This window comes from Sylvia atricapilla, chromosome 2 (assembly GCF_009819655.1).
Source record: "Sylvia atricapilla isolate bSylAtr1 chromosome 2, bSylAtr1.pri, whole genome shotgun sequence".
Taxonomy (NCBI): domain Eukaryota; kingdom Metazoa; phylum Chordata; class Aves; order Passeriformes; family Sylviidae; genus Sylvia; species Sylvia atricapilla.
This window is the reverse complement of record NC_089141.1, coordinates 1,711,665-1,783,200: the sequence shown is the minus strand read 5'-3', so window position 1 is coordinate 1,783,200 and position 71,536 is coordinate 1,711,665. Positions and strand designations below refer to the sequence as shown.

General features: G+C 43.8%; 1 protein-coding gene across 3 annotated transcripts; it reads right to left on the bottom strand.

Moving 5' to 3' along the window:
* Positions 1 to 28,188: 28,188 nt before the first annotated feature.
* Positions 28,189 to 51,215, bottom strand: WNT11 (Wnt family member 11). Of its 3 annotated transcripts, none has more exons than XM_066338558.1 (7): positions 50,708 to 51,214; positions 41,542 to 41,777; positions 40,867 to 40,980; positions 40,703 to 40,782; positions 38,864 to 39,156; positions 30,554 to 30,598; positions 28,189 to 28,692 (listed from the first exon to the last, which is right to left on the bottom strand). In XM_066338558.1, exons 1-7 carry the CDS (start codon positions 50,788 to 50,790, stop codon positions 28,518 to 28,520), a joined length of 1,026 nt encoding a protein of 341 aa, XP_066194655.1. In that variant the 5' UTR covers positions 50,791 to 51,214; the 3' UTR covers positions 28,189 to 28,517. The 3 variants fall into 3 exon arrangements, with proteins under 3 accessions (XP_066194655.1, XP_066194647.1, XP_066194661.1); XM_066338564.1 differs by having other exon boundaries at positions 28,617 to 28,692; positions 30,524 to 30,598; XM_066338550.1 differs by lacking the exon at positions 30,554 to 30,598 and having other exon boundaries at positions 40,703 to 40,980; positions 50,708 to 51,215.
* Positions 51,216 to 71,536: the final 20,321 nt, after the last annotated feature.

Below are 71,536 nucleotides of genomic sequence, written 5' to 3'. Positions count from 1 at the left end.
AGTGATCATCTGCAAGCCACTGAAAGCTGCATGGCAGTGAAAAAAAAAATTCCCTTTCCCTTCCAATCTGTTAGATTGATGGACCAGAATATTGAATCCATCATCCTGGCTGCGTGTGTTTAGTGGTAATAGAACATGAAACACATTTGGGTCCCATCTGTTGGGAAATCCAGATGAAAGTTTCCTTCAGGATGTCTCATTTTCACAAACACCAAAAACTTGCATGATGAGGGAACTGAAGGAATTCTTCTCTTTCTTGGTGTGAGGATGGCAGAGCTAATACTTGGTTCCACTAATAAACATGTGTTCAGAAAACCTCTTCCATGAGACTGTCTATACTCTACCAGGAATGTGAAGAAGCAAAAGTCTGCAAACCCATGAATGATGATTTTTCATGCTTATTTAAGTTGCTTTGATTTTCAGAGGGTATAAAGTGGAAGTTTTCAACCTCTGAAACCTGATGCACCTTCGATCAGTCTCTCCAGTTTGGATCTACACATTTCATTCAATTAAGTCTACGTAATGCAGACATTGAGCCTAAAACCAGTCTTCTGAAAATAACCTTATTTCAGACAGGCAATATATGATAAAACCCTGCTTATACAGCAGTTGCAAAACCTGTTTTGACTTCAGTGAAGAAGAAGGAAACTGTTTCCTACCTGCTGTTAATTTACTAATTTCAGGCAAACCTGTGTTCCTCAGTCATCCTCCTTGCCTTGTTGTTTTGTCCATCTGGACTTGAGAAAGCAGGAATTCCTGTGATGCCTTTTTAGGCATTGCTCCTCTTTGCCAGGTAGAAGGATTGCCCCTGCCAGTCCTGTGCATGCAGCAGTCCCCAAATCATCTTGAACAAAAACGATGTAACATTTCAACACTTCATGCAACTCCATTGAGTGAAATATTTGAAACATTATCTGGCACAAAGGTTCCATTTTCTATTTTTTTATAAAATTGGTGGGCTTTAACCTGTAAATTTCATGTTTTCCATATCCAGAGGTCCTCCAAGAAGATATCGAAATGCACATAATGCCCAACTTTGATTTATGCACAATGCTGACAAGGGCAAAAATTAAGTTAGTCTGTTGTTGTCCACTTCTGTCCCTGTGATGTTTAAGACAACTCCTCTAGGAGCCCCTAGCTGGGAGAAGTTGGTGGTGGTCATGCACAGAGGTCTGCAGATGGTCCTTATTGCCAGCTGAAATGAAGCAAGGAGGTTGCATTGCTGCCTATGGAGCTGCACTCTGGTCTAGTTCTGTTTGAACAGTTTCTGCTATCACCTTCAGATGGTTTTTTTTTTTTTCCCCCATCTCAGACATAAAAAGCTTATTTCATAACAGGCGTTTTGTATGAGCCTATTAAAACTTCCATTTTTAAATGCCATGGTTAGGAGCTTCCAGAAAGGTGGTCACTGGAAAGCAAGCTCAGTGTAAACTGTACTTGTCTGTAGTCTGGACAGAGCATCTTGACTAAAATAGGGTTGTTTCTGTCTCCCCAGTGCTCTCCTTCTGCATCTAGGATGGTGTGAAGATCAGCTTGGTATTTCAAAGGTTCAGGCTCAACGTCTCACTTTGTCAGTCACTTCAGGGTGACCTTGGCTGCTCAAAGTGCTTCATCTTCATTCCCTTTCTGGACAATAACCGTAAAATCAAAAGCTGATGTCACAGAGTATTTAATCTTGAGTGAATAGGTCAGACACGGATCTGCCAGAGTGAGTTCAAAGGAGTAGCCAAAAAAGTAGCCTGAGAGCTGGAGCTGCTCTGGAGACAGGCTGGGAGAGCTGGGGATGTTCAGCCTGGACAAAAGCAGAGCCTCTGGAGAGAACCCTGGCCAGTGCCTAAAGGGGCTCCAGGAGAGCTGCAGAGGGACTTTGGACAAGGGCCTAGAGGGACAGGACAATGGGTAATGGCTGATGATATTTTGACTGTTTCTGGAGCTGGGAGGGATTAAACTGATGTCTGTACCTAAGGTTGAGACCTAAATTCTACCCTGCCAGTTGCTATTGGTCTCTTTTTTTGGTCATTTCCTTGATCTCCAAGGTTTCCCTGCCCTTACTTGATGGAAAAGAAATAATTGGAGTGTGGAAAAACACAAAGGGTCTGAGGAGCACCCTCCAAGCCAGTGCTGCATCTACTGACATGACTCACTTTTCTTGAATATTCATACTGGGCTCTGTGGCTCCTCTCCCTTCATTTCCAAAAAAGTCCTGGCTTGTCCACAGATATTGGTGAAAGAATTAGCTGTAATCATATTAGGATAGGGGTCTGACTGAAGCCAGCAATGACACAGTTGAGTGATGATCCCCTGTCTCTGTGCAAAGGCTCCTTCCCTCATTTCAGGTAACAATGGTGGGGGGTTTATTATGAATAAGTTCCCAGAGGATAAGAAGTGGTGAATTCAGCTCAGGCTCAGCTCTTGGGGGACACAGAAATTCATGCTAAATGGGATCCATTCCACGACTGTTAGTGTAAATTTAACAGTTTCTGGTTTAAGTGCCTGGAGATGTACATGCTTGTCAAGTACTAATGATTTTAAGTAAGTGATGACCCTTGTGTGACTTGGGTAAGTCTTGTCCAAACCCTTACGTGTTTCAGAATCATTCAAGCCTTGATCTGACATCCACTAATTGGATCAGTCTTTCTGGCAGACTTAAATATTAGCAGATTCCCTTTTCCTGATGTGCAGGCAAGTGCTGGATCTCAGCACTGACATTGTCCTGGCACTGTGTCCTGGGTATCACCCCCAGGGAAGGTGATAGTGGACTTGGGCATTATCTGGATTAGATTGCAATCAGACCTTCTGGCATCTGTCCCGTTCTTCCTTTCTGCAATTCCATTTTCCCATTATCCTTAATTTTTTTCATACAAAAGGAATATTTTTTAGCAGCATCAGATTTTAAGGGAGACTGAGAATGTCAGGAGTAACTTAAATTTTTAAAGGCAATGTTGAGCTTGTTAACTTTTTCAGGGTTACTTCTTTTCCCAGAGGGAGGTTGTTGTGACTTAACTGTGGCAAAGACTCCAAGGTAACACAGCTGCCAGCCACAGCTTTGGGTTGAGGTGGACAATTCCATGGGAAGGTGCTACTGGGATCACAGAGATGTGGTTAGACTCAAAATAATTGTTTAATTCCTCATTTTGCTGTAGCTTGCCTTTATAGCTGCTGCTGTCTCAGCTCCCTGGATGAAAACCAGAATGAATCCATCCTTTTTCCACCCTTTCATCTGCACTTCTTACTGCATTTCTATGAGTTTTTCCCTAAACAATAATGTAGGAAAGGCTGCACTGGGTTATCCTTTCTTTCCTATCTCTGAGAAGATGTAAGAACTCAAGGCAAGAATGATCAAGCAAGAATACAGCAAAAACTATTTAGTGTTGCCCTTGTTTTGTTTTAGGACCCTAAAAGACAATAATTTTCCATCCTCCTTCCATTGCTGGTGTTTTTTTATTGAGGCAGTGGACTGAAATAGTGGGACACATGGTGACTTTAGGGTTATACTTGCAGAGCCAGGATTTGGACTTCAGTGATCCCTGTGGATCCCTTTCCACTCAGGGAGATTCCGTGACTGTGTACTGGGTGCTCCTGTGAGAAGTGTAATGGGGAATCCCAAAGGTCTGTCACGTCAGCAGCCAGATGGGTCAGGTGCTTTCACCTCCTTTCAAGCCAGACATACAGCACAGCTGCTTCTGGATCTGTTTTCCACCACTGGAATATTCTCTGAAACGGTGTCTGAACTATTTCATGGGTTGCTGGGGGCAAAATACAAAGTGCAATATCACCGACAATCCCAGGAACAATGTGACACGACTTGATTTCCATTTTCTCTATCAGCCTAAGAAGTGCATGACTGTTTCTGACACTTTATTCAGAGATGTTTAGAGTGGCAGAAACCACGGAACTCCTAATTTGAACTCGAGCATGCTGCAGAACAGATGCTTTCACCTGAAAACTGGACTGAGCCCAGCGACATGGATTTGCTTAAAGTATCTTTTCCTGAAGGCACCCTAATGATTGGCCAACTCTTTAACCATTGCTTGACAGATTGCCCTAGGCTGTCAACCTCCCCCTTCAATTCACAAGGCTCACTTGCTTGTAACCAATGGGTTTTTGGCTTCAGCTCCCAGCTGTTGGCTCTTGCTATTTTTTTCTTTTCTTTTTTTTTTTTATGAGTAAAGCCCTTTATTATCCCCTTGTGTTGGGCTAATATGATTGTAGCTCTTGCTGGAAATGTGGAAGCAGTTTTCTCCTCCAAACTTACGACAGCTCTTACCCTGTATCATGCTCCATTAAGAGTTCCATAATCAGCAAAAGGGGTAGGTTTTAGAAACAGCACAGCCCAGAATTTGGCAGAAGAAGTGTCTTTTTTTTTCTCCCCAAGTCTGTTATCCAGCAATGAACTCAAAGTCAGTTTTCTTTCTCAGGAGTCAATAGTACTAATTCAGGATTTCTACTCGTGAGTATGTTTCAACATGTACCTAAGGAAGACTCTTAAGTATTTTACTAGAAAAATGGGTACTTAAGCAAGTCTTCAGTACTCTCTTCTGAAGCAGTGACTGAGGCAGGTTAAATCCCTGCTGTCTCAGACTAATGCTACCCCAGAAAACACTGCAGTGAGAGAAAAGCCTGTTGCTTCTCTGCTGTGAGGTCATAGCTCATTGAATGGTTTGTGTTAGAAGGGACCTTAAAGATCACCCTCCAACCCCCCTGCCATGAGCAGGGGACACCTTCCACTAAACCTGGTTACTCCAAGCCCTGTCCAACCTGGTCTTGAACATTTCCAGGGGTGGAACATCCACAGCTTCTCTGGACAACCTGTGCCACCCTCACAGGGAAGAATTTCTTTCCCAATATCCCATCTAACCCTGCCCTCTGTCAATTTGAGCCATGCCACCTTGTTGTGTCACTACATGTCCTTGTAAAAAAGTCCCTCTCCAACTCTGTTGTAGCCCTCCTTTGGGTCTCAATCATTCCTCACTCTGTGCTTCAGTGACATTCCAGATAACCTGTTTTGTCAATGGTCAGACAGGGGTGGGAGATATTTACAGCTGGGTTTCTGAGCACCAGAAGCCCCATGGTTCCACCTCACATATTGCCTGGCATCCTTGTGGTGGGGATTCTTCTGCTGTCCTTTTAACCATCTTCCCTCTCAGAAACCTCTAGTGTTGTCCAAGGCCTACTGAAGTGAAACACGCTTTTTTTTATCAACTGAGCTTCAGCTCAGGCTTCCAGTGTGTCTCTCACTTCCAAACACAGCTACCCCAGTTCAGAGACAGTGTCAGAAAGTTCCTGGAACCCATGTCCTGCAGCAAAAGCTATTCATCTCTGAGCCATGTAGCCAAGGACTTCATGTCCTGAGCACAGAATTCTGCACATTCTGGCTGAATGAATGTCTCCATCCAAACTGGCAGCATCAGCACCTTGTCCATGTGCAACTTTCACCCTGGGCAGTGCAGCAATGTGCTGCACTGTGCTGATCAGGGCTGAAGCTGCAATGTGGATGAGTTTTCTGGGGGGCCAATCTGCAGCTCTGCCCCCTTCTCTCCTGTCATACACGTGTAGAAATACATATGTGCATGCAGAGCCATTTGCATTTCCTGGCTTTGTTTCCAACAAGCAGAAATAAAAAGTGGGGAACTCTGGTCTAATCTGCAAGGACAGGATCCCTGAAATTAATAAGTCTTCAATATCTAGTAATAATAAATTCACTCCCTGTCCTCAGCAGCAAGCATAATGATTCCCTCATTGCCTCTAACAAAAGCAATAAAAGCAAAAAGAATTAAAATAGAAAATTCCTGAACGATTTTTTTAATTGTACATTTTTAGGCTTTCTCCTAACATCAGTAAGTGAGGTTACTTCTACACTCTTGAAATTAAAATAATCCAGGCAAACAACATGTCCTGCTTCCTGCTGCAATTATTCCTAATGTTTGGCCTCAGATCAGAGGCAGCCAAAATCTCTATAAATATGACAGCGGGGCAGAGAGCTCTTTCCAACAGAAACGCCTCCTGAACCATGTCAGGAATTTATGAGGCTGAGAATGGGCCAAGACTTAAATATGTTCTGGATCAAATGCTGTTGCATAGGTGGCTCTGATCATCTTTGCAGTGGTGGGATGAAGATTGAATCCTCCAGATGGAGGAGTGGAAGGATATTTATTGATTAAAAAATAATAATAATAAATTAAAGCTGAGAGTGACAAGAAAAGGCATTGGCATTTTAAAACTCAGACTCTGCCAGACAGAGCCAGCAAGGAAAAAGCTTTAACAAGTCTAGATTCCACTGGATCTTGTATGTCTGTGTGTGTGTTTATATGTATTATTCTCACTGCTAAATCTCCCTAGACCACTTTGTGCCTGGTACATAGGAAGAAGCAATACCCTACTAAAACCTTTTCCTCTCTAAATTGCATTGTCCTGGGGATGTGCTTGCCAATTTGGTGCCTGCCTGTTTTCATTACACACCATTTGGACAAGGTTTCATCCAGGGATTTTGTTCAGTGTCTGCCCCCATCAAGTGTAATGTAATTTTGCCCATCTGAGACCACACTGGGTTAGACAGAATTCTCAGAGGCACATCAGCTCTCTACACCTCAATAAACAAAGTGAGGGAGGGAGAGCCATGAGGAGGTGGGCTGTCATGTGGTCTCCACTCGGAAGGTGCAGCACTGAGAAATATTGGAAGTTGCAAAAGAAGCACCAGCAGGTTTTTACTGCACTTGTTCAATTTTTCGCATTTTCCTGAATCATGAGATAATTCTGCGAGTCGTGGATCTCGCTTTTGAACCAGTCCAAAGCTTTCTTCTATAAGCAAATTGAACACAGAGTGACTGCACAGGCTGAGATAAGGATTTTCCCAGGGTGAACTCTTTATTCAGATTTTTTGGAGAGGGACATTTGAGCCATATGTGCTGAGTTTGGCTGGGGTGGAGTTAATTTTCATTATAGTAGCACAAACTGTGCTTTGGGTTTGTCCAGCAAGCAGTCTTGACAACACAGGGATGTTTTCATTATTGCCAAGAAGGACTTAGACAGAATCAAGACCTTTTCTTCTCCCCACTTCACTGGTGAGAAGACTGGTGGTGCACAGGGAGTTGGGAGGGGACACAGCCTGGACATCTGGCCCCAGCTGACAGGGATATCCCAGACCATATGGCATCATCCTCAGTGTATAAAGCTGGGGGAAGAAAAAGGAAATGGTCACAAAAATTACCAGAGGGTGAAACATCTGTCCCATGGAGACAGGCTGAGAGAGGGCAGAGGTAGAGGAGAGAGAAGGAGAGGGAAGGAGAGGTGAGGCAGGGCAGCTCCAGGGAGACTTGAGAGCCTAAAGGGGCTCCAAATGAGCTGGAGAGGGACTTCAGAAGGCCTGGAGTGACAGGACAAGGGGGAATGGCTTCCCACTGACAGAGGGCAGGGTTAGGAGGGATATTATCTCAGTCCATTAGTTTCCTCACTTTCACCTTTCCAATTCATCTCCTATCCCACTGGCTGTGTGGTGCTTGCTTACAGAGGGACATTAAGCCACAACACAAGTTTTGGAGCCAGACTCCACGACCTTTGAAGGGCCAGTGACATTTCCAAAGGCTCCATTTAACTTTTGGAAAGAAACCACTCCCAGATGTCAAATCCAAAAGAGAAATATGGTGTGTTGACCAAGGTGGCACCCTTGGGTGCACAGAGAGTACAGGGGTCATGGAAAACTCATGTCCTCTGGGAATTCTTGGACCAATTTGCTGACTGTCATGACAAACTAGCACATGATGCAGTACCAGCTCCACTACCTCTACAGTCAGTGGAAGGAGAGGGCAATTGCAAGAGGACAGTTTATTCAGCACAGATAAATAGTGAAGATGAGACATTGCATGAATGTGGAGCATTTGTCTATATTCCAAGTGCTCAGAAGCAGTGCCTGTCCTTGGCTTCTCACTTATATGCCAGCTCAGGGATGTGCTAAAAACTATTTTCACACTGTCCATGCTGTTTATAATATATATGATGGGGAAACTTGAAGAAAAAAGGAAGAGATATCTTTCTAAATAAATGAGGATATCCTACAGAGGTATTAGGAAGTACATGTTTAACAGATGGAGATAAGCAGAAAAAAAAAAAAAAAAAAAAAAAAAAAAAAAAAAACCAAGAATATAGCTCTATCTTAAGGCTGAAAGCTCCTTCAGCTTCTGCAGGAGTTTCAGAGAATGAAATGTAGGTCTGTACTTTTGCATTTGAATACAACAGAACTGTATCTTAGACTTGCTTGTGTCAGAGGCCAGGATGGTATTGCAAAACAATGAGTCATTATTTGCTTTTTTAAATACTCTTTCAAACAATTGTTTCTGACAATAGCTGGGCAGGACACTAACTGTGTGTATAGAGTTTAATTTATCATATTTGATCATTATTTTAAAAGGACAAGTTTCTATGTAAAGATGATTATTTAAAGTGTCTCTCCCCAGCTTGTGAAGATTTAATTTCATTCTCCTGTGGAGGCAGATGGAATCAGTTTAAGTGCAAGATGCTGCCCCAGCTCACACCTACACAGCCTGCAGGGCTGTGCCATATGCTCGTCTCTGCTCCAGCCCTTCTGCACATAAGCTGCCAAAATTTAGACTTCTTGGCTCTCCTTCCCCAATGTGTAACTTAAACCTTCGTCTGTGCGACCCCTGACTTTTGCCTCCAACCTTACAACTTGTATATCATTGCTGAGTTCCTGTCCCATCATTCCTGGGCCTCCTTTGGACTTTTCCATCAGCTTTGCTGGAAGTGGCGTTCCCATCTTTTTCCAATATTCTTCCACCCAGCTCTGTAATTCCTGGGACCAGTCCATAATGCATAACATTCCTTTCTTGCTCCTGCCAGGTAGGCCTTTATTAATTTTGGTTTGTGAGTCAGATCATTGTCTGGATTGTTGTGTGACTTAGCTCTGGATAATGACAAGATTCTGTGCATTCAAAAATTTGGCTTCAAATGTTGCAGATTAAAGGCAACAGCTTTTGTCACCTTTGACAGATTTTCATTGCTGTTTCCTTCAATGCTGGTCAATATTAGCATAATGAGTTATTTTAATGCTAGAATGCAGTCATGTCTTTGGAAACAAGTCCTGGGTCTATTGAGAATGCCTCTTGATGTGAAAGAAATATCTGAATTTCCTTAATTTGCGCAGGGATTTCCCTTTCAGTAGCCTGCTGGTCTTGGTGGAATAATAGCTAAAAGAAGCACTGTGCTCTGTTATTTGCTCCTTTCTCTTCGTGCTTCAAAGGTCAAGATTGTATAAGCTGCAGCTCTGCTAAAATAGAGGAAAATCTGATAATCACTGTAAAGACACAATAGAAATGCAGCTGGATTTTTGTAGGGGAAGCAGCTGTGGGGTCTGTTTTGAATGGGTGGGATTTGGGAAATTCCTAAAGGTTGGGAATAGGTGTGGCATTTCTGAAGTGCTCCATACCTGGCAGTAGAGCTTGAACTTCAGTGTTTATTACAGTAATAACACATGGCCTCCAAGAGCAGAGCACTGTACAGAAAGCAGACATTCAGGGGCTCATAAGTTTGCTGGCACATGTTTTGGATGCTAGTTGATCCAACCTGGTCTGTCAGCAGTGAAAACCTGCCATCCCCTCACCACCTAGAGTCAGCAAGGAGACATATGTCCATTTTTATAAAAGCCAGGGTCACCCTGTCCCATCTCCTTTTAGCAGAGAGATGGGTGCTGAAGGAAGTGCTTCTTCAGGCTCCTTCAGGCAAGAGAGGCTTTTCCTCTTCCACGTTATTTTCTGAGACATATAAGCCTCTCACATTGTTTGACTGAGACACACCCCTCTGAGCCTTGCAGATGAACTCAGCTGGGAAGGAGCAATGTTTGCCCCACCAGACCAGGGATCTCCAGAGACACTTCTCACAGAGATGCCTGGAGATAAAATATGGGCACAGCCTCTTCTTTGAGGTGGGCCATTGTTGAGGAGCCTTAAATAATAGGAGGCCAGACAGAGAGCGAAATGACACGTTAACCAATGTGGTTATCATGGCATTCTCCATTTATTCTCTCTCAGATGATGGTTATAGATTCTTAATATAGTTTACAATGACAGACAAACCATACAAAGAATGCAAACAAACACAATTTTTCTGGTTCTTAAGGTGGCTGAACTGTTCATGCCACAACACTACACCTGGAAACCCACTATTCCCTGGGTATGCCTTAACATGAATTTCCACCTGTGCCACAGGGGCCCACAGGCTCCAGGCTCAGTCTGGAGTTGCTCAACCCTCAATCCAAATATAAATCATGCCCTTGCTCTCTAAGAAACTCCACAACAGGCCATGCAAGTTTTAGGAGTGTCATACCTGCAGAAATGGGACAGCAGCGTCCTGTAATCTCAGGGGTGAAAAGAAGAGGCCCATGAAGCAGACTGACTGGGAGATGAGTTGGCTTTCACACCTCCACAGGCTGGCTCTTCCAAGCAAGAACACTGTGCAAAAGATGCAAATCGATCAAGTCACAGCCTGGATTGCTTTTCCACTAGTGATTTTCAGTTGTTTGCTCATCAAACAGAGCCCAAGGTGTGTCTATGTTTTTACACCAGTTCATTGCCTGAGGCTCCTACCTGTCCGCCTGCCTCTTCCTTCTAGTCAAGTCCTGATCTTCCTGTAGACCACATCCAGGCTGTTGAACTGATTAGGTAACAAACACACAGCAGAAGGTCCTTTCACATGTATAATAACATATCTGTGCTCATGCTGCACGGGGACCAGAGGTTTGCTATGACACCTGCAGCCGTGTCAAGATACCCCAGAATGTGAATCCCATGCATTCTGCTTTAAAGGCAAGCTGGGTTTTCTTTCTTGAAGAGCAGCCCCATCTCCTGCCCCTTTGTGGAGGCGAAACTTGCCATTTGTGAAGAGTTTGATGCCAGGGCTCAAAGTCACCACCCAGTTGTGGGAGCCTGTGTGACAATGCCACATACTGGTGAGGTCTAGGAACTATCCCAGTTCATACTCTCCATGCAAGCAAGCAGAAATTAGACACTTCTGCACAGTGAGCTGCGAATGACCTCACATTTGGCTGCCATGGTTTACTCTGCATTTGATAACACTGTTATATAACTTCGCCGTGGACTTAACCAGGGATATTCGTGGAGACTTGTTGGATTTAGAGTTTTGCCTTATGTCTTACCAAAAGAAGATTTCTTGAGTCACAATTTTCATCCCAATAAAGGGAAGTGGGAAGTTGGATGAATGTAAATCTCACAAGCTGTTTCCAGTGTCTTTACTGGCAAAAGTCTTTCTTGCCTTCTAAGGACGTGGTTCCCTAAATCCACGATAATTTCTTCCGTAGTGCTAAAGCAAAAAGGGTTGTGCTTCCATTTTCCTTGAAGTGCAGTGGTGCAGCCTGGTTTTTATCATCACACACAGCTCAGGGCTGCCAGCAGACATGGCATTTGGCCTCCTCCAAGTCCTGTGTGATGCCTCATGGCCCTAGTTCATAGTAATAATTGAAGGAGGAGTGGAGGGAGGTTCGGTTCAAAGTCTGAAATATTCAGTGGTCTGCTGCAGCCTGCCAGAGCTGTGTTTTTATAACAAGACATTGAGGGTGGGTGTTATGAGCTCTGAGATGCAGCATAAAGGCTTGTGGAGGTATTTGAAGGTGCAAAACTTGCCAGGACAGTATTGAAGGACTGTACAGGCCAAGAGGGAGCCAAAATTGGTATGGTCTCATCAGCAACACTTACTTTACTAAATAAAGCTGATCAGGGGTGATTCTCTGGCGAGGCCTAATGTTGCAGCATAATTTGTGTCCAAACACCTCAGGTCTTCTCAGGGTTTGGGAGTGAGCTAACAGCAAAGCTGCTTGGACAGCCAGTGCTCCAAAACCTGAGCCCACCCCCTGGAACCTCTCTCACTTAGCAGTAAAGATCTCTAAATACCAGGAATGAGTGCAGGATATTTAAGCCAACTCTTCTATGACTTAGAAGAAGCAGCAAGGACCTTCTTATGTGGACTCCTAAGGACTTCAGATTGTGTTATAAAATTGGATCTGACACTTCATGATTGCCAAGCTCTCCATCAAACACAAGAGCAGCAGCACTGCTCGTGTTCAAGCGCAAGAACACTCCAGAAGAAAAGATCATCACTTCTTCTGACAGCCCTTTCCATGGGCCATTCACACAGACCATGCCATTACTAAACAAGGCTATAATTAAAAACTGTAATTTCACATGGAAGCATCAGACTCAGAACTTCTCAGACAATGAGAAAACATTCACTGATCTCCTGCCACTAAAACAAGTGGACCCACGTTCTTGGAAGTGTCTGTTTCTCATTCCTCTTATATCTGAATGATCTTCAAGCAGATAGGAAAGCAAAAATACTCTCTTGAAGGTAGAGGTAAAAGGGAAATACACATGAAATATCATAAGAAAATGTCACATCAATAATCTGTGCCTTTCGAGTAAATCCTGTCCATACCACTGACAAAAGTCACCTCGCTGAGAAACTCATTTTATACCATGTAATCAACAGTTTTAAACAACTTCACAACACCACTTATTTCTCAGCATCTTCATTCCTATGCTATGCAAAAGCTGGTTAATACGTCCCAAATGTTCCAGATGTTTTATGATCAAACACACATTGGCCTGGCTGGCTATCACTCGAAAAAGGTTTGTTAGGCAGCTCTTTGCCATTAATTTTTTGCTCAGATATTAACCAGCCTCATCCACCTAGATCATAAAATGTCTTCCCAGTCCTGCAGACTGTTAAAATGTATGCCTGCAGACATTTGCTGTCCCATCTGGAAAAGCCTGTGTTATCATAATGGCTTCAACACAGATTTCATCAGAAGACACATAGAAATCAGGCTGGATTCTCCCCATCCCTTGCAAGCCATTCTCCACTAAGCAGATAAGAGCTGATTCCCTCTGTTTCAGGGTCTGCACAAGTGGTGGTGGTGCTCACTTTGTTTGCATGTGAGTCTCTAGGAGTTAGAGCAAGCTACCAGTTAGAGTTAGAATTTCCCTTTCCAGAAATTCTTCCTGAGTCGGCTCTGACATTTTGAATTTCTGAGTGCCCCTGGGATCCCAGTGCACAATTTGGTATTTGCTAGCATGAAAGTCATATTTTCTTCTCTGGAAAGGAAGAAACACCAGACCTGACTGTGACTTATTTAACCATGATTTAGGTCAAGGCACAGTGGTGGGTTTTTTTAGTGCTAATAAGGACTTAGTGTTCTCTAGTTATCACAAAATCACAGAATGGTTTGGGTTAGAAGGGGCCTTAAAGATCACCTTCCAACAGCCCTGCCATGGGCAGGAACACCTTCTACTAGACCAGGTTGCTCCAAGCCTTGTCCAACTTGTCCTTGAACACCACCAGGCATGGAGCAGCCACAGCTTCTCTGGGAAACCTGTGCCAGGGCCTCACCATTCTCACAGCGAAGAATTTCTTCTAAATGTCTAATCTAAATTTGTCCTCTTATTCATGAGATGAGATGCCCACTAATCCTTCTTTTGTTTCCTAGCTGCCTTTGCTGTGTAGTATGGTAAAAATGCTGCAGTGAATTGCTCAGGATCCAATACCTTGGTGTGGCTTAATGGTGGCTCCAGAACCTCACCAAACACTCCTTTGTGGGCTACTCTGGCAGTGGCCATGGCTGGAAGAGTGCAGATCCAGGAAAACCCTGACCTGTGGCTGCACTGCTCCAGTTGATTGAGCACAGATCAGCTGGAAGATGTTCATATGCATTTTGCAATGCTGTATTTCAAATAGTCGAGGTTGCAGGGTCATATTTTCCTTGTAAATGTCTCAGTCTGTTCCTGAGGCTCAAAACATGTCACTTTGGGGACTTTGCCTGTGAAAAGGCTGTCTCCACACTTAAGGTAAGATATCAGATCAGTGAAAACAATATGAAATTTTGCAAAACCTGCAATTGTAGAATATCCTGGGTTGGATGGGATCCATAGGATAATTGAAGTCCAAACTCCTGACCTTGCACAAGACCACTCTAAGAAACATACTGTGTGTCACACCATTAGAAACATAGAAATGTTTCTTTTCTTAAAAAAAAAAGTCTCCATGTAACTAATCTAGTACTGGAAATCTTTCTGAGTAAAGATCTTTTCTTTTGGTGAAGATAGACAGGTTTTCACTCACAAGGTTGATTTTAAGACAGGAAGGACAGAAGCCCTTTTCATGAAAATTTAAAAACCTGGGAAAAGAAGTGCAAAGTTTACAAATTCCTTTCAATGCTCCTCCTTATTTTACCATTATTACTGGAAAGCCACTTGACCTGAACCTTTCTGGATTGAAAACCAATCCGATGACATTTCTGGTTTGAAAACCAATCTGATGATGACAGCCTTGGAGAAGCAATCAGTGACTTTATTCCCTTTTCTTTTCCTTGATTGTTCCACTTTGTTTTCTCCCATGGTTCCCAATCCTCTGCCTTCCAGACCACTCTTAAACTTACTACCTACCTTTTTGTGCACACAAAGGACCCAGACTTCCCACTCGTTTCTACACCTAGGTCACAGACACTACACACACTTGGTAAACCTCACACAGGCTGTGCAAGGAGCTCTGCCTTGAGCCTACTGACACTCTCCATTCCCTTTGCAGATCCTTTCCCAGGGCTGCAAAGCAGTGATGAAGTGGTGTCGGTCCCCACAGTGGCAATGATGTTAGGAAGGCAGAGGATTGGAAGCATGGAGAAAACTAAGGGGAACAATCAAGGAAAACACACTCTCTCGTGCCCTCCCTGCAGGCCAGGCAGTCTGCAGGCTGTGAGCTAGGCTGAGAAGAGGTCTGTAACTTTTAAATATTCCTTCTCCTAGCAGAGAGCTTGGCCAGGTCTTCGAGAAGAGGGCTCATGTCTCCAACCCACTCTAGAAAAGGTTATGACATCTGCTTGCCAGTGAGGAAGAAAACCACACTACAAAGAACCCCATCTGTTTTCTGTTTTGATGTGAAGAAAAGCCAGTTGGTTTTTCATTTCCTGAGTATGCTCGAGGAGCACAACTCCTCACTCTCCTGTCCATGCAGCAGGAAAACGGGTGCTAGAATCTGGCAAGGTTTGGTGGGGCCATGAAGGTCTTGTGGTCTGATTCACCATGGACCCTCTCCATGAAGGTCTTGTGGACTGATTCACCAGCCTCCTGCTTAGTTTGTCAAGACAGATATGCCTCTACTTCTCCTGCAGGCTTCTTCTTGTGAACCTGAACCTTCTCCATGCACTCAGGGGTAGGGTCGAGACCTCCACCTGAGGCACAGACCTCTGTGGCCCAGGTGATCCTCATGCAATGAAACTCTCAGAAGTTTCTTCTTGAAACCACAGCTCTCGAAGTTAGCTGAGATGCTGAGGCAAGGAAACTAACCACTTCAGTCCCTGATCCTCGTGTTCTCCTCTCTCTGACCACCATAAAAGGGATTTCAGAAGGAGGAACAAGCACAATAAAGGTACAGATGTTCCCTGAGGAGGGATCAAAGGAGAGACCTGCAACCTGTGTGTTCCTTGACTTCAGGCAACAGCTCTAACAGGATATCCTTATTCTGTCTTGTTATGCATCCTTGAGGATTTTGAGGGTGATAGCTATGTGAAAATGAGAGAGTATCTGGGAAGGACATCCAGGAGGGATGAAGAGGGATCTGTCTCAATCCAAGAACCTTCTCTTGTAGAAGGAACAATGAGGGGCTACATATAAGCTGTTGGGAGACAGGTCCGGGACACACAAAGTTGGTAGATCTTCAGCCAACATCCGTTGGGATATAGAAGGTGACAGGAGCCCAAGGGGAGAATGTACAATTTCAGGAAAGGGAAATCAAAGGGTTACAAAATGCTTTAAGCTTCCAAGGCTACGTCTGTGTTAGCTAGAGCCAGAGCAATATCCCAGCTCTGTTCCATGACCACACAGACTGCTTAAATCTTAGCTTACACCCCATCATGGCTGAGTGCTGGTGAGCCCCAGACAACATCCAGGCGTGGCCATGCTTGCAAAGGGCAAAGATCATTGACAAAACTTAATAGGAGTTAAGTAATCTGTTTAGATGATAAAACCCATCTGGTTGCAAGTTCTGCTTGCCATGGGCAGCCAGTGAACAGGATCCAGCCTGGTTTATTTACAGGTTAAAGGCAGCCAAAGATGCAGGTATCTCGGGGCTGTGCACAAGCACTGGAGTTTAAAAAAAAGAAGTGTGATTTCCAACACGTGTTGCTCTCTTTGCCAGTGGTTTTTGGCTGACTGAGACATTACCCTGTGAACACTTCAGACTGCTGTGATGCTGAGATGCCAGTGGTCCTCTTTTAGGCATGCCATCTGGCCTTTTGCTCCATCTGTCTGCAGCACTGTGCCTCCAGCAGACCTTTTCCCTCTTTCTCTGATCCCAGGGAGTTTTAAAAACGAGTACAACAGAAGCTGGAATGGGTACCCAAAGGAACCTGGCACCCACGACAGGAACACAGTGTCCCATTAGTGCCTCACACATTCAATGCCCAACAGACCTGTTTGGTAGAAACAGTTTGTCTGATGGGGTTTCTGCAAGTGAGAATTATGTGGTCCATCTGGTAGCTCCAGAGCTGAGGTTTAAGCCCAGCAGCTTGGTCAAAGCACCTAAACAGAAAGTTCAGCCATAGCTGGGACACCATATTTAAAGGATATTGTGGTTTTCCACTCTCCAACACACTCTTTTGAAGTCCTGGTTGTAACCGAGCACAAAGGGCAGCAGGAAAATTAATTGTTGTTTCAGAGAAATGTCTTTTTTGTCTTTCTATGCCATAGATTCAGCAGGTTTCAAAGGGGACTTAGCCAGAATTTTCTGAGTTTATCAGGTCCAGGAGTTTGAGTTTGGGATCACTAAATTAATTCAAATCATGAAGTTAATTCACCCAGCTCTGCAAAAAATGCAATTAGTTTGGTTTTTTTTTTTTTTTCCCCTAAGTATCCCAAATAGAATTGATCACTTAGTCCACTTATATAGAACTTCTCTGGCAGTGTGCTATCTAATCACAGAAGATCTAGGCTGTTTTACATAAGGGTGAAACATATCCCTGATGCCAATTTCTAAAGGGAATCCAGGATGAATTAGCTCAGTGATAGAGTTAGCATGTCTAGGCAGGAGGATATTGTCCCACCTTGGATGTTCTTGAAACCTCAACTCCCTGCCAAAGTTTCCTGGAGCTGGACATGGAGAAAAGGCAGCATCTGAAAGGATGGAGGTTGGACAAACATTTCACATTCATGAAAATGGAAGAGGAGTGTTAAAAAATACTCATATCCTGAGCAAATTAGGACTCAGAATGCAGTTTCTGCTAACTGACTAGAACTTGCTCCCTCTCCTACAGCTCCTGGCTCTGAAAGGAAAACTCTGGCAAAGTTTGCTGGAAGATTTAGGATATTGCCATACCAAGAGTTCATTCCTTTCCTAACTCTCTGCAGGCTTAAGCTTATCCTATGAGAAGAGCAGAAAGTTCTGATGGGTTCTCAGATGCTCCTAACCACAGGTAACTACACTGATTCTCACTCCTTGAATTCATTTGTCCCATGGACCAATGCATCAATTTTGTGAAGAAAATTAAATATCCCAAATACCACATCCTATTTTCCTTCATGCTGTGCTGTCCTTTCCATCCTTCCACATGTTGGTTGGACCACCTATTTCCACCTTCTTACCACCTGAGTATCCAGCCTGTGGGCTGCACCCATCACTGTTGGGGAAGATAATCAGGGAAACCTTATAAACATGATTGCTTAGCAAAAGATTCTGAAAATATGAAACCTATAATGGAAATAGAAATGAAAGCTGACTTTGAGTTGTAGGATACTGAGTCTTAGTTCCTATAGAACCTGAAAACAATGGTCTAGCTGAAGGAGAATCCCTTTGGATTGAACAATCCCTTTCTGCTGGCTGAGGGATCCAAAGGTCAATGCAGCAAAACAGAGTCTAAAGAGTAGTTTTTAGAGTTTAAAATATAACACAGTATGGTAATGTAGTAGTTCTTACAGGCTGTGTGTAGATTTTATAGGATTTGTGTCTTGTGTTGGTTGGTCACTGTAAATTAGAATATTCATCACAAAAGGAGATATAATGGATTGTAACAAGACCTTGCTCTCTAACTCTCTTAACTCTCTTACCTCTCTTACTCTTAACTCTTACTCTTACCTTTTCTCTTAACTCTCACCTTCCTCTTCCCCCTACTCTCGCTCTCTCCTGCTCTCTCCCCTGCCCTTTGCTCTCTCTCAGCTCTCCCCCTGCTGTTCTCTCTCCCTCTCTCTTTGGGATTCCCTCCAGCCCAGGCTGGTGGCTGAAGCCAAGGCCCTTTTACCCATGACCCTTGCAATAAACCCACATATTCTAGAATATCTCAGGTCAGCAGAATTCCTTGTCCCAGCTGTCCATGGATTCACCTGCACATCACAGTTCCAGGTGCCTCTGGAGGCCCCTTAGATCCCTGTAAAGCACAGTGGGCTCCAGTGGCCTTCCAGCTGTCCATGCCTTGTGTGGGATATTCAGCACCTCAGCCTGGCCATGATGTAGGAGGGAACTCAGCCATCGTCACCCAGCTCCCATCTCCTGTTCTGCAAAAGTCCATCTTTTCACTTTTAAATCATGCAAACGATGTGGAAATATAAAGAATATAAAGGATAAGGGAAAAAAAAAAACCACCCCAAAACCTAAAACCAATCAGGGCATAAAATACAACTATATTTTTACAGAATGTTCTTCTAGCTGATATAATACACAGTCCAATGCACTTTACAAGACAGGCTCTCAAAAGTCTGCTACTAAGCACCAGAATTCTTATGTTCAGCTGGTGTAAATCATTGCTTCTGATTTACACTGAGAGGCAGGTCACAACTGCCTAATTAAATAGTCTCTCTTTGAGCAGAAAGCTAGACTTTATGGAAGTGTAACTGTGAATTACTTTATATAGCTGTTTGATGGAAAGAGAGAGAATGAAAGGGGGGGAAAAAAGCCAGAAAAAGCAAGAGAGAGCAGAAAAAAATAAAAGGGAAGACAACAAGTAAAGACAGTAAGAAAAAGTGAGAGAAACTCATTTATATATTTTGAGACTTCAGTTCCTTTCATTATGAAGAATGGGAAAGTTTGGGAAGCCCAGACTAAATAACTCACAATGATAACAGGGTGATACCAAGAGCAGTAAAACTAATTTATTGGGCTGAGTTTATCTGATTCCAGGGAAAGTGAGTACTGCTGAATGCAGCTCTGGCTGTGCCTGTCTCTGACAAGACACACAGTTCAGATGCAAAATTACATTAAGCAGATGTAGCCCATTAAGAAGCTGAGCTCAAAAATGTATTTTATCCTGTCAAGGCAAATCCTGGTTGAAAACTTGGAGCTTCAAAAAACCCTGAAAACTGCAAGATGTTCTATTTTGGGCTTTATTGCTTTAATCTTTTTTTTTGTGTCAGTCATAATTACAGGGTGATGATAAATATAAATCCACCTCCACTGTATTTCTAACATAACTCCATTACTTACCCTCAGCTAGAACAGAGAAAAACCACTTTACATAGAACCCAGCAGAACCAGTCCTGGTTCAATTATAACCCAGAACTGGGTGAGTTTGGGGAGATCTCAGAGGCAAACCAGCTAAAACACAAATCATATGTTCCTACCCCAGCCTGGGCTAAAATGTAGGATGTCAGAGGAAACACAGTCAGTTCATCCCTTCCTTTCCCCCATCCATCATGGAGACAGTGCTGGCTTAGCTCTTGTGTGGGGTCTCCAAGGTGAGAGGATTCTCACTCTAGGTGCCTCCCCATATGAAAACTCCTGAAAATATGTGGGATTGATGCAGAAGGAGAAAATGGTTGGGATTCAAGATCTGTGGAGTAATATTTGATTGTACTAAAAGAGGGTGTATTATTTAATAAAAATGTTGGTGAATTTTCATACCAATTTCTTTATATCTAGCCTATTTATACATCTCTATTATTTATAAAACTGGAAAAAAAAAAAAAAAAAAAAAAAAAAAAAAAAAAAAAAAAAAAAAAAAAAAACACACCACACTTGTTCTGGATTAAAACAAGCCGAAATATAAATCACGGGGCTCAATTCCTCACTACTGAATTTAGGTGTCTAAAAGGCACTTTGGAGTATATCACCCCTGACAGCTGGGGAGGGAGGTGTTTGCCTCTGGAGTATCCTTCATGATTCCATTATTCTCATGTTTTTCATCCAGTACCCACACCACTGACAGAAATGTTCAGAAACACCAGCAAGACATCAAAAGGAAAGAAGGTCAATCTCATTACACTGGCTAAGATCATTTTGAGGAGAAAAAAGTGCCTTTCTATGCAGGAAGATCTCCCAGTTTATCTAAATCTCCTGAAGGTAAGCTTGTGCACTCAGGGTATTAACCAGATGATACAGAGTAATGGAAAATATTCTGCAAGGAGAAATCCTCTGCCAGCAATTCAGTGTTCATGGAAAACACAGTCACTGTGTGCCATTCATTTTGTTCTTTGAAGTTTCTTTGTTTATGCTTTATTATCTGAAATATCCTTTTTAATGGTTGGGAGTGGGGGAAGTTAGTTTGTAGCAGTGCAATTATCAATATAAGTCAAGTTCAGGGGCCCGAGTCTGACATTTGATTGCAACTGTGAAGTGGACTCTGTGCTTGAATGGTTTGATTTCTTTATAAACTCCATGAAAGTAACTTTTTTTAGTTTCCTTGGAATTCTGTGCAAATCTCAAGATGAAAATTTTCCTTCTAATGGAGAGAAAAGGAAAAAATAGATCTAACCAGCTAAATTCACATGTTTACAATCGTTTGATTTTTATTCATTAAGTTTCATTTTTTGATTTGGAAGTGTCTTTAAGCAATTTATGTAACATAACAGATACCAGCTGTAATAATTTTGGGCATGGGAGTTATACAGGCTCATTCTTTGATGCTAATAGTCCAGCTACACTTAATACTAATTAGCTTGGTTTATAACAAAACCAAACATCAAAACAAAAGGACCCCTCTGACAAGCATCAGGCTAAGCCCCACCTGACTTCCAACATCTGCTCAGTTGATATCTACATGAAAAGGGCTGCACTAATTCCCAATAGACACAATTCATCTTATCCCAATCCCCTCTTTGGAGGCATTCCAGATTTCCACACTCTGAAAATATCTTCATTGCAGAGAGCTGAGAACAGCTTGCTCCAAACCCTGCCCAATTAATTCCTGCTGGGGCAATTAATCCAACAACTTGTGACTCTGTGCTAAGGTCTTGTTTAACTCAGAAGCTCCTCTTGGTGATTTTGGAGGTCAGACCTGGACTATGAGTGCCAATGGCAAAAAAACCACAAAGCACAATGAGGCTGATGGCTTTGCACAGCTAATTTTTGATTAGTGTCATCCAGTTTGTTGGTCCATGGTAGACCTGGAATAGCTTTTGGGATGTGAAGGGATGAAAACTGCTCTCAAGCCCTTGCATCACCAGATGCAGGGGTACAGTTGAATTTTCAGACATCAGTACTACTTGAAATGCCATGAGTGTCCCTTGGATGTTCCTCTTCCAGCCCTGGTGGGCAGAGAATTATTGTGACAACAAGGTCACTCTGAAGTGTCTCAAATGGCACCACAGGCTTCACTGCAAACTGCTGAGTGGGGTCTTCACCCAGTGGAGGAAAAGTTGCGTGTGGGAGTCAGGCCAAGCCTAGGGAGTGATTGCTGTCTTAAATCAGACCGTTCTTTGCAGGTGTCATCCTCAACAATTTGTCACCCCCCAAGAGCTGCTTCTCAGGGTGGATGCACACGGAGTCGCTTGCTGTTGTCTCCCACTTCCCCCAAAAGCAAAGGTGCTTCCAGCCCACAGCCCCCACCACAGCTCACGTGCTGCTGGCAGCAGGGAAGGAAGCTCCTGCAGAGGTGAGCCCTGATGTGGGGTTTAAATCTGTCTGAGCCACATGAGGAAAGCAGCCCTGGGCAAAGCAGAAGTTTAGAAAAGAAAACAGTTTTCCTGCCCAAGCCTGACCCTGGTCAACATGTGCAGCACTTTGTAAAATTAATTGCATCTGGAGTGGAAAAGTAGCTGCAGGTGGGGTGTGTTTTCAGTGTCTGCAGGCAGCAGGGAGAGTTTGGGATATCCCTGTGCAAGATGGACCTCACTGACCTGAGGGTACTGGACTGACACTGGCAAAGGCTGTGCAGAAAAACTGTGGCTGCCCCATCCCTGGAAAGTGTTCCAGGCCAGGTTGGATGGCCTTGGAGCAATCTGGATCAGTGGAAGGTGTTCCTGCCCATAGCAAGGGGTTTGGAATGAGCTTTTCCACCCAAAACCATTCCATGATTTGAAATAACCTACCAGTTGGTTTCCTTTGATGATGACGCAGTTGCTGTTATTAATGGCCTTCATAATGAGGCCAGATTACGGAATCTTATCTTAAATTCAACCTGTATTTAGGATAGTTTTCAACTTGAAATTTAGTTTGAGAAACAATGGAGAAGGAAGGATGCCTCTTAGAATAATGGATCTTGAATCCCTCTTTCCTCTGAAATGCATGGATTTTGAGAAAGCAGCCAATCCTCAAGGATGTTGAAATTGATGCTGTCACACACCCTAGAGCTTCAAACACAGGACTGTGATCACCTAACTTGACCTGGATTCATTTTATACTTCCACCTTCGCTCCAGTTCATCATTCATCACCACGAGCAACATTGAGCAACACTGAGCAACTCAGAAAATCTGAAGAAAATTGGCTCTCTATTTTTAGAAGTCCATTTGTCAGCAGTTACCACTTAGAGAGATCTACTGATAACTGGCTTTTATAAGATTCAATTACCCAAGGTTTCCAGCTGCTGTGGCCCTAATTCAGGAAAACAGTTGTATACACCTTTAGCTTTAAAGAGTGTGAGCCATCCCCTGTCTGAGTGGTGGCTATCTCATGCAAGTGGGTAAACTTCACACAGTGAGTCAGCCAAGGAAAATTTTTAAGTCTGAAGCTCATCCTTACATCCACAGCAGCACAAGAGCTCTGGGACTGTGTTATGGATCTGGGGGCTTTCTCCTAAGCTCTGTAGTCCTGGCAGCATGTCCCTTCATATCCTAACCCCTGCAGTTGGGAACTTACCCTCTTCTGCCTGAAGAGAAATTTCAAGCCATGTGGTGCTGGTAAATCCCTTGAAAAATTCTACTTAAAAGAAAAAAAAAAAACCAAAAAAAAAACAAAAAAAAAAAAAACCAAAAAAAAAACCAAAAAACAAACAAAAAAAAAACCAAAAAAAAAAAAAAAAAAGAGAAAACTTTCCATACAGCCCAGAAAGGATTTTACAATTTAAAACTCATTTAATTTACAATACAAACAAACTATTGTTCACTTATTCTTAACAAAAAGGAAGTAAAACCAATCCACGATATATTCTATTGTTAGTTTTTAATTGTTATTGTTGCTCTCACAATTAGAAAACAGCCAAAGCTGCTTCCATGAACAGGGGGTAATTTGTGCTTTAGATGAATAAACCATAGGTCTGCTGAGATATTTAATCAAACTCTGTCTGACTGCTGAAACTGGCCCTGAGAGGAAAACAAAGCAAAACATGTTGTACATGTTAAAGTCATTAATCCCAGGTGGATTTTTAAGTTTCCTGTTCTTTCCCTCCCTCTCCCCAATCTGATTTTCTGCTCCATCTCCCTTGCAGAGGACAAAGTCGTGCCTGTGTAGCTCCTATTTGCTCTTGGGAACAAAACAATGGTGTTTCCCAACCTTCTGTCTGATGCAGGGAAAGGCAAATCCTTTGTCAGGGGGTGGAGATCTAACAACAATCAACCTCAGGCTTGGATTTTCTTCTTGTTCTGTTCCCCAAATTCCCGAGCACCTCCAGAGCCTCCTGCCAGCCACATTCTCCAAAGCAGGTAGCCCAGAGCTGGGCAGAACAAGTCTATCTCACTAGGAGGATGATAATTGTTGTTTACAAGGATCCATTTTCTAGCAGGAAGAGGGATGGTCCCTCAGGGACTCTTTTATTATTTTCCTGACAGAGACACTGCTAATTGTATTCAGATTTTTTTTTTTTCTTCTTCTCTTGCACTTCCCTTCCTCTTACCAAGGGCTTTCTAGCTGCCTGTGAAATATTGTGGGCTGCCTGCTTTGGTATAAATAAGATACTTTTTATTTTTGTAGAATAAAATACACAATCAGATGGGTATTTTTTATAATGAATGGCATTTGCCTACCTTATGGAGAAATATCAAGGATATAAAACTGGAAGGCGTAAGGATGGGGGAATTAATAAAAAAAATACTAAGCCAACCAGATGTAGAGAGGGTCCAAACCATCAGATTTGAAAATAGCACTAAGTCCAAACTGTTTTATTAAATCACAGCTATTTAGATATATTTTCAAATTCATAAATACTGCAAGGCCACCGAGCATAACACTCTTCAGGATAACTTGGCTGTTTCCATCAGGGGTAATAGTGTAAAATGGTGAAATAATAGTGTTTGTAGGAATAAATCAGATGTATTTTACCAGCCAGTGTAAATCAACAGTACTGAGACAAATGATATCAGCTGTTGGGATGTGATAAGACATTTTATAAGAAGGGAACTGGAGCATCACCTGACAAAGACATTCACAGAAATTAAAGCCATTTTCTGCAGTAGCTGAAGGATCTCAGTGTTTCAGAGCAAAGCCTTGAGAACTGCTTGCTGAACCTGAGGAAGGGGAAGGAGAGGTGTATTTTCTTTGCAAAGCTGGTTTGTGACAAAATGTTCACATGGCACATGCACAAAAGATTAAAAAATCATAGAATGATTTGGGTTGGAATGGACCTTGAAATTCATCCAGTTCCAACCCCCTGCCATGGGCAGGGACACCTTCCACTAGACTGCAAGAATAACTTGGACATTCTGGTTTGGATCCCTGTTGTATCAATAATTGAGAGATGTGACACTTTTCTCTTCTGGCCTCTTGCACTTTTCTGCTGATGCAAGGAGAGAAGCATCAGAGACCAGCTGCAGGGAGAAAGATGCACTTTCCACTGGACCAGGTTGCTCCAAGCCCCATCCAACCTGACCTTGGACACTTCCAGAGATGGGACATCCACAGCCTCCCTGGCCAATCTGTGCCAGGGGGGCCTCATCACCCTCACAGGGAATAATTTCTTCCTAACATCTAATCTAAAAATCTAAACCTACCTTATTTCAGCTTAAAGCCTGTATAACAAGGGAGATTGCAGTTTATCAGACCTCGCCCTGGGCATGACTGTCACCTCAGGAAGGTAAATCACCCTGTGCACGCTCCTAACACAGTGTGCATTAGGAAATTTAGAAATTATGGCAAAAGCAGAGTAACAGCTGTTAATTAATAGACTAACAGCATAAGACATGGGCTGGATCCACTCTTTTCTCAAAGAAGAGAAGTTCAGGTGAAGCCATGATGGCTGAAGAAGCCAGCAGGGATTTTGAACATGGATACCCCAAACTAAAGACTACAAACAATTCAGTAAAAGACATCTCTGGCATGAGATAAAGTGTGAGTTGCCACCGTGGCTCAGGCTCTGCTGTGGTTTCATTTCCCACCTGATGGACCTGCAGATGCCTGATTGGTTTCCTCACTTATTTTAATTATTTTAATCGGGATGATTTCTACTGGCATGAGAAAGCCAGTCAAGGATCACAGGCCTGACACAGGAGGAGTGAAATGCAGCTGAAAACAGTCTGTGTATAGACCATTTCTTCCTTTTTACTGTTTTTTTTCACCAAGCAGAAAGACTCATGACATCAGCAAGAGAGCAAGAAAAGAGCCATTATAGAATGGCATTGAAATGCTGAAATTTTTCTTCAGCCAGAACATCCGTGCCTCGTTGGCGTCACCAGAAAATGGAAATCAAAATAAAATTCCTTAAAAGAATGAGAGTCGACCGTTTCTTTACGTATCAAATGAAGCCAAATTCTGGCATTGGAGAGCAGTGGGATTTGTGCCACCAGCCTGTCTGCATGTCAGCCTAAAGACACCCACCACTCCTCACCCCACACTGCAGAGATGTTTTAGTTCATCGGCTTTTATGGAGTGACAATAACACAAACCACTGACAAACTATCAAAGGCCTTTTTTCTTTTTTTTTTTTTGCCTGCTCATGACTGGGGGAGGGAAGGAGGCAAGGAGACCAAACCCAGTACAGCAAAGCAAAGTGGCTGAAGAGAATAAAATACCTCTAATTTTGCTCTTATAGCACGTGATGCTTTTCTCCTCCAGCTCCCCAGGGCTGCTCACAGACACGACAAAAGCAGTTGCTCCCTAGGGAATGGCTGAGTGGGGAAAAAAAAGAGGATTTGGAGAAAGATTGTGGTGTTACTGACATGTCTCCCCCTAGAAAAGTGACAGAGTCCCTCTACGTTTGTGTAGGAGTGGTTTTTTTGGCTGTCTGCAGCATTTTTGCATAAGGTTGGGGTGCCCAAGAGTGATCTGAAAGACATCAGAAGCTCTGCTGTCTTCTGTTCCTGGAGCAGCATCCTTCTCCTTGGATAATGAGTACACAGAGCTGGAGGGCCAGTTAAAAAAACAAAAACAAAAGAACCAAAACTAAAAAAAAAAAAAAAAAAAAACAAACCAAAAACCCTCCCCAAAAAAACCTACCAAAAAAACCCCAAAAAACCCAAAACAAAACAAAAAAAAAACACATCACCAAACAACCCACCTCAAAACCTCAAACCAACCAACCAACCAACCAATCAAAAAAAGAAAGAACATAAAAACCACAGACAAAAAAACCCTCAACAAACCCCACAAAAAACCAAAACCCCACAAAACAAAACCCCTAAGAGACAAACCAGCAAACAAAAGCAAACAGACAAGACAACAAGAAACAAAAATGAACAAAAAAAGCAAATGATGGAGCCTGGGCTATGTTCAAACCTCCCCTGCACAGCAGCTCCTCTCCAGGAGCCAGAATCCAGCCACTCGTGACATGAGATGCGTGAGTTTTGGTTTGTTATTATTTTATTTGTTTGTTATTGAGCTTCTCAGGGGCACTAGGAAATTTTACCAATGAGGGTGATTGCGGATAAAGAAAACCAAAACAGCAGTGGGGACTCTTCCTTTCTCCAAGTGTTCTGTTTCGTTGTCTTGACTGTATCTTGGCTAATTGTGCACAAAATTAAGAGGCTGGGGAGGCCTCTTAATAAGAATAAAGAATAGTCTTTAATATATAAATAAAGAAATAAAGAAATAAATAAAGAATAAAGAAGATTAAAGAAATAAAGAAACTTTTAATAAGGGAATAAAGAGACTTTTCTTTCCTGCACCAGTGAGTGCCTCAAAACCATGCTGTTTTGGGAGGAAAATTAGAGTTGCTTTACAAGTAGGAGAGTGAAACAACCACCTAACATCTTGCTGTTGCACCAGTAATTTCAGCATTTATTTCGTACTATTGTTAATGCTTGTTTATAATATAAGGATATATTTATGTAGATGAAAGCATAAGATATAAATATTTCCATATATCTGCATATAAAAGAAAATATGTACAGCCACAGGTAGCAGTTCTCTGCTGTGTCAGGGCAGGGCCACGTGAAGGGCTGACTTGTTCCCATCCCTTCCTGCTGGGAATAGCTGCAGACTTCCATGGGTGGACTCCCTGTTTCCTGAGCTTGGATCAATATGGTTTTGTGGGGGAAAAAGCCAGTGGCATATTTCCCCAAGGATTTGATGGGACAATGTGGAAAAATGTCAGTGACTAAGGGTATCACAGCCTAAAGGTAAAGAGAGAGCAGGAGCGTGCTTCTTTTCTTTATTTTCTCACTGGACTTGGACTTTACTTTGTTCTTTTATCCTAATGACTCCACTACTGTCTTGTGGACCCCATAAAAAGTCCTTCTCAGCCTACCCTACTCTCCCTGCCTCCAGGATTCCAGGGGATTTTTTTTTTTTCATGGATGAATTTTTTCCAGCCTGAACAAATCAAGGACATATTTTCCTTCAGCAATAAGTTCAAAGTCTTGGACCTGTGTTAAAAAAAAAAAAAAAAAAAGAAGATTAAAATGAGTTGTGCATTTCAGAGGATTGTCCTGAAATCTTTCCACTTTTATCACTCAGAGTGGACGATTCCCTGCTAAAAATTAGGTCTGGCAACAAAGGCATTTATTGCTGGAAAGGCTTTTGGGATGGTCCTAATGGAGACCTCAGTACTGGTGCAGCCTTAGTCACTGTCAAACAAATCTTTCTTTTTTTTTCCCCCCAGGGAAAGTTTCTATATTTATTTCTCAGAATATTAAGGCACTGGATGGCTGGACATCATTGCCAACCATAGGAACCATTTTGGAAGAATATCCCAAATGAGGTTTTGTCTTCTCAGAGCGCATTTTATTGGTGAGGGGGAACATTTGTGGCTTTGTTGCTTTTTTGGGAGGTTTTTCTTTTACGTTCTTCTTTTGACTGGTACGATCGTCGCTTTTTCCTCCTACCATCTCTCCTCAAGTCTGTGTCTTTACAAGATAAACGATGTCTGCTCAAAGAAATGTTTTCTCTGAATGGTGCCACCGCTGTCTCAGCTGCCAGGTGGGCAGAGGAGAGTTTTCATTTGCACACATATCTCTCGACAGTCCTCTCACACTTTTTGCAGGTGACGTAGCAGCACCAGTGATATTTGCAGTGGCAACGCTCCACCACTTTGTCCATGTAGGGGTTGTAGCCTCTGCCACAGCACATCAAGTCGCAGCTGTCACTCCCGTTGGAGGTCTTGTTGCATTGTCTGGAAGAAGGAAAATGCTGTGAGCAAGGGCAAATTCCTGCAGGGATTCCCAAACCACTGTCGTGCTCTGCAAGGCACTGGGGGAAGGCAGCACAGCACCCATCCAACAGCACCCTGGGCTGCCATCAGACAGCCTCTGACACCCAAAATAACATTAAACCCCTGTTCTGGCTCTGGGTTTGGGGCTGGCAGCTCAGCTGGGCTGCTCTCACATGAGCAGACAAGAAAAGCTGTTGGGATACCTCCACAACAAGAATTAATCATTCCAAACAGTCCGTGTTCCCAGGCAGGCTCCAAAACTGTCTGAAAGGAGCTGGAAGAATGTGACACCCCAAAGAATAAACACTGGTGTTTGTCTTCTGCGGCCTCACCTGAAAAGGGCAAAGGAGGGTAGGATTTGAACAGGCTCCGTGCCAAGGACCCCAGGCTGGGAAAAATCCTGCAACAGGCTTTTACAGCCACTCTGCAGCACTGATCCTATCAGGGAAATCACAATCAAGACTAGCAGAGCTCTTCTGTGCATTTTTTCCCTTTGGTTTTCTCCCAGCACGACACGAGTAGCTGGGCAGTTGGCCCCAAAACACTTTGAGTCCTGACCCAGGGACAGGAACTGTGGCAGGAGCACAGGATGGGAGGACAAGTCACCAGACATCACACAGACCTTCACTGCTTGTTTGGCTTCTGCTGTTAATTAAAGCCAGACTCAGTAGGATAAAATTGTGTTGGGTTCCCCTCATTTTGTCTGTTTGCCAGTGAATGGCTCGGGGTTTTCAGAAGGAATTCCTGAGCTGAGGAATCTTTTCACTGATCCATTGATTACCATTTCACATCTGTCCTCAAAACCCATCTATCCCATTTCCTAAAATACTCCAATATTCATTGGACATGAGAGTACACCAAGCATTGAACCATGCTCTAGAGACACCATTTGTCCACAGACTATAAAGACAACTCAGGATGGGAGTGTTCATGTTTGGTCAGATGCTTACACTTTTTTGGTGTGCATCCAACACCATGGGGCTGTGAACTTGATGGAGTTCTGTAAGAAAGGTGGTTTCTTCAGTGGGGTAATTACTGACATCTCTCCTGAGTATCGATTCTGTGTATCTGTTTTGTGTCTGTTTTGGACAAAAACACTCTAAAGGCTGCTTTGGGGCAAGAAGAGGAGAGAGGAGGGTACGTTGGACCCTTGAGCTAAGCAACTGTTAATAGCTGAAAACAAATCCATGAAAATGATAAGAATTGCTCACAAGGTAATGCTTTAGGAAAAGTTACGGGATTAGTGAAGTTTTGAGATTTTGTTCTTGCTCTCCTTTAAGTTTTTCTGCCTCCTGTTTGTTATTCTGATTCACATTCCTCTCCAGGTTCAGTGTTTAAAGGCCCCCTCGACTCTCTCTCATCCAAGAGTGAGTGTAAATATTTAGAAACCTTTGAAAGCCTCTACCCAAGCTGAAGTGTGCAGCCACACTGGATGTGTTTGCCCAGCCCTGAACCAAAGGCCTTGTTAGTGCCACTGTGAGCTGGGGCCCCTCCAGGAGAAACCTCCAAATGACTCCTCATAAATGCATTAATAAATGCATTGAGCATTCAGAGCCAAGGTTCAAATGTAGGCGTGTTGGCTTTAGAAGAGGGGAGGGCGTTTGTCAGCTTTGCTAGTGGAGGGAAATGTTGTTTCCTGGAGATTCACAAAGGGATATGGGGAATCTGCAGAGGTGTGGTGAGGGATGTGCAGTGCATCATCCATGTCCCTTCATGCTGGGAGCTCACTAAAGTGGCCAAGAAAAGGAATACAGGTCCACTCTGACCCCAAACACACAGCAGTGATATTTACACATTCAAATGGAAAGCAAAACTCTTCTACCTGCTGTATTGGGACCTGAGATTCTCTCTTTCCCTCCATCCACTCCTGTGGTTTGCCAAAAAAAAACCCAACAAAAACCCAAAAGTGGACCTAGTAGGAAATAGCCTTCCCATATACCTTCCCTATTGCCCACAGCCTGAAACAAAGAAAGGAAAAAGAAAGAAAAATATTATTAGATAAACCCTCAAGTTTTTTCTCAGTTTGGTATCAGGAAACAGGGACATTCAGAATGAGTGGGTTGAATAGCCAAAACAAAGTTTTGACCCCATCATAAACACATGTGGGCTTCTAGAAAACTTTCCTGGCAATGCCACTAAGCAGAGATTCTGTTTTCTGTTTTAAAGCATAGGCCTGGGTATGAATTAGATTAATTTTTCTTAAAACAAGCTGAAGTAGGTAGTTTCTCAGCCAGTAGGGGAAGACAAAGAACTCCAAAGACCAGAGTTGACCCAAGGAAGCTGCCCTGAACATCAGCATCACAGCTGTGATCTCACCAGGCTCCCCACTGATGGGTTAAGTTCAGTCTCATTTATTTTGGGCCTGGCTCCAGCACAATTCCAGAAACTCAGAGAAATGCCCTTCTCCTGAGCCGTGGAGAGAAAAGATGAAGGCAGGAGACTGCATCGTAACACAACACTGTGACCTCTGGAAGCACTTGGAAAACTGCTGAGAAATTATGCTTCAGCCATAATCCCAGCCAAAGTTCTGGCTCATGAACAGCCTTTCACATTGTCACAGTGCTTTTTTTTTATTCTTTAAGAAGGGAGGAGGTCAGTAATGCTGGCTGGACAAATCCCACTCAATATGCCTGTCCAAAATCTCCCCTTTTCCAGCCCTCATTTGCAGAAGCACTGCAATACACCATACAGCCTCAGCAGAGGTTGTGATGGACACCCCAGAACTTCTAGGAGTCTTCCCCCAGATGGAGAGTGGGGATTTTAATTTTAAAAGCTAGGGGGAAATCATAGAATTAATTTGCTTGGAAAAGACCTCTAAGATTGATGAAGTCAAGTGTCAGTCAGCTTCATTGTGGATCTGTATTTATTGTGTCCCGTCAGCAGATAGAAGTACACATATATTTTTGGTTGCACAGCTGGCACCTGGGATCCAAACTGAGGCCAGCTCTGTGCTGTCACCCATGATTTTGACAAATGATGATAAGGATGGGATACCCACTGGAACATCACTCCATCAGTCCTCTTAATAAGAACTTTTCTATGAGGACATAAAAAAAAAGTCATTCTGGGGCACAAGCAACTGCCTTCCTGGCCCCATGGATCTCCCAGTGGATGAGGGAGATGCTGTTACAGGAGTAAAACATTAATCTGAGAGCTTTCTACAGTCTTTTTTTTCCTCATACACTGCCAACACCTGGGCTGTAGCTTTAGGGATGATAGAAGGGATGTTGCTTCCTTGACATCTCATCCCCTTGGCTGTGTGATTCCCTCATCCTTTTCTGACCACAAGGAAACCATCTGCCTTCATGAACTCCAGCAGTCTCAAATCCCAGAACACAGTACTCCTTTTTTTTTTTTTTTTTTTTTTTTACACTTTTAAATCAAATGGTTTTTTTTCCTCTTTTAAATCAAATTCCTTTTTATTTTTTTGGCGCCCTTTGCTCTAATAATGTCAAGTAATGCAACACTATATAAAAGAAAGAAAGAGAAAAATAATTCAGATCCCTGAGGATATATATAACACAATGGACATTCCTGAAAATACATCAAGGTCACAGCTTCATATAAAACTTTGAGAGCAGAACCTTACCTACTTTTAAATTGCATTCTCATCCACAAAGAATGACTGGAGACTGACACTAAACAACTGTATGAGAAAGAGTTATCCATAACATATGTCAGTGAGGAGATGTCAGGAGAGATCCTGGAACTAGCCTGCATTTTTATTAATGAGGAGTTGAGAGTAAGCTTAAAAATTTGGGGATAATTTTTAAGGGAAGAAGGAGTTGAGGACATTTTGTGATAGTGGATTAAGGTGCAAAGTAAGCAACACACTTTGAGAAAGATCCAGCTAAATGTGGGAATGTTCCCAGGGGAGCCAGAGGTGCAGTTCAGAAAGTAGAAAACAATGAAGGAACTGATTTAGAGAAATATGTTAAAAGATATCTTTTAACCTCTATAAAAGATTATTGCAACAAGGAGAGAGAAAAAAAATGTTCTTTATATGCCAAGGAAAGAGAACAAAAATTACTAGTTTAATTTTAGATTATGTTTAGTTTAAATTTCAATGAAGAAAAGCCTAACACTGAGGATAGTAAAACCGTGGAACAAGTTATTTAAGGAAACTGCTTTTAAAAGCATGGTAGAGAAATGTCTTCAGTAACAGCCTAGGTGGTGTCAGTTCAGTCTCACTCCTGAAAAGATCAAGGTCCATGGAAAATCATTCTCAGAGCAGATTTTCTCTAACTCAAATGCCATTTGGTTGCAGAGGGACTAGATATGTTTAAGAGAGATAGATTCATTATCCACTGTAATTTTACTGCATGGAATTATTTTATTCACAAATAAATTGATCATTCACAAATCTGTTCAGGAAACTTTATGATCAAATTCAGCTCTCTCAAGGTAGAAGGAATTCAATCTTCCCCACACATTAACTAAGATAACAAAAAGAAGCACAGTAATTTCAATTACTGAAATGGGCACCAGATGCAAGGATGTTGCCCTGGGAAAGAAGGAATAACACCTAATAAGGTAGGAGGAACAGAAATGCAATGTTTCTCTGACTTTCATAAAATCATAGAATGGACTGCAAGGAACCTTTAAAGGCCATCTAGTCCACCTGTTATCTACAAGGACATCTTTAGTTAGAGTAGGTTTCCTCCAGTTATTCTGGGACCCTCACAAAACATTATTTGCTATTTCTTATTCAGAATTTTTCAGAGCTCATCAAATAAAGGGCAGCAAATCTGATAACTGTTCCCAAATTGACTACCATTGAACACACTCTTAACTTACTCAAAGCTCATCTAATCCCGTGCCTTCGCTAGCAGAAACTAAAAGAAGCTGTGACAAAAAAACCAAACATCAAATGCTGTTGTCTACCCATAACTATTACTCTTCCCCAGCTACATATGAGTTCTTCTGCTAAAAAATTTCATAAACAAAGAATCACAGAGTGGTTTGGGCTGGAAGGGAACCTTGGAGAGCATAGAATAGAATCATAGAATAGAATCATTAAGGTTGGGAATAACCTCCAAGATCATGAAGTCCAACCCAGGACTCAGTATCACCAACTCCACTAAGTGCTATGTTCACTCATTTCTTAAACACTTCCAGGCATCCTGTTTCAATTAATGAATCTATCACTGAAGGAAATCTTTTTAATCTCCAACCTGAACCTCCCTCAGCACAACCTGAAGCCGTTTCCTTTTTGTCCTATTGCTGGTTTCCTGGGAGGAGAGACCAACCATGACCTGATAACAATATCTCCTTTCAGGGAGCTGCAGAGTGTGATAAGGTCTCCCCTGAGCCTCCTCTTCCCCAGACTCAGCAATGCCAGTACTCTGTGTCACTCCTCATAGGACTTACATTCCAGAGCCCTCAAACACACTGGACACACTCCAGCACTGCAAAGTCTGCCCTGGAGTGAGGGGAACAACACTAACACAGCACTCAGGGTGCAGCCCCACCAGTGCTCAGCACAGGGGACAATGTGGTCCAAGATCAGCCTGTTCCAAGCCATGAGTGGGGACACTTTCCACTGGTTGTCCCAAGCCCCATTCAGTATGGCCTGGAATACTTCCAGGGATGGGGCAGCCACAACTTCCCTAAACTATTCCAGTGAACACCCTCACAGGGAGGAATTTCTTCCCAGTGTCCCAGGTTCTCTAGCAGTGAGAAGCCAACTTTCCCTTGTCCTGTCACTCCATTCCTGTTGCAGCTCTCTTGGAGCCTCTTTAGGCACTGGAAAGGGCTTTAAGGTCTCCAGAGCCTTCTCTCCCACAGGTTGAACAATCTCCCTGCTATTACACAATGCAAAGCATATTCTTGGGATAGCAGGAAAGAAGTGATGGCGAGAGCTGCCACTGAACACTGAAAACTGAGCAGCAGATGTGTGCTCAGCCAGCTTCATGTATGCTCATATCCAAAAAAAGCATACCAGCCTCAGACATTTGTGACTAATATTTCATATTTCAGTAAAGAAAGGAGCAGCCACCAGAGAGTGGCCACATTCCTTGCCACAGTGAGGCACCTGAGGAGTGGTGACTGATGAAGCACATCGTTTGTTGCAGCCTGATTTCTGCAGCCTCCTTCCAACATTCAGCTTGATTCCAAGGCTGCTCTGGGAAAGATCAGCTCTGTTATCCCTGCCAGGCTTCGTGCATGGCAGAATTTCCCTTCCATTGGATTCATTGAGGAGTCTTAAACAGCCTTTGGAACATGGGACAAGGCAACATCTTCCACTTACAAGGAAGATTCGTATTTTTGCTTCTTTTCTCACGAAAGTGATCTCAATTTTATAATCTACCATTATTTTTCATTTACTCAAAGCTGGCAGTGATTTTTTTTCAGGCAGGGACAACTGAACTACTTTGTTAAAAGAGGAAAAAGTGCTTTTGTCCAAAATATCTCTGAGAAGGGGAGCATTTACGTTTTTCCCCAGTGGTTGATTTGTTGTATTTAAAGTTTTATTTGCAGCTTCCCAGATCGCTTCTTTTGGCTTTTCTGCAGACCATTTTTTAATTGGTTATGAAAGTGTGATGGTGGTATGTAAGTACACAGAGTTTGGCTGGAGTCAATGTGGCAGTAAGCCTTGTTTGATGGAGACTTGGATATTGGTTGCAAAAATCAGCTCCTTAATGAGCTTTCCAGCACTTCAAAGTTCCCTGACTTTGAAATCTGGATAAACCCTGAGCTCTCAGAGACATGCAGATTTCTAAATTTCAAATTTCTAAATTTCAACAAACTAAGAAAGCCCAAAGTGCCTTAGAAAATGTTTCAGGCTTGCTCTGAAGAAGGCTTTGAAAATCCTTTGAGGAAAGACTCTAAAAGGCTTTTGAGTAATTTTTGGAGTGGATTTTCATATGGTTCATCTACAAAGTAATTCCCTTTCCTGCCTGAGAAGCACACATTAAGTCACAGATAATAGGATCCCTCCCATTATTAGGATCACCAATTAGATTATCCCTTCCACCCACCTGGCTGTGCAGGATTGTTTCCTGCAGCACACAGCAAAGCCCAACACATCCAAGGTGTTGCAACTTTACCATCAACCCCTGTCCTGTTTCCAGTATTCCATGTGCAAGAATCAGACCTTGGGGAGAGGCAGGAGGAAAAGGGCTTTCTCTGGATATGCTGCAAAACTGTTCATTTTTTGTCATCACAGAAAAAAAAAAAAAAAAAAAAAAAAAAAAAAAAAAAAAAAAGCATCAGTATGAATATTTTAATCAAGGAACAGGAAAAGGGTGTGTTAATGGCATATTCCCTCCTCCAAATCCCTTTGGAGGCAGAAACCAGGACTGGAAAATGCTGAAGATGCCCAGATCAAAGTCTCCTGGGCTGTGGCCATAGGGGATTGCACTCTAACAGCCCAGGCATGGACTGACCTCTGCACCAAGAAAAAGGCCAGAAAGGAGATGGGAAGGTGTTTGAAGAGAGAGTGGACAAAATGAGAGGCCACAACAACAACAACAAATAAAAAAACCCTTTTTGACTTCCCTGCCATGACTGGTCTTAAAAACTAGACTACTTGGAAACAGCAGGATCTACCTCCAGAAAATTCTGATGTGCCTAAAGATAAAATATTCAAATGCCTCCAGGGCATGACTCATTAAATAAAAACACGTTTGAGCTATTCCCACGTGAGCATTTTTACATCTTTCTGGAGTAAGCCTGAACCACATTTTGCCATGCTCTCCCTCTAAAAGCATTCCTTTTGTGCTCCTTCTACCTTATCCCTGCCACTAGGAGTTATCTCTGCAGCCCTGCAGCAGGCTGGAACAGAGCCACCACATTTAAAATGCATTTAGGCACCCTCTTCATGAGAGAAAAAGTGCAAAGAGAAAAAGGCATCTATGGGAGGAGGAGGCTAGGGAAGATCCCCTCCTTTTCCCTGCTCCCCCCAGGAAGCGTGGACCAATCTTCACCCACACTGTGTGCATTTTACACTTATTTCCTCTAGTAATTTAGTTCAGGAAAGGAGTTGCTGCAGCTTGTATTACACAGTCCAATTTTGAGACACCAGGCATCTTCTCAGGAGCCTGCAGATGGGTTGTGATGCAAAGAAGCCCAACTACACACTTAAGACTTGGCCTGAGTGATGCCTGAAGCTCAGCACAGCACTATCTCACCCTCCTCCCCTCCCATGGAAAGCACCATCTTCCAGATTTGAGAGTGAGGAGTATTTTTGACGAGTTCCTTTTGAAAGTCATCCCCCTCCTGCCTTAATATCTTGGTCTTCTAAATCCTCCCTCAGTCTCACTTCCTGAGGACCCTTGGCTGGCAGGTTCACAGTCATGGCTGTTGTCCAGCTCAGGATAAATGGATGCCTGCAATACACATTTTCCTTTCCTCAGAAGGAAAAAAATAAAATCATTCAGGGCCTTGGCATGTTTTTCATCCCTAGATGGGATAAAAAGCTGAAATCTGCTGTAAAATAAGATTAGATGAGAAGTAACACCTCCCTGTCCCTAGAAAGGATTTCAGCTCGTGGAAAATGTTTTGCTTGGCACATCTGTAATGAGTTCAACTTTGTTTTGACACAACCTGTTCGTTTAATGCAGATTAAATATTATATTCCTATAAAACTAATTTCCAACTAATCTTCACCACTTTTTTTTTTCCCTTGCAAAACAGAAAGGCACAACAAAGAAGTGTTTTTCAAGGTGTGAATATGTCGAAATCTATACAAATCCACAAAAAAAACCTTCACTTCCACTCAGATGACATTTTCTTTCAGAAACCAGTTTCAATACATGCTTTTCCCACACTATTCTCAGTGACTGATAAACATCTTCACTTGATAATTAATGCTCCACTGCTGGACTGGCAATAAAGGTCAGAGCAGTCAGGTTAAGTGCTGGTTTTGAGCAGTCCAACCATTGATGTCAGAGGATACAGGACATGAACTGCCATAAACCATCAGGGGACAAAAAAAGACAGTTGTCTCACTCAGCTGTCTTATCTACTGATCAGCTCCACCAGTGAAATGCTGAGGCAGAACCACAGAATCATTTAGGCTGTAAAAACCCTCTGAAATCATCAAATCCACAGCACTGGTGAGCCCACCACTAATCTATGTCTCCAGCTGCCACATCCCCACATGCATAAATTGTTTATCTTGTCCGCATTTTGATCATTTCATTTCAGCAGTGTCTTCTCCCCACTGAACCATAATGGTCCAAATACCACTGCATCCCTTACATTAAATGAAGGCATCCCAAAAAAGGCCAGCCACTTGCCTGAGCCTCCATCACAAAATAACAGAAAGAGCGAGGAAAAAATATTTATTATTCAAAGAGCAAGGAGAACTGCCTAAGGAAAGCCAGCAAGATAGCAACTAAATAGAGAGGTTGGAAATAAAAATCCAGCCATTGCAGCCATAACAAAAATGAGGAAAATACCAGAAACACACACTTTTTTTGGCAGTTGATGGGTCAGCTCTAGAGAGATCAGATGGGTGTGCCCACCTAGAGATGCTCAGATTGTTGAAATGTTGAATTAGTTTGTCTTGGAGGAAATGAAACAGATGGTGGGAAGAGAAAGGCCTGTGAAAGGGGACAGTATGCAGCCCAGTGGAGGCTGAGCTTCACCATAATGACCTTAAATCCCTAATATTAATGCAATAAAGAAATTCCTCTGCAGAGTCATAAGCAATACAAACACACCTGGACCTTTAATATGCATAGAAGAAAAAAAAAAAAATCTTTGTAGTTTTGGGGTTTTTTTAGGCAATCTAGGAATGCTGATTCTAATTGCATTCACATTTGCCTACTTAGAGGATCCTTAGAGTAACACCTCTTCTAACCAGCAGTGACTGCAAAAAATGGTGGGGACTCAACACAGTATAAAGCAGCTGCTTGATCCTTACAAGTTCCTGTAGAGGTGAGCTGCCTGGGAATTTTGGAATGTATCTTATGCCTGGCTGTGTAATGGAAAATGTGTCAGCAAAGCCCTATCTTGGCCACAGCCATCATGAACATTGTATGTTAGAGATGTGCTTTACCTGCATGTAAATGTCACCTCCTGGATTGTCACCTCCTAAATGTCACCCTCATTCAAACATGTTCCCCTCTTGCCCTCTCCTCTTTGGGGTCAGAGCACAGTGAGCACTCCCTGCAGAAGACCTCACCTGTCCTGGGTCCCATGTGACCCCACTTTTTCATTCTTCATGCAGAAGTCAGGTGAGCTCTGCAGGTAGATCAGCTCTGTCTCTTTGACCGGCCTGATGTCAATGTCCTTTGGCACGAGGTATTTGCGTGTGCCCATGGGCCTGTGGACGACCTTGGTGGCAGATAAATATTTGGTTTTGAGGTCCAGTGCAATGTCTCGCAGCTCTTGGAGGCCTTTCCAACAGGTCTTGATAGAGCATGACCCAGAAACTCCGTGGCACTTACATTTCATTTCAAGAGAGGCTTTCAAGACCTGCAAAAAGGAATGCAGGAGTTAGGAAATGCCCTTTGTCTCGCAGCCAAACATCCCACAAGCTGCTAATGAAAGTACTCCCTTAGCAGGGACTGCTAGAGAAAAGTTCTCATGTCTGCACAGGCAGTCTAGAGTAGCTACTTTCCAAAGCAAATGAGATCCTACAGCTCTTTGATGATCCCTATCAGCCCAGGACTGCTTTTATGAGGGCTCCTTTGCAGCCAGGAGACAGAAGAGTATTTTGAATTTTAATCAGATATCTATATCGGGCTGCATTTCCACCCTGTAAAATCCTAAGGAGATGAATATCAAAGCATTCCATAAAGAGATAATTAACATCAATTTCGACCTCCAGCAGCTTTGATAAGAGAAATACCATGGTTTTGTTGAATTCAGGGCACTCTCACCCTCCCTTTCTCCTGGTCATAGAGCCAAAATAGCCTTTTACTTTGATTCTGCACTATTCTCATTTCAGTGGGACATGGCAGGATGCTGCCAGGAAGGGCTGAATGCACCAGTCATGGCAACGCAACGTCCTAAAAAAAAATTTGCCCTTTGCAATCGAAATAAAAAACTCAAGACATTACCAAAAAAAAAAAAAAAAAAAAAAAAAAAAAACCACAAAACCACAAAAAACCCAAGCAAACAACAACAGCAGAAAGCCCACAAAAACCCCAATCAAAAAAAATCAAAAAACAAATCTCAAGCAAACAAACCAAATAGTGTAGGAATAGTAGAAAAAAAAAAAAAAAAGAGCCAGGGAGGGAAACTTCAGCATGGCTGTCCTCTGAAAAGGTGGACTCAGCCTGTAGCTACACAGCAAGCTCCCCATGAGCTCAGCATGCTCCAAGTTTGCCTGCACAGGCATCCCTGGAAGGATTAAGCTGTGCAGTAGGAGCTGCCTATGGAACCCCTGCAGCTCTAGAGGTGGGTTCAGGGGTCAGTTTTACAGCCCCCATCCTCCCCCTTCCCAAATCCATTTCTTCAGCTGCATGGAGAGCTGCTATAGGGATTTGCACATCAGTGCACACCAGGCACTGCATATGACAAATGTTATCCCTCCGCTGGATTCGAGATGTTAAAAGCAGCTTGTGGCAGATACGAGAATAATCACTAGCATAGGGGTTTAAAAGAAAGAAAAAAAAAAGTCTTCCCTGCTGGCTGCAGGATGGCTGGAGGCAACTGCTGCTGGATGCATCTGACAGATGATAATCCTCCACACTTACACAGCACTTCACCCACGCAATGCCCTTGGCAGAGCACCATGGGACCCATCCCCACCACACCTCCTGGGGCAGGCAAGGCAGAGCCAGCCTTGGCTGTGAGACATCCCACTCATGGTTAAAAAGGGCTGATAATGGCATTTGGGACTGCCTGAATCACAGGGTGAGTTATGCAGCCACCTTTTTCAGCAGCCAAAAGGAGTTCAGAGCAATCTGGGAGCAATATTCTCTCCTTTCACTAGCTGATGGAGACACTAACCCTCACCGAGTGATCAACGCTACAGATGATGGTACAAGTACAATAACTCTTGTGGATTTGTTACCTGTCTCCCTACTTCACTGTTGTGCAGATGCATCAGTTTATTGGCTTGTGATCCTGATTTTTTCATCTTCATGGGAGCATCTGAAAATTTGGACCCCATGATAAGACCATAGTTGAGGTTGTCTGCACATCCTCCCCATCGATACCCAGGTCCAGGTGTCTCACCTGGGATGGGACCACAGGAGCAGCCAGGGAGGTCCCCGGTGGTGCAGGCTCTGGCAATGGTGTGGCTGATGGCAGCAGCAGAGAGGGCATACACAAATGCTGACTCCCTTGTGCCTGAAAGACACAAGAACTCCAGCTCAGCCTCCTGGGCCAGGTAAATGTTCCCCGAAAAGAGGCTCACACAGTCTGTGTCCCACAGAGCAGCCAATACACCGACTCACTGCAGCTGAGATGTCTCATGGCACCACTAGTTTAGGAGCACATCTCCTAAGTGAGCTCTTCAACGTAAGACAACATTCCAGCAGGGCAAGGAGCCACATGGATTTAGGCATCTTGTTCATTACGGTGTGATTTGCTCTTGGAGCACGTGGATAAGCTCTTCTGTGGATTCTCCTGCCTCCTTTTGTCCTGTGCTTGTGCCATGACTCCCAGTGGGATGAGCAGACGAGGATGATGGTCTGCCTTGTAAGAGTTTTGGTAAACCAGGTCTTGGACCCAAGAGCCTGTGGGCATGACTGGCACCCTAAGAATGGATGTGGTCTCAGAGAACAGGACAAGTAGGATTTGTAGACCCTCCACGGCCTCCCAGGAGCAACACCCTTCCTATCTCCAGCACACACACACACACACAAAATAAAAAAAAAAAAACTCAGTTGGGACTGGAGTTCTGTTTACCTCTCTCTAAGTCCAGCAGGTAGTTAGGAGCCAGCTCTATGGAGGAGCAGTTCCAGCGCATGTCCGAAAAGGTTTTACGGCAGGTCTTTATCACCTCCTGTGCTGCCTGAATGATGGTCTGCATTAGCTCCAGGTTGCTGCGGCACAGCTGCACCTGAGAAACCACCAAGCCTTCAAGCTGCTTGCAGTGCTGCGTTTGGTTCAGAGCCAAAGCCAAAGGAGTCTTGGACAGAGCTCTGAGGAGACAAGCACATGCAAAAAAAAGCATTAAAACGCGTTCTAGTTGCCTGTGCTTACCTGGCTTAATTAAAGCTTTCTGTAAATAGGTGCCTAGAACAAGCTGGTGAGAAAAATGAGCAACTATGAAGAGTGATTTATCTCGTATAAAGTAGGCATTTAAGGAAGGTGGGAAGAAAGCAGTGTGCAATTCTCTGTATTATTGAGGGGAGTCTGCACAAAGCCCCAGGGGTCTATGTCAAGTCAACTGGATGTGTAAATCCTATGGGGAAGGTTGTTTGCTGAGGAATTAAGAGCACAGACCTCCCAACGGAGTGAAAAATGACCCATCAGTTCCATGATAAAAGAAATCTGGATGCTCCAAGACTGTGGCATTTGAGAAAAAAAAAGCCATGTTGGTGTTATCAGTATTTTGCATTCAGAATCTGTCTCACACACTCTCCAAGGATTATGCTAAATGTCATGTAATTAATTACGGAGAAAATCCCATGGCCGAGGGAAAAATCACCAAATTTGCAAAACATATGCTTTCACTTAGAGTTAATGCCAAGGGCCTCCACTGATTCAATCACTGTTCCACATAGATAAGTCTGTTTCTCCAGTCTCCAGCAACCATAGTGCAAAAGCTCAGTGGAAATATGTGCAGAGAAAGCACCACAGTCAAATCTGAGAAGGGATCCACGAATACCAGCACATATGTTATCATGGAAAAAAAAGAACAACATCCCACATTGGTGGTTCTTCTACAGTCCAATTGCCAACTTTTCCAGGTTAAAAAAAAAAAAAAAGAACAAATGCTGACATGCATTTTACAGGTCTGTACTCTTCCCTGAACACCCGAAACGATCGGCAGAATCATGGTGTGTAACTCTCTTTGTGTGTTTACAGCTTTATTAGGGTAGTCATAAAAGTTGTTCATTCCCATAAAACAACTTTTCTAGCTGGCTGCATCAACAATCTGACGGCGTCTGATCCTGGCAACACAATTTTAGCACGTATTTCCTTCTCTCTTTGTTAAATGTGTTGGCTTTCAGATTCATCCCCAGACATCTTGGTTAGTTTGGCTTATTAGCAAAGGCATTTGGGGGTGCATTTCGCTTTATTACTGTAACATCCACATTCTTCAGAAGTTAAAAGAGATGGAAACAGAGCTAAAATGGAGCCCTAACTAAAACTGGAGTATTAAATCCTTGCTGGTGATGACAAATTCCCATGTGGCTGGAGTTTGGCATTTCTGGCACTAGATAATCAGTGGCCAACTTGGAAGAGAAACCACCACTCTGCTAGCTCTATAAATATGTACTTCATACACGTATTTAAGAGGTCTGTTAAACATACCACAAGCAGAAGTCATTGCCAGTGAATTTCAAGGGAAAGGAAAAGGTGGTGGGCTTGGCAGTGTTCAGTTATTGGTTGGACTCAATCATCAGAGGTCTTTTCCAAGGTAAACGATTCTAGGATTTAATCACCAGAAATTGGGCAGAATTTCTGCAATTTCACCTTGGTCCCATACACCAAGATGCTCATGCAATGTTCCCTGTTTGGAGAGGGGCCCCTCATTTTGCCTTAGATGTGAACCTGAGCTGGTGGAGAAAAAATATATAAAATACATTGTTGGTGATATACTGGGTGCTCATTTATCTCAGAGAGATCATGTCCTTAAAGGAAGAGACATGAGTCTCTGAATACTATGACTGTCACCTGACTGCAAACCTCTACAGTGTGGACCTCACAGCAGTCCTTCAGGATCCTTCTTGAGCTCATGGAAAGCCAAAAAACCACATCTAGGAAGTAGTTGGCCTTTTGTGCTTTTGAGACCTATGGTAAGACACCATCATGACCTAGAAGTGCTCATTTTCTGCTCTGTGTAGGAAACCCAGACACCAAACGGGGACACAAACCTCTGAATGGTGTAAGCACAGAGCTGAATGAGGTATGTCCAACCCCTAGCACTTGACACCAGGAATCTGTGAAAGCTTATCCCAGAAAGCCTATCAGCAACTCCCAGGAATGAGCTGAAACACAAAGCAGGCAAGAGGCCAAAGCAGCTCATCAGTAATAAATGATAAATACTCCAGAGTAATAGAGTATAAATGATAAATTCTCCAGCACAGCATGGAGTATAAATGATAAATTCACCCAGCCACAAGGGAAGCAGGCAGGGTGTGGCAGGAGCACTGAGATAACTTTACAACCTGAGCTTCAGGCAGAGGAGGAACAGTCCAAGTCTGTGAGTGAGGCTGTATTATGGTCAGCAGCCCAGTTTTCTAATCAAATGTATCAGGTGGCACTCGAGAGGCCTTGGAATGTTTTAGCTGGCCCTCCAGAAGGATGCATATATCTCCTAGGTCTTACACCACATTTTCTGATCCTTTATACAGGTCTCCTCTTTAAAGCACCTGGAAGGCTACAGAGAGGTACCTCTCTCTCACTGTTACAGACAAATCACAAATAACCACCTACAGGTAGGGATGAAAGCAGATTTCAGACTGAAAACTCATCCTCAGTGTGTAAAAACGCAAAAGATGCAACAAGACTGGATTATTACAGATGGCTTGAAGTGATCACCATTAGAGAAGCAGCTTTATAGTGCAACAAGAAAACCATTTACTTCATGGAAGAGAGAAAATACCTTCCGATTGGAGAGAAGTCAGTAAATGGCTGTTTCTCATAGAATGAGCTGAGGTCCAGGAAGTCTACCAAGAGTTAAACTGCAGGATGCAGGAAAGTGTTTTCTGAGCATCTCCCAGGCCTGAACTTCATGTCTTTGCTTATGAGAACCTATAATTGGAAACATCTCCAAGTGTCAGGAGGAAAAATTAAAAGGTAATGGAGATGGAAAACTCCGTTAGTTTAGTCACTTGCTGAGACTGAAAAGTTCATTTATAAATCACAGATCAGGAATGTCAGAGGCTATCAGGTCATCTAGTCCATGCCCTGATGACCTAGTTTTGCTCAGTGTCTGTCCTACATGGAGGAATATCTTCTCCTGGAGGAATATCTTCTCCACTCCATGTGACTCTAAACTCTCCCTGTGGAAATGCACCACATCTCTCTGCTTCCTAAATTCTGGCAGCATCAGATACCCACTGCCTGCAAGGATATTATTGGGAAACTATGTCCATTGGTGGAAAGAAAAGCTTCTCCCAGGAGAGGCTGGTCCATGGTAGATTTGGTGATGAGTCTCTGGCCTATCTTCACCCAGTTGCCACTGATCAGCAGCAGTGGGAGGGAAACTGGAGCCAATGGGGCATAGCCAGCCTGAAAATCCAGCCCTCGAGGACATGATTGGAAGAACATCCTCCATTTCTCAAACTGGGAAAAAAAAAATCTGACAAGCGTCTTTCTGTGGACTCACACCCTTCATGTGAAAAGGGGATTTTACCTGCTTTCACCAAGGAAATGCTATTTTTCACTGTTTTCTCCTGATAACGTTGTGCTCTTCTCACTTAATTCTCCTGCCCCATCCTTCATTCTCCAGACAGCCATGGGGTGGTTGTTTCAGGGTTTTTTAAAATACACATGTTTGATCCATCCCTTTAAATAAACAAGGCCCACACCAACCATCTCCTGATCTACATATAACACAGCAGATCTTTCAACTGAAGTTCTGGACACTGCCAGAAAACTATGAACATAATCACAGAGGAAATATGTGTGGATGGAACATGACATTCGTTTGCTCTTTTAATTACCTCAGGTAGATATTAAATTCATTGGAAAACATTAATGCTCTGCAGTCTTAGGTCCTTTGAGAGGTGTGGGCTCCATGAGAGGACTATTCATAGCAACTGCAAGTTAGGAAGAAGCACCTCCAGATATCAATGAAAGTCATATATTATTTGGTTTACAAGGTACCTCGTGAGCAGGACACTGCTCCTGGTCAAGTCAAAGGAAGAAAAACTCCTTTAATTGAGCAGCAAAGCATTGGTGCCCTTTAAAAGCCCCTTGAAGGGTGGAAGAATCTCCTCTCTGGAGGCATATCCCCACCCTCTGTTCTGTGACATGATCTGAGAAAGTCTCACAAAGGGACTGCTGGAGCAACCATGAACTTCTGCTCCAGCTTACCAACTCTGCTTTATGAAAAGGCATTTTTTTTTAATGCCTGTTCCTAAAGCCCTTAATCTTGCAGGGATGTGGGTAACACAAAAAAAGTTTAGAAAAAATAACAGGGCTGTGAGGAGTGAAGTGTGTGGTAAATGTTAACAGAGGCAAAGATTAGGGTTCTTTTTGTAGTTGATCTCATTGAAGGTTTTTAATCTGCAGGAGCCTCAATTTCTCAGGTTTTAATCCGGAAAAGGCTTGCAGGAATGTTACAACAACCTTGTCTAAGCTCCTGGTTGTCAGAGGCAGCCCATGCCCCTGCCACCCTGCCCTGCATCAGTTCCACAAGTCCTGGGAAAGACACCACATCCCCTGGTAAATGTGAAATCTTTCCCTCGGTTCTGCAAGGGCTTTTCAAATAGAAAAGTAGGATTTATGTGGTTTAAAAAAAAAAAAGAAAGAAAAAGGAGGAAGAGGGAGAGAAGTGGAGGTGGGGAGGGAACCAACCCTGAGCTAAAAGCTTAAAATAAAGAGCTGTTTTCAGATATGCTGCCAAGTTCAGTGCTGGCAGAAGTGGGCACAAGGCTGTTGACTTCAAGCCCAAGCTTGACTGAAGTCAATGCCAGCAGAGAGTTGGCTCACTGAGTGCTGAGGAAGGCCATGGAGCTTTGTCAACTTTTCCTTCGCTGCCTGTGGAGCGAAGAGCAGACTTCAAAGACCTTTCCTCACCCCCAGGCTGCTCCCCTCCTGCCACCCCCATCCTGCAGTCCTTTCACAGCAGCTCATCTAGCAGCCCCTTGCCAGGCAGACAGGCTCCTCAGAGGCGCCCATGTCTCCAAGTCCCAGCTCCATCCCACTGCAGGCTGAAGGAGAGAAGGGGAGGCTGCCAGGAAGCACAAAACCTTTTTCATTTTCTCCCCTACTTTTTGCTGGCTGCAGAATGGCTGCTTGAAGTTGGCGGGCTCGGGGACATCCTGTGTGCACCAAGAGTTGGTTAAGTTAAGAGTTGGTTAACTTGTGGTTAAGTCACCTTCTGGAGGGCTGAAGTTTAATCATAGGAATTGTGCAGCAGTAGTTGGGAATGGGGCTCAGCTGGGGATTGCTCCAGAGCACAAGACACGATGGGGTCACCAAAATAAGGACAGGTAGAGACTTCCCAAAGTGACCAAGCTCCACCTACAAGTGATGGTATTCCTAATGCCAGCACTTGGTGTCTTGGCCATATTCTGCAAGGCATAAAAAAAAAACCCTGAACCAACACACAAAAAACACCCAATCAAACAAACCAACCCCTCACCAACCAAATCACAAATCAGCCTGCATTTGGCTTATTTACAGCCACACTGAAGGGGACATTCCATACAGAGGACATGCCAACCCCTGTGGAGGCAGAAGTGCCTCAGAAGCTGCTCTCTGCCTGGATATTCCAACATCTGCAGACCTTTGAGGCAGGAACATCTGGCTACAGCTCCCTCCAGTGCTCATCTGTTTTTCAATTCTACCCAAATAAGTTGCTCCAGCACCTGCTTGGTCAAACCCAAACTCTCCTGGGAAAGCCAAATGGATTGCAAAAGCAGATGGGGAAGGTGATAGAAGTGCTAGATGCATATCTAAGCCCTAAGATATATCTCATGGAAGCCAATGGCTGCCTCACCTTCCCAGGCACTACGACAAAACAACACTGAGCTCCACAAAATGATGTAACCTCCCCACACATACCTTCTTTGTTCTAAGGGATGGGAAAGTGTTTGCGAAAAATAAGATGCAGGGAATACACTGATGAGAAAGGCTGCATCTTCACAACAAAATCCTGAACCAGGGAAGATCTGGAGCCATGCTCTGGAGCCATACTCTGGCTTTACACCTGAGTAGCTCCCTGAAGCTCAGATGAAGGAGCAGAAGATGTGAAATTTCACCAGCAAGAGAAATGTATACAAGATGCTTGTATCCAAGATGCTGACTGTCCACACACCACGCTGGATGTTTGGTGGGGCTCAGCACCAACTTCCAACAGTAGGGAATCTGGGCCACAGAACTCATAAAAATAAGCCAAGTAAAATAAAAGAAATAATCTTTTTATTTTTTTTTTTTTTTTTTTTTTTTTTTACATTCTCCCTGCTTTTACTAATTTTCAGGGCATATTTGTGTTACTGAGAAGTCCTAATTGGGTGAAATTGGTGTTTTCCTTCTTCCCCTCCCCCTGCAATTACATCACGCGCTGAATCAAAATTAGATTTCCTATCACCTTTCATATCAGTCTTTCCCTCATCTCCAGGCTGGTGAAACCCACCTCCTTATCTCTCCCTTCCACTCCCAAATCCTCTTTGAAGCTTGCCTCTGGCACCGTGCCTACAAAAATGGCACAGTGGGCAGACTGCTGAGAAAAGCCTGAAAACATCACATAGCACTTCCCTCCTTCTTCATCCCGTTCTTTTCCCCACTTCTCTGTTCATAAGCAAGAGAAGGAAGGAGCAGATTTCAATTGTATGGCACCCAGAATATGAGTCCAGGACTGGGATAAGCAGGTCTGAAGTATTCTATATTCAGTATTTGGTACTCTGCTCGCCAAGAACTTACCCATGCAGTTTCTAAGTTCAGTCCCTGAGCCCCAAGGAAAAAGAGTGATGGGGAGTGGGGACAATTAATCTGTAAAAGGGTGAGGAAATGAGGAGAAGCAGCAAATGAAAGAAAAACCAAACATAATTTTGGGAAATCCCAGCTGCCAGCATCCCAGTTGCAAAATGCCATGAACAGGGAGTGCAGGTCTCTGCCAGGTTTTAAACAGGTGTGAGGGGAGCTCAGTGGTGCATCTGCATGCTATTCATGCTTCAAATACCACTTTAATCCCAGCTTTCATCTTTCCCACTCACTTTTAGATAGGAGGGATGTGTCTGCTGGGAAGGGGAGGAGCAGCAACTGTGGTGTCTTGCTTCTCCCCCCAGTTCATCCCTGAAAGCAACCCTTGCAGCTTAACCACTTAGCAGCCAAAAGGCTGCTTTTGGCAGCAGAGCTATTAGGGACCTTGTCCTGCCTCCCAGGGCATTTTTTCATGTCTATGGCTTGTGAGCATACTGGAACTCATCTCACCCCTGCCCTTCAGAGGAACCCTCTGAAGCCCCCCACTCACAATTAAACACCTTGCCTGAGTGGGACACCAAAGCCAAGCATATGGCAAGTCCCTCCAGTCAGTCATGGTTCTACACATAAAAGCCCTGCTGAATCAGAGTGCCACAAAACAGCTGTATTTCTGTGCTGCATAGAAATAAATGCTAAGGAGTCTCATGGACATGTTGCTGAATGTCCTGTAGACATTTAGCAGGAGATGAAAGGAGATGCCTGCTTTTCTTGGTGCTGGATACGAAGGCAGAGCTAAGAGCCTCAGTACTGGAGGAAGCTGGTGGACAGAAAGAGCTGGCTTATGTAATTGAGCTCTGCTGACTACTACAAGGTGTAAAGCCATAGCAAGCAGATCCTTACTCTTCTCTACTTCCAAGATGGCCCTTAGAGCATGGAGGCAGCCAATGAAAGATTATGGAATGGTTTGGGTTGGAAGGAACCCTAAAAAACACCCAGCTCCTACCTTTCTGCCATAGGCAAGAATTCCACCTTGAAAGATGCCCTGCAGTAGGTGACTATTCCTCCCACCTGACCATGTGCATTTAAACACCCTAAATTCACTGGAGAGATTCACTGTGCTTCTCTTTATGGGTATAAAAGGCAGATGGGTCATCTCCAGCAGCTCCCTGCAGTACACAGCATCACCAGAGGGTATCACTTGACATTTCTGTTGGATGTTTCTGTTTGGAGAAGATGAATTGCCATCTGGATTCTGGAAAATCCTCTCTTCCCTGACTGCATGATGGGCAGTAAAAAAACTGGCTCAAATATGATACTTTAATTTGCAGATATCCAAATTGAAGCATTTATAAAAGGTGGCATGAGTGGAGCTTCAAATGCCAATGATTGGAACAGCAGAATGGGAGTTAAACATAGCATGAATCTGTGGCAGAGGGAGAAACAAAACAGGAACCTCTTGTCCAAGTTTCACCACCTAACCCAAAGATCCTTGCTTCAATGCACTACAGAGTCTTCCTGGCATTGTATATTACTGTGCTTTTTCTTCTACCAAAGATGCTAGTTTGAGGCAAACCCATATTCCCTTATTTATTTTGTACCCAGCTCCAAACCCAGGCAGAAAAGACAGATCACTCATCAAGGGCATGAAACCAGATTGCTGTTGGAGTGGCCTGTTTGTTTATTTTTGCAGCAGGCAACTAACTGATTGCTTTCTTAAGCAAAGAAACGAGATAGTGATGTTTTCACTTCGTAGTGACACTACCTCCAAGGAAACTCAATCCTGACTTGACCGCAGTCGCTGGTATTTCTTCACCCTCCTCCCCACTCCTCACCTCATTTTTAACACTCTTCACAAAATCCAAAGGTTAAAAGGTCCACAATAAGCCCACGTTATCTGTCAGGCATCCCCTGGGGTTGGAGATGGGCAACATTATCTCAGCTGCCATCCCTACTGCTCTCAGTTCCTACTCAGAGAATTTCCCAGCACAGCAGGAGCTAATGCTAGAAACTTCATTAAGTGGCTCATGTGAGCATTCAAGTGTGTGCCTTTCCCTCAGTATCAATGAGGAGAAAAAAAAAACAACCCAATGAGCCTAAAGCACGCATATTTTAGAAAGAAGATGGAAATATTGTTAGCATAAGCCCCTAGTACACACACTTGAAATCAATCAGTGCCTGGAGAAGTGCAGTGCTTGCTGCTCTTTAAACAGCTTCACAGCATGCCTCAAGAAGCAGTTGTATAAACAGGTAAGAGACCAGCAATTCTTACAAATACATTAAAAATGCAGAGATAGACCCAGGTACTTACATCCATTTTATCCCATAGCAAAGCCCCGTCTGCAGAATCAACAGCAGAAAACCAGCTAAGAAAAATCGCAGACTTGGCTTCATTTTCTCCACTTTCTCCTGCTGGCCAAAGGAAATCAGCTTCTCCAAAGAATTCTTTTTTCAAAACAAGAGTTTTCTTAATATTTTGCGCAATGTATTTTCCTCCAGTTTGGGTATTGCTCCTTCTTGGAGATGAACAACCTGAAAGGAGAGAGAGAAAGAGCCTGAGCTAGGGTTAACTCCCAAGTTTATGGAGTCACTGCAAGAGAGAAATCTATAATCCAAATTGCAACGCAGTGGTTTATGAATCATGAGAAGGTTTGGACTATCCCTTCTCAGTCCCCTCCCTTGCCAAGCCTTGATACAACCTTCCCAGTCAACAGGCAGACAAAGCGTATGGGTTGAATTACACAGAGTTATGCTCTGATTGTGTGTTTCCATTTAACCCTGCACATGGCAAGACTTCATTCGCTGCCTCACTTCAGTGGGTTTTTGTTGGTTTTTTTCTTCCTCTCTCCAAAAAGTTTCTGTGACTGCTCAGGAAGAAGAAGAAGAAAAAAAATATCTTTAGATTAGCCCAAATCTTCAGCTATTCATCTCTCCCCTTCCTCTCTCCAGATTTCTTTTTCCTCTCTCTTTTTTCTGCAGGGAAGACAAATAATAAAAACTGCATTTCTCTCCTTAATGCAGGTGCCCTTGCCCTGCAGATGTTTCTCTCTGATCTGTTACAATAAATGTGTTTTACTCTTTACCTTTTGCTTTTCTTCTCACCTCATTAACTCTGCCTCTCACTTCTTCCATGTCCTTGGCACCTGGAGCTCAGGGAAAAGGCTGCAACTTTCTAAACATAAAATCCCATTTTTGTCTCCAGGGAGCAGCCTGGAAGAGACAAAAAAGCTCTCGAGGATATCCTCACATCCTTTTTCTTTTGGTTGTTTTTTTTTTCCTTCTTCAGGCCAAACAGATAAACAAACCAGGTGCAGGATTTATATTCTTAGAGGGGTGCTCTCTGTCTCCAGAGCACGGCTTGCTTATTTTAGCAGCAGTATTAATAGCAGTAAATGGGTTTCCCTTCAGCTATTCACTTTTTGGGCTGCTTTTTGTGGTCTTTGCTGTGGTTTCCCATCCCACAAGAAAGACAGCAGTAAAACAAACAGAAAAACCTGCCCACCACATTGCATCTCCGGGAGTCTCAGAGCACAGCACACTGGCATATCCAAACTAAAACTGTGCCTCTCCCCACATTTCCCCCTCAAAGGGGTTTGGGAAGGCACTGGGAATGGCTGGAGCAGTCAGCTTCACTTTGGGAAACAGTTTAACCTGGGAAAAGGATATCCTACCTGATTCTCAGCTCTGGATTTGCCCAGCTGCAGCTTTCTGCCTAAATGACTCCATTTGGGGAGCAATTGGGTTGGGGGGAATGAATATTTCTGAGTATTTTCTCTGCCATCTGCATCATATTTTTCTATTCAGGCTGCTTTTTTGCTGTCCCAACCCCAGTGCCTGATGTAAAGGGTTACTAGAAAAGTGCTGCTATTACAAAGGGTTTTAATAACCTCTAGGGGCGAGTTCCTGGCTCCCTTGAAGTCTGAGACAAAACTGACTGCCTACAAGGGAGGCAGGATTTCATTGCCATGGATTGTTTCTAATGCCCACTTGGATTTGGGTTTGATGCAGCCTTTGGAAGCAGTGCTCCCACGAGCACCCAGGAATACGTGCTTCTTGTTTTAGAACATTTCTGTATTTTTAAGTCTTTGGGAGCTGTTTTCTTCCCACCACTCTACAGGCATACTGGAAACCTTCAACCCTTAATCCTGTCCATGCCTTTCAGTGTCTGTTTAGATATTTCAGACCCCTTATCTCGCTCCTGTGAACTGCTGGACAACGCAAGAATCGGGTGTAAAATGTCTCAGATGGTCTAAAAAGCTCTCACTAAACCTGACCAGCCAACATAATTTTCTAATTCCCCACCCCTCACCTTGAAAAAGTCACAGATTGGGGTTTTTTTCAACCCCTGGAGAGGAAGAGAAATTATCTAATTCCCCCATATCTACCCAAAGAACTGTGAGCTTGGCATGCAATTGCACCTTTTTTATTTGAAGAGGTAATAGTGCCTTTTTCCACTCAGTCCAGCACAGATTACACTTGCAAGAGCAATTTGCAAGGGGACAAGAAGGACACACTTCGGGGCAGATGTGATGTTTACAGCTCTACTGAGCTCTGGGTGACTGATCAAACCACCAACAAAGTGGCCTCCTAAAAACAGGAGCTGTTTTTAACTCAGAGATCTCTTTGCTCTTCACCTCAAGGCTGTTTGCAGCCAGCCCCATGCTGCCACACAGGAAACACTCCCATCAGACACCTCAAAGACTCTGGATTTAGGGATGGGAACAGGCAATTTTAACTGTCCATAAACCTCTGAGTATCCAGCTCACTTTTTTTTCCAGTTTTCCCATGCAGGAAACAAAGACATCCACCTTACTCTGCTGCCAGCCTGAAGCTCTCTCTAGGAGCACAGCAGCCTGGTTTAGGGGTACAGGAGCACAACACCCTGGTTTAGGGGTACAGGAGCACAGCAGCCTGGTTTAGGGGTACAGGAGCACAGCAGCCTGGTTTAGGGGTAGCACATCCCCAAAAGACCTGCAGTGAGGAGTGGGAGCAAAGACAAGGAATAGAGGGTGGAGGAGCCGATTCCAGCTGCTGGAATTCTCTTGCTGCCTTCTGGATCTTCCTTCCCCCTCGCAGCCCCTGGGTGTCCCCAGCACCCTGCAGCCTCCCGGACTCCTCTCTCCTCTGCAGCTGCTTGCACTGCCCTGCACATTTGCAGCTCTAAATCTCCCCTCTGCCTTCATGCCCTGAGTCTCCTTTCTAACCCTTGGGTGTCTCATCGGGCACGGGTCTCTCCATCCTCCGGGTCTCCTTCTTTCCTGGGTGCTCCCCTCTCTCCTGCACTTACACCACCCCCGCCGGGTCTCAGCTCTCTCCTTCCCTAAATTCCCCCGGTTTTCCTTTCCCCTTTTCCATTCCCTCCGTTCTCCCTGCCCCGTGCATCCTCCTGTCTCTCCTTTATTCCTCGCAATCCTCCCAGTCTCCTTTCTCCCTCGCAGTCTCCAAGCCGCCTTTCTCTCTCTCTCTCTCTCTCTCTCTCTCCGGCATCTCCTCGTTCGGTTTTGCAACCTCTAAAAATCCTCTCTCAGTGAACTTCTCGGCGCTTTCCTCCTCCGGGATGCATCCATCCCCTCTCCATGGAATTCTTGCCAAAGCGCTGTTCTCGGCCAAGAACGAGGAGATGCCAGAGAAAGAGAGAGAGGCTCCCGGAGCCCGTCCCACCTCTCCCGGGCTCCAGCCCGTCGTGATCCCCGCTTACCTCGTCCCGGGGACCGCTGTGCCGAGCCGGCCCCGGAGCAGCTTTATATATTCAACCCCTCGGCTTTGATATGCGGAGTGATGTCAGCTCGGATTAGCATAACAAAAAGCCCCGCGGATGCTCCCGCGGGCAGGACGGGGCTCGGCGCATCCCCTCCCCGGCCTCGGGGGCTGCCGGGGGCACGGAGGGGCTCCGGGCTGTGATTCTAATGAGAGGTTAATGATTAGCAGCGATTAGCCATTAGTGTGTTTTGGGCGGAACGTGAGCGCTCCCGAGGATGCTCCGCGCTCCGCGCTCGGTGACAGTCCCCTCTCGGGAAAAGGACAGGGATATTTGTCACTGCCACGGAGATTTGGATCTCCTGCGAGGACGAGGAACCACAGCCCGGGGCGGTCCCTGCCCGTGTCGTACCTCAGCCCGCAGGTGCCACTACTTCTTCTCTGATCTGTCCGTACCCGGTGGAAAGAGATGCTGAGGTCCCGGTTTTTGGTTTCAGGTCGGTTTCGGGGGTTGGAGGTTTGGGGATTGCCTGCTAGAGAAAGAGGAAGGAAAATGCAAAAAGAAGGGGGAAAAGGGAAAAAAAAAAGGGGGAGGGGAAGGAAAAGTAGTAGTAAAAAAAAAAAAAAAAAAAAAAAAAAAAAAAAAAAAGGGAAAAGAAAAATGAGAAAAGAAAATTAAAAAGTTAAAAGAAAATAGAAGGGGAAAGGGGAAAGGGGAAAGGAGAAAGGAGAGGAAGGGAAGGGAAGGGAAGGGAAGGGAAGGGAAGGGAAGGGAAGGGAAGGGAAGGGAAGGGAAGGGAAGGGAAGGGAAGGGAAGGGAAGGGAAGGGAAGGGAAGGGAAGGGAAGGGAAGGGAAGGGAAGGGAAGGGAAGGGAAGGGAAGGGAAGGGAAGGGAAGGGAAGGGAAGGGAAGGGAAGGGAAGGGAAGGGAAGGGAAGGGAAGGGAAGGGAAGGGAAGGGAAGGGAAGGAAGGGAAGGGAAGGGAAGGGAAGGGAAGGGAAGGGAAGGAAAGGAAAGGAAAGGAAAGGAAAGGAAAGGAAAGGAAAGGAAAGGAAAGGAAAGGAAAGGAAAGGAAAGGAAAGGAAAGGAAAGGAAAGGAAAGGAAAGGAAAGGAAAGGAAAGGAAAGGAAAGGAAAGGAAAGGAAAGGAAAGGAAAGGAAAGGAAAGGAAAGGAAAGGAAAGGAAAGGAAAGGACTGGCTTCTGAACATAAGGCTTCATGAGTCTGCATTTAAGACATCTGTCAGCTATGGTCTCTGAAAAAACAGATGCTGGTTGCAAAAGTACTTGTGTAATTTTTTTCATTTGGTTTAATTGTGGGTTTCAGGTGAAAAGAAAGAAGAGAATGCTTTAGTCCCTGGATCAAGAGGCTCAGAACAGTTTCCTTATGGTCTATTTTCAGGACAGCTATTTATATAGGATTTTTTTTTTAATGTCTCTGTCCCTGTGCTAATTGCAGTCATATATGCAAGTCACAAAAGGTCCTGTGTGAACTGCAAAGAACCCTGTCTGCACAGTCCCAAATTCCCCAAGTGACTGTATTATTTGTTTAAGACCAGGTTTTGCCAGCAGCTTTGCACAGTAACTCCATTTTTCTTTCCATTTTCCATGTGACAGTTGCCCAGAAGTCCTCAAATTGCTCCAAACTACCATTTCCCTGTCCCTTCTTCCATCCCACTGACCCCCAAAAATGTGTACCTATGAGGAGGTTTTGTCAGGGTTCTCCAAGGAGGACTTATTTACATGGGGAAATTGCCTGGATTACCTATTGCAGTCTGACTTGCTGTGCAAACGCTCTGATTTCTCTATAAATAGCCTTTTTCCAAATTACCTTAATCTTTAAAGGGCAGTAGGGAAAATGCAACAGGAGTAGAAGTAGTAAATCGTGGCAGTTGTAATACTCATGCAGCAGGCACCTGCTGTGCTCAGAACTGTGCAAAAAACACAGCCAGATGAGTCCTACCACGGGATCTTCATGGTCTTAATATTGGTGCTGAGATGTGACTGGCCTTAACAGGTGCTGAGAGGTGGAATATGGAAAGAAAGAGATGGTTCCAACCTGTGCATTTTTCTTGGGTGCTAACGTTTTGTTCAGGCTCAAAATCACAGAATCATTAAGGTTAGAAAATCCCTGTAAGGTCATTGAGTCCAGAACTGCCAGGGCCACTCTATGCCATGTCTGACATGTGAAGGAATCATTTAAAAAATGGCACTGGAGTACAAGTATCTACTCATTGCAGTGTCCGTGGGAGCTGCTTCCCACACCTACCCCAACACTGCCTTTCAAAGGCTAAGAAAAACCAGCTGTCAACTCCTCTCTCCAAAGCTGTGTGCTCTCTTCTTCAGGGAAGGGAAAGCTCTCCTCCACCCTCAAGTCCAGTAGCCTCTCCTTTGCTGCAGTGCTGGAGCTGGAGTTCTCCTTGCAGGGGGGATAGCCGTGGGTGCATAATTAATTGCAGTGATTTGCGAGAGTGGAGAGAATGACACCACCTGGAAAGGATAAAATGCCTGAAGAGTAATTTTAAAATAAAAGGAATAATGTAAAATGTTCAAGGGGATGCCTTTCATTGTCGTCCCTGCTTTGCAGCTGCTGGCTGAGAGTAGAAACACCTCATCATAAGCAAGATATTTGTTGGACGTGCCTGTTTCTTCCCAATTTTATTCTAGTCTCTGATCCCAACATTCATTCTGACTCCGTGATGTGAAGCAGGGAGCAGGAGAAAGCTGTGCCAGGTTTTGCTCTGAGTCATGGGTCTTGGGACAATCTCATGCAAGGCAGCAGGAGGACCAGGGCTTTTGGAGAGGTTTTCAGACAAGACTGACTTCCAAAAAAAGAGGGTGGACTTTTTGCAGGACTTAAGGCAGCCATCCCTGCTACTGTATATCTCCTAAGCAGATATTCCAATCCTTATAATGCTTTAAAAAAAAATATTTCTGTAGCCTAAGTGGAAGCTGAACATCTCTGCAAACCCATCTGTTACCAAAGGAGCTGAGCATTTCTGAAGATCCAGACACAAATCTTCCTACTGAAAGGACATTCTTCTCCCAGGTAACAAGCAATAGAACAAGAGGAAATGACCTCAGGTTGTGCCAGAGGAAGTTTAGATTGGGGATTAGGAAAAAATTCTTCCTCAAAATGGTTGCCAAGACCCAGAACAGGCTGCCCAGGGCAGGGGTAGAGTCTCCATCCCCAAAGGGATGTAAAAGATGTGTAGATGTGGCACTTGGGGACATGAGTTAATGGTGATCTTGACAGTGCTGGGAGAATAGTTGGACTTCATGATCTTACAGATCTTTTCCAACCCAAATGACTCAGTGATTTTACGGTTCTATGACACATTTTTAGACTAGGCAAAGCAAAGCAAGACTGAGATGGGCCATGGTTCACCTTGGTTAGTTGTAGTCCATGGCCTTGAGCAGAGAATGCACAACCCCCAGACTGGAGGAGGATCTCAAAGCAACCCACAGTGCCCCAGTTCAGCCAAGTATTTCTGTTTGCAGCTGTGAAAAAAGCTGCTTTTTTGATGGAAATTTAGGACAGCAAGGAGATTAATGGCATGATCACCTTATGACCTAGCTTGGCGAGAGCTGGCAAGGTGGCAGAGAAAGTAGCAAAGAAGGTACCATTCTTTGAAACTCAGACTGGAACAATTTGGATAAGGAAAACTGCCACACTACACTAGTCTGTAGCTGGACAGATAAATATGGCCATATTGGACACCCAAACTCAACCAAACTAGAACTGAAACAGGTCCTCAGATGAGGAAGGGATAGGTTGGATTCAAACCCAAGCAGAGATCTCAGCCAGTGATGCTCAATTCAGAGAGCAGACATATCCCTGGTCAAGGAGCTGGGCAGTGTTAAAACCCAGACTAATCAGTTGTCTGGACCCAGGGAGTTTCAAACCCACTATATAAAAAGGTTCCAAAGAATAAAACACATTTCTTGTCTTAGGATCAAGAGGACCCAAGTCATGATTTCTGTCTCCAACCTACAACTGCATGTAACAGAAAACTCCTCCCAAATATACCCTGGGCTATGTAATCATAAACCATAGACTGTACCAGACTTTTATGTTTTTACCTGAAATCTTCTTTGCTTTTCACAGGAGTCAATTCATACATCTCTCTGACTTGATCCTTCGCTGACTTGGAAACATAGATTTTGAAGCAAATCTCTACATCTCAAGTGGGGTCTACTTTTCAAGCATCCATGTCCCATTTAGTCCCTGCTAAATACTCTAGGTGCCATTTTCTCCCCTCTGGGACACAACTGTGAATACTCAGAGTTCCTCATCTGCACTGCTTGGTGACCAGCACAAAAAAAAAAAAACAGGGTCTCTGATTTAGGTAGGCATTCTTTAAGACATTCTTGAGAGGTCCAGCCTGAGTTATCTTCTCTTTCAATTGGTTTCATTAAAGAATGATCATTAAGCAGATGCTATGGAAACCTTTCATCCTTTCCTGGAAGCTCCCAGGCTTGGTTGTTATGCTCTTATCCTAAACTGCCAGGAACACACTCGAGATGAATCCTTTTTGTTGGCAGCAGCAGTGATGTTTTTTTCCCCCCTTGAGTGATATCTCTGCAATCCTGATGTGATTTCTCTCTGATTCAATCTTATGGTTCTGTTAGGTTTTCTGTTTACCTACAAACAGGTTTGGGTTTGTTTTCCATATTGGGGTATGTTTGTCATAAAAACATTGTGGAACAGGTGCTGAGCAAAATTATATCACTTTTAAGGTTGTAATATGGATTCATGGCCTGACTCAGCCACGAGTTACTTGAATTTTATTTCAGAGCCATTTCAGGGATTAATTATAGGCTGGCACAAAAGCTTAGGCAGGCATTTGTTCCTTTTTGCTGCTAGGTGCCATCTCTCTCGAATAACAAAGGCTGCTACATATCACTTATTCACTTAATTGTGTGGAATCTACAGAACAAATATCCATGAAGATATTTTCAGTGAGGAACTCTGTGGGGTAAATATTCATGAAGTTTGTTCTTTCCTGAGCCAAATACAAGGCATATTTGAAACTTTCTTCACAGAGTCAAGTACCTGTCAGCATGAGTACAGGAATTTCATTGAGGTGAAATGTGGGGAAAAGAAATGGGGTCTTGTTTGAGCCACCTTCCTTGGGCATATCCTCACAGCCACCACTGCTGATAGACTTGGAAGCTGAGCTGCAACGGGGAGAGGCCCCAAAAACCTGAAGACAGCACAGAAAATTGTGTCTTCTGATCCCGTGTCCATCCCTTGTCCTCCCCAACCCGTGTGAGCTGAGTTCAAAGCAGAAGTCTGGATGTCTCTAGAGGGTGTGCCTGACAAGGGGTGGTCATAGTGGCATCACTTTGCTGGGGTTATGATGCTGCTTCAGCAGCTCACAGAGCCTTGGGACATGAGTCCTACAGGGGACATCCCATCCCACTTGCCTAACATGCTGTTTCCCTGGAAGTGAAGGTTGTTATACTAAATCAATAAGAAATAATACAACCAAACAGCATACCACCCTCAGAGTAAATAATGTCTTGAAAATACCTGATCTAAATCTACCCTCTTTCAGTTTAAAAGGTTTTTTTTTTTTTCTTCCATCATTATCTTCCCATGTTAAAATCACTCTTCAAATCTTTTATAAACCCTCTTTAAGTACAAAAAGACAACAATGAGGTGTCCCCAGAGGCTGCTCCAGGCTGAGAATCCCTGGCTCTAGAACAGAGGGGCTGCAGCTTCATCAGAGCATCCTCACAGCCTCCTCTTGACTCACTCCAGCAGCTTTGCATCCTTCTGATGTCGGGGTCTCTAAATCTGGAATCTGGGCTCCCACCAGAGCCAAAAGCAGAGGGGCAGAATCACCTCCCACGAACTGCTGGTAAATAGTATTTAAACACATATTTTTAATAGCTGGTAAATAGTATTTAAACGTGGCCACAAAGGCATCAGGCTTCTGTGAATTGTTCCAATCTGCTGGGTTGGTGTAGCTGCCTGATCCAACAAAGCCACAGGCAGCCCATGGGACCACCCTGCCTGGAAACCCCAGAAGGTTGGATGTCATCCCAAAGGATGCATTCATACACAGGCTGAGGGCTCTAGGCTGCAAACATTTTGGGGATATATTCCCTGTCTCTCTCCAGAACAGAGATCTAACCCAGTGTTTTCTTGTCTCTCAGTTTTTGAATCTAGTCCCTGGTTGGCTCAGGGGGAAAGTTCTGCTAGAATCAACAGGACACAATCACTTGTGAAAAGCCACAGCCTCGATAAACTACAATAATTCATGTTCACTGAGGAGCTACTTCTCACTGCTCTGTTTATCCCTCCCACAGCTGTGATAACAGCAAGACTTTTGCTGCAAGAACAACCCAGGACTTGCTACTTTCATATGAAAACATAACAGCTTCCCTTACTGACTCATCCTAATGCTCTGTGGGACAACTCCTATATTTTTACACTTTTTTAACATTTCGTGCTTCCCTGTTCTTCTGTCTTCTGCTCTTTTTTTTTTCCTTCAGCACTAAAAGTGTTCTTTGTTCTTTGGTTGTTGCTTGTTTTGGTGGTTTGGGGTTTTTTGGGTTTTTTTATTTAAACTGTAGAAGGTGAGCCAGGGAAGGAGCACATCAGAGCACGTTAATGGCAAGCCAGCAGTTTTGCTGCTGGCAGATAGATATGTGGCAGAAAGCATCTCTGAATAAACAATAACTAACAGAAAACAAAAATACTAAAAATAAAAGCAGCAGAAAGCTTACTTTCATTCAAGCAGGCCAAAAAAAAAAAAAAGTAAAATTTTGGCAAGAAATAATCTGAGAAAGTGCCTGAAGAGCTGGAAGTAAGTTCTGTATCATACAGAACAGCCAAAAATGTGTTTGGCCACAAACAGCATGTGATGCATTGCAAAAAGCTTCAAGAGGAGATATTTAAAGGGTGGGATGGTTGGCATGGAGAGGAAAAAGGGGGGAGGCATTGTTGTGGGAGGAATATCTTCAGCCTTCAAGCAACAGCCACTAAAACATCCCAAATGCTCTGCCTTCCCTGAGGTGACAAGGCTTGAAAGTTGTCTTTTGAGGGATAATATAATCTCATTTAAAATGATTTTCAACTGTTCCTTTCATAGTGAGAAGGAAAAGCCCCAAAGAAAGGGCCTGATTCGGGGATGTCAGTAAGTTCTGGATTAATGGGGTTTGGATTGGACCCGTGGTGTGAAAGACAATGCTCCAATCTTGCCATAAATTAGGAGACTTCCATTAACGTTTTATATTTCCTTTAATTTATTTAAGCACTACACCAAGAAAGTCAGCAGCCCATAGGTCTCAGGATTAAGAATGAACTGGCCAAGACAGCAGCAGACAAAACTTGCACCAGTGTAAATCAAAGCTTCCATAAGTCATACCATACTCAAGAAACCATGGGTGAGTCAAGCAATAAAATGTGACCATTTTTTGCTTTATTGTCTTATTCTCAGCTCTCACTTTCTGCTGGAGCCAAACATAATTTCTCCTTTGTCTTTTTAAGAGGTCCTGGAGACAGGGGACCAAACTTATTGCAAACCCAGGGTCTAGAGTGGCAGTTCAGGAGCTGGGATTGGCAAGAATCTCACAAATGTTTTTTCCTCCTTTTATGGCCAGATAATAACAAAAAAGAGATCCAGAAGCTTAACTACTTCTTTTCTTAATATCGGAAATTGTGTAATTCGAACTTAATCATGTTGGAAAAGGCTGCACCTCCACCTTATTAGACCCACATCATGAAAAATTATTGCATCCAGCATTGTTTTGCCCTATATAATTTGAGTTTTTCCACATATGGATGTCCATCCTGGAAAGAGATGTGGTCATTTTTCCCATCTCAGGGTGCAAAGAGTCATGGCAAGTCCTGCAGAGGGGATGGTTCAGCATCTCATCTTCCCTAGCATGGGGCTGCCATGGATACAGTTTTCACCAGGATGAATATTTAATCTTTGAAAGTTCATCTTGGCAAGTAGCTCTTTTCCCATCCAGTCATGGAATCCTCCTCCTCAGGCCTTTTGAGCATACAAAGTGCTTCTCTTCTCTTCTCTTCTCTTCTCTTCTCTTCTCTTCTCTTCTCTTCTCTTCTCTTCTCTTCTCTTCTCTTCTCTTCTCTTCTCTTCTCTTCTCTTCTCTTCTCTTCTCTTCTCCTCTTCTCTTCTCTTCTCTTCTCTTCTCTTCTCCTTCCCTTCCCCTTCCCTTCCTTCCCTTCCCCTTCCTTCTTCCTTCCCGTCCCTTCCCTTCCTCCCTTCCCTTCCCTCCCTTCCCTTCCCTTCCCTTCCTTCCCTTCCTTCCCTTCCTTACCTTCCTTCCTTCCCTTCCCTTTTCCTTCCCTTCCCTTCCCTTCCCTTCCCTTCCCTTTCCTTTCCTTCCCTTCCCTTCCTTTCCTTCCATTCCCTTCCCTTCCCTTCCCTCCTATTCTTCCCTTCCCTTCCCTTCCCTTCCCTCCTTCCTTCCTCTTCCTTCTCTCTTCTCTTTCTTCTATCTCCCTTCTGCCTTCTCTCTCTTCTCTTCTCTTTCTCTTATCTTCCTCTTCTCTTTCTTCTCTATTTCTCTTCTTCTCTTCTTTCTCTTCTCTTCTCTTCTCTTCTCTTCCTACTACAATCATGACTCTGACATGATTTCCATTATAACCCTGACTGTATTTGGAGAGGAGATGGAGGGTTGTGGGTTTTTTTTCCATTTGGTCTATAATTAGATCATTAAAACTCATGCTGTGCTAAAATTCAGCTGCCACTAACTCATGTCCCCCAGTTGCCACATCTACACAGCTTTTAAATCCCTCCAGGGATGGGGACTCTGCCCTGGGCAGCCTGAGCCAGGGCTCCAGAGCCCTTCTGAGGAAGCAATTTCCCCTCTTATCCAATTCAAATCTCCCCTGCCAAAACTTGAGGTTTATTTCTTCCTTTTTAATTCTTGTTCTCTTGGAGTAGAGTCTCCACCCTTCAGGGAGTTGCAGAGGGGGAGAAGATCCCCCAGGAGCCTCCTTTTATCCAGAGGGAGCCTCCCCAGCTGCCCTTCATAGGAGTCACGCTGTAGATCTGAGCACAGCACAGACACAGCTGACTCATGGACAAGGATTTACCGGGGGTAAAAACACCCACCATGAGGACACACTGCAGCAGGGAAGGCAGAATGGGAATGAGATTCACCAGCTCTGAAATGCTAAAGAGAAAAGGCCTGATGAAGAGGAGTAACACTGTCTTGCAGTCGTAGTGGAATGGAGCAAGCGCACTTCCAGTTCAGCCCATCTTCTTTAGATGCCTCCTCTAGCCTGGAAATAAACACTTTTCTGATGTGGTGCCTCCCTATATCTAATTTTTTTTTTAATCTCAACATAATTTTTTATACTTAAGCACCTAGGTCTAAATACAGTCAAATCAGAGCGAGGTTGATTCTGATGGCATTGGGGGAGCTTTTCTTCCATGGATTTTCTTCAACTGTCTTGCAGTTGTAGTGGAATGGAGCAAGCGCAGTTCCAGTTCAGCCCATCTTCTTTAGATACCTCCTCTAGCCTGGAAATAAACCCTTTTCTGATGTGGTGCCTCCCTATATCTAATTTTTTCTAATCTCAACATAATTTTTTATACTTAAGCACCCAGCTAAATCAGAGCGAGGTTGATTCTGATGGCATTGGGTGAGCTTTTCTTCCATGGATGCTGCTTTGATGGTCTCCCATGGCACTCATGCAGCTCTGTGAGCAAAAGCTGATGGTGTAGACATGTCCAGGCTCCAAAGAACACAACAGATGTCTCAGTGCCTAGGATGCTACAAGAGACTCGTGGGAAAGCATCCAATCCCAGATTTATCCCCAGTTCAGTTTGAAGAAAAGCATGTTCCCTCCTGGACCTGCTCATCTGTCCCCTCTGCCTGGGACAGAAGGGGTGGAAGAGATGGAGAAAGCACACTTCATTAAAGCAATGCAGCACAAAACCTGGACACGTGTTCTGATCTGGAAAGCAAGTGTAATAGCACTTCCCCAGCCTGCAGGGACACAGTGAGAGGTCGTTAAAAGACTTCTGCAATGATCAGATATTTCAGCCATGAACATCCTCCTGAGAGCTTAAAATTGATGGGATGAGGTATCGTGACTGTACAAAACTCTAATCTATCAAAGCAATAATCTATGGAAGAGAGACACTTTACAACACAGTTACACAGCAGATGGTAAGTGACTTATGATGTATTTCACCAATTGTACACAGGAAAACAGCATTAATAAAATATGCTGACATGACAGATTAATAGCTTAGACCTGCAATCCAGGAGAGGTTACACTGGCCTATCCTTCCTCTGGGGTTCTTAACAAGAAGGAATTAAATAAATATTACAAGCTGAAGATTAAGTGCAAGTAATATTAAAGCAAGGCTTTGGTCTGCATGGAGACTGTAAAAGTGGTATCATGGGGCTCAATGTTTATTGTGCTGCAGTGACACCACTGTGACATAAAGTGTGGCTCCTGCTGCTCGTGCTGCCAACCCATCCCAGGATCTGAGAAGCCAGATGTGCTCCTCTTGGCTGTGGCACCACCCCTGACAGCATCATGGGCCTGATCCTTCTCATCCTTTGCATATCACTGTGATCACTCTCATCTTGAAAAAGCCCTAAAAAAAATTGCCAAAAGGGTGGTGGTTTCTTTGTTTCTTTGGGGTTTTTTTTTTGTTTCTTTTAAATTTTTTGGATGTGAAGCACAAAATCTTGCTGGAGTTTATCACTGCTAAATAATTTATTGCCAGGCACATGATTTCACCTCGTGTCCATATTCCTCTCTTTCCCCTTCCTGTTTGGATTCCAACAGAGCCTGGGTGGAGATAAAGGAACAACAGGGGTTATTCAGGCCAGATAATTTAAAGCACCTTGAGAATTGGAACTTCCACAGTGGAAAGAGAAGATGCTCCAAAGGGCAATTGAGAGGCCTGGAGCTGAGGTCAGAGCTGACTTTTTGGTTGGAAGCTGCTGTGTTTCAGGTGATGGCTGGTCCCATCCCAACCCTGACCATGAAACTTTTCCCCCAAAAGGTTCTATTTGCTTCACCTTCTCCAGCATTCAAGGAAGTGGATGTCTGATTCAGTTGGCTCTCCTTCCTCTGAAGGTGATGGACAGTGCTGTCCCTACCAAATCACTGCTCTGCAGGGGTCTGGAATAAACCTTTCCCATTTCAGACTAGCAAAATCCACAACACCACAAGAGAATTCTGGAAATTTGGATCTCTGTTATGGAAAAAGCAAAAGAGAAAGGAGGAAAGGAAGGAAAAAAACATGAGTGGGAGGAAATAAAAGGAAAAAAAGAAAAGAATGAAAGAGAGAGGGAGAGAGAGGAAGAAGGAAAGCATGAAGAAAGCTACCTTTATTTTTTGTGGCATTAAATTTAAAACACCACGCTGGTGGCAATATATTGGTCTCACTACACAAAGACAGTAAGATCCAGCTAGCTCATAATTCTGCCAATAAAGATCATGATTTGTCAATAAAAATTAAGGCAGTCACTGATCCACAGTCTAGATTTCCTGCTTGGAGTGGAATTGTAAAATATGATGATCAAATTTGGTGCAAAACTGAGCAAATGTGCAAGCTAAGCCAAGCAAAAGCATACTCCTCCTCTTGCCACTGTCATGTGGAGCCAGACAGGACCAGGTTCTTCATCAGAACACCCCAAACCACCTACAGCCATTGTGAAGAAAATCCCATTTTTTAAGCTGTAACGTAAAGTCTTTACTCATGATTTTATGTGTAACTTTTTTGGCAACTTAGGAAAAGAGGCACTGTGGGGCTTGACTGAAAACTGATGACACAATCTCTCCCTGCTCTTAGCGTTTTGGCATGCAGCACAAAAGCATTTCTGAAATCCCTGAAGTGTGTAGAACTGTACCTGGAATCTTTTTAGGACTAATATTAAAAGTGTATGGAAGGCTAGAGGTCTACTCAGAGGAGTGAACACCAAATGAGTTCTCCACTTTTCTATCAGTGAACAATAAAAGGCCAAGAGTCTTGTGTGATTTATTTTTGCCTCTGGTGGGAAAAAATGTTCAGAAAGTGTCTTCAACTCCATTTCAAACTAATTTGTTTGGTGATTTCTCAAAAAGCCTTAAAAATTTTGGCAAACTCCTAAGCATGACTGCAGGCCTTGTTTAATCAGTTCCTAATCCCACCACTGAGCCCTGGTCTTCCAGAAACACATGCCAAATAAAATGTTTGGAAAAAAAAATACATGTGGTCTTTACTTAGAAGTCTTAAGGCTATCCAGATCATAAATTTGTTTTGGGGTGTGTGGGAATACTTATTTACTCCCAGCTGATTGTTTTCTTTGTGGGAGCTTTTCAGCCAAGTTAGAAAGCCAGAAAGTGCTGATTGTAGTAAAGACATAATATACCTTTAAGTAAGAGCTGAGGGTACTCACCAAAACTTATCCTCAGATAAAAAAAATGAAAAAATATATAAGAAATATTCATTCAAACATCCTGAGTTGATCCCACATCTTGGGCAGATGGGTGCTGAGGGAGGGATGGGTGGGATTCTGCCCCTCTGCTCCACTCAGGTGAGACCCCACCTGCAGAGCTGCCTCCAGGCTCTGAGCTCATACCTTGTGTTATGTGCAGAGGAAAGAGGCATTGTGCCTTTTTCACCTGGCATTTACAGCTTCTTCTCTTTGCTCCCAAACTTTAGGAAACTGAAGTGCAACGTGGCAAATTCAGGTCCTGGGAAAGAGTTTGAAGGAAAGCCCCACATCACTCCTCCATTCATCAAATCCCTCATCTCTTTGAACATGAACCACAATAAAACCAATATTAAAACAAAGGGGACACTAAATTAGCATCCTTAGTGAGTGCACCACACATGGGGTAGGAGACATCTGACCAAAAGCAGTCCTCACCCTGTCCCCTTGTGTTTGAACTAGTCATGTCCAGCTTACCTTGAAGTCAACATCTGAGGGACATTGGCACGCATTTTCTCCAGCGTGCAATGTCTAGACAAGACAGATGGACTGCTCTCCAAGAAACTCTCCAAACCAAAGACATCTGATTGCTGATGCAGGTAAGAACAATCTACGCCCAGGAGGAACCCAAAACCTTTCTTTTACAACATTGCTTCAACTACTAGCACCTAAAAATAACTCCTAGGCACTCCTTTACATGGATGAAGGTGGGATGGGTGAGTCTGTGGGGTACATGAAGAAGTAGGGAGTGCTGGACTCCAGATGCAGTGAAGAATATTCAGCAACAGTGGAAATGTGCAGGGTTAAACCAGCATTTAGGAGAATGCATTATCTGAGCAAAACCTTCCCAACATCAAGGAGCAGCAAACAAGCTGCAGGAAGAAAAGATGTGAAAACTGCACTGTTTGAGTAGAAAGAGTAATACTCTGCTTTCCTGTTGACAGGAGTCATATATTTCTCTTTGTGGGCACGGGTGAAAGGCAGGTCCCACACTTCCAGCATAAACCTCGCCATCCACAGCTGGTTGGGAAATCCTGATCTCTTGGCAAAGGCATTTTTGTAGCCCTGTGATGGCTCACGGAAAGGGAACTGACCCTGTTGAAACCCACTCTGAACCTCTGAAAAGTGAACTCTGGCTGCCAGGGCGAGATGCTTTGGAACTCAGGTTTGCAGGATTTAGCCCCAGGAGCAGGGCAAAATTCAACAAGAGGCACATAATTAACTTCAGATGTACCTGTCAAGATGTAACAGACACAGTCCTGGAGAGGAGCAGCATATTATTTGTTTCTCATAACATAGCAATTATCTTGTTGTAAGAGGGGCTCTCTCCAGTGCTCCCTTGCTGCCTCTTGTTTTCCTTCCACATTCATTCACACATTATTTAACTTTTGACTTGGACACAGCAGGTAAAAGCATTTAACAGCTTGGCTGCTCGCTCAGACAGAGCTGAGAAAGGGAGCGGGGAGGAGGAAGTGGCAATTTTTTTGCCTTAAATTTTCAAGGTTTCTGTGCTACATTTTTTTCTAAGGGAGGAGTGAAAGAAAAGGGAAGGGGTAGGGGGAGCAGGAAATGGCATTCCACAAAGGCAGAGTCACATTTTCCAGGATTATGACACGCTCTCTGCTGTCCCCAGCCTTCACTGGGAGACGCATTCCTGCTCCACAGCGGAGAAAAAGGTCAGTGGTAAAAAATTTTTGCAGGAACTCCATCATTGTCCTCGTGGGACACGTTCATTAGGAGGAAAGAGTCGAACGTCTCGCTCTGTCAACAGAAATCCACATCACAAACCGTGTTATTGGGGGAAGGTGGAGAGGGAGACCCATGGCCAGAGAGAGCCCATGACTTCATTTTGCTGGATTATTTTCCCCCTGGCTGCCTGGATACCTGTGGAGCAGGAGAGGATGGACAGATGGATGTTTTGCTGAACAAATTATAAAGGCAGGAGAGAGAGAGAGAAAACAGGGTGGATGTAATTTAAAGTGCTGGAAAAGCCTCTGGCCCAGGGGAAAATGAACTTTTAGTTTATATAAAGGAAAATACAACTCTATGACGCTGCCAATTGTAGATCTACCTGGACTTGCCCAAAGCAATAGTAGCAGCCAGGGGAATGTAACAGCATTGGCTCAGTAGTAGTCACTAAACAGAGGAAGGTTTTTGAAGTGGAGAAAAGTTCATCACTGCAATAATAACTCCATCGCCTGGATTCAAAATGAGACTGGCTGATAAAGTGGTCAAGCTTTGCTGGGAAGCACACATGGATGTGGAACAAGGGACTGATATGGAAAAATATGAAGCATATCTTCTCCAAAAGGGGTTGTTGATGCTGGTGAAAATGCCTCTTCCTGTTTAAACTGCTGTACACGAGGGAATTCCTCTGAGATAAAGGCCTGAGAGGATTGTTTGGAGAAAGAAAAATTATCAAAATCAGTGTGAAAGCTAATTGTGTTTCTCTTTTGTTAGACATGCACAAATACAGACATGCCAAATGCAAGTTCTACCCTTCACACAGCATCCCTGTAAGCAGGAAAGCAGCAAGTTCCACAAATCTCCAAATAATGTGGTTTGTCACTTTCCCCCCACACCCAAACTCGAAAAAAAAGGCTTTTTGACTGTGCTTGAGAAAAGGACTAAGTACTGGGAACTTGCATTGAGACCCCATGTCCAGAAAACTTTGAAGTGTTTTTGAGTTTGAGTTTTAAAATCTGCTTCTGGAATAGAAGAATTTTTCTGGCATTAAGTCGCCATTTGGTTTTGGTTTGTCTTCTATTTCTAAAAGAGCCACTAGCCTCAATCCTAAACTCACTTTTATCTTGTTTTTCACGTGGCTGAATCTTCCCCACCTTCCCCAAATCATATCACGCTCCTCACATCAAACAAGCCATTCCCTGTGAGTCTGGGCTGTCACATCCCACCAGTGACAGGACCACATCTGAGGCATCAACATTTACATGACACTGTTTACCCAGGCAGTGTCTCCACACTGAAGTTACCTGAAATGAGAAGACCATGCTCTGCTCCCTCTGATGTTTCCTCTCTTTTCTGTGCAGTTCAGAGCACGTGTGGCACAGAAATGTGGGATGAGATGTCCACACTACCAGCCGTGTGTGCTGACACTCAGAATCCTCCGTGTGCTGGGCTGATTCCCCACAAATGGCAGAAGGGGAGAGGGGATTCTGCCCCCTTTTTTCTGTTCAGGTTAGATCCCACCTGCAGAGCTGCCTCCAGCGCTGGGGTCCAACATCAGAAGGATGTAGAGCTGCTGGAGAGAGTCCAGAGGAGGTCTTGAGCATCTCTGCTCTGGAGACAGGCTGGGAGAGCTGAGGCTGTTCAGCCTGCAGAAGAAAGAACCTCAGAGTCACTGCCAGTGCCTAAAGGGGCAGCAAGAGAGCTGGAGAGAGACTTTGGGACAAGGGGCTCAAGTGACAGGACAAGGGGCAATGGCTTCCCATTGCCAGAGGGTGAGGTTAGATGGGATATTGGGCAGAAATTGTTAGCTGTGAGGGTGGTGAGGCCCCAGCACAGAATGACCAGAGAAGCTGTGGCTGCCCCATCCTTGAAAGTGTTCCAGGCCAGGTTGGGCATGTCTTGGGAGAGACCTGGTCTAGTGGAAGGTGTCCTTGTCCATGGCAGTGGGTTGGATTATGTCACTTTTTAAAAGTCTGTTTTAACCCAAATCATTCTATGGTTCTATTGCATGTTGCATTGTCCTTGAATGCCCAAATTGCTTTCTCCAAAAAAAAAAAGAAAAAAAAATCTTCAACTTTAATTTCTCTTAAAGTTCATACCCTTTAGAGCTGTTGAAATTTTCAGTGAAAATCTAAATTAATATTGTATTTGCTGGGGTTTCATCCTTACTCTTCTAACCACTGGTAGCAAAATCCTTGAACTTGGAGGCTACATGCACATTGAAAAAAGTTTTGTGGTGGATGAAAACTCCGTGGGAGGTCAATACCAGGGGATGAAAAGTCCGTGGGAGGTTAATATCAGTGGATGAAAAGTCTGTGGGAGGTCAATATCAAGCACTCATTTTGGGTGTATCTCTGTGAGTGGTGCCATATGTCTGGCACAGGTGTCACACAGATCCACGTGCTTTCCTTGAAACACGACAACCGAAGAAAAATCGTGGGGAAATCCAGTTGCTCTGGCTATCCACAGAGGCTGGAGGACGCTGGGGATGGAGCACGGAGTTTTTCCCTCGTGGCTCACCTGCAGGGCCCACTGAGTGAGCACTGAGAGTGTCTGTGGGGCTGGGTGCTGGGGAAAAGGTCCTGGAGAGGTGGCTGCCAGCACAGTCCAGGGATGCAGAGGTGCAACATCAGGGGTTTGTAGGGGGAGTGTTCAGGTGGGTGCAAAGGGCTCAGGTGTTAGCCAGGAAAACACATAAAATCACGTGCAGTGCTTTGTTGAGAGCTCTAGGAGTCGGGGTACAGACCCAAATCTAACTCCAACAGAAGACATGCACTATTATATTTTTCATTATACAACTCTGTGTTAATCATTAAGCCCACATTGTTCTATTGTATACACCCAAACATGAATTTTGGTAAATAGCTTCCCTTGTGATTCTCACGATTCTAGTTTAAGGTAATAATCACGTTCAGCTCCCAACAATCGTTACAATTATATCATCTATCAGATGATGATTAGGTACAGTTTCACACAACCTAGTAGAGAATAGCTTTATTTCTAAGATACATAGCCATAAGTACAAATCGTCCTAATCCTCCCTCTCCCCTGATTACCCAGGCAAAGTTATACTTGATTTGGTTAAAACAACAGCATGAAAGCAGTGAAGCTGAGGTTCTATTCCCCACCTTTGCAGCTGCAGAAATCCTTAACCCTGCCCTAACACAGGGAGCTGCTGATGACAGGGTGACAAGCGAGGTGTGAGAGTCCAGATCCTGAAGAAGCGGGGACATGCGATGGGTGCAGGGAGATGTGAGGATACAAGGCACTTGCAGAAGTGGGTGCAAGCAGAAGCGGGTCAGGGATGAGTGCTAAAGGGGAGAAAATGCCTACA

Bases quoted from the DNA above. Each gene is read 5' to 3' on its own strand.
- WNT11 (XM_066338550.1), bottom strand. From the start codon at position 50,790: ATGAAGCCAAGTCTGCGATTTTTCTTAGCTGGTTTTCTGCTGTTGATT. The intron at 41,778-50,707 runs GTAAGTACCTGG...TTGTCTCCTCAG, and splicing joins TGCTATGGGATAAAATGGAT to AGCTCTGTCCAAGACTCCTT. The intron at 40,981-41,541 runs GTAAACAGAACT...TGTGTCTTTCAG, and splicing joins CCTGCTGGACTTAGAGAGAG to GCACAAGGGAGTCAGCATTT.